The sequence below is a fragment of the Camelina sativa genome, chromosome 20, assembly GCF_030686135.1.
Source record: "Camelina sativa cultivar CO46 ecotype springtype chromosome 20, ASM3068613v1".
Classification (NCBI taxonomy): domain Eukaryota; kingdom Viridiplantae; phylum Streptophyta; class Magnoliopsida; order Brassicales; family Brassicaceae; genus Camelina; species Camelina sativa.
The window spans coordinates 21860569-21931385 of NC_141899.1; the positions used below are offsets into that span (position 1 = coordinate 21860569).

Below are 70817 nucleotides of genomic sequence, written 5' to 3' on the forward strand. Positions count from 1 at the left end.
TAGAACCTCTATAAATTAATACTCTTTAAATTAATACTCGCTATAAATTAATAAATTCTTCTGGTCCTAAGTTGGGCCGGTGTAAAAAATGACACATTTCGATAAAATAATAAAATAATAATTTTTTTGAAAACCCTGTGTAAAAATATGATCCCAAAAATATTAATAATCAAGTAAAACAAAATATATATATATATATATAAGAAAATCTAGTGAAATATATGACTATTGTTATTTGTTTATTATTGAATTTGTATTTTTATTGGAGCTTATCTATAATCTTTCTGACTGCATCAAAGCTTATGGCGTTGTCTTCTCAAATCGTATCCAAAAATTATAGAGCTTTCTAGAGATAGCCCCATTTGACTTGAGGTCTCAAATTCCGGATCTTCCGCTGCACGGAGGCGGAATAGGGATTGTAATCCTTTCGACTTCTCATAAAATTAGGTAACACAAAACGATCTCAAAAATGACGACCTGAATCTCGATTTCTATTTTTTTATAAACAAAATCGAAATGTTGTTTCTTTTGTCCCTTCCAGGCGATCGGGATGTTCTTATTTGGGCATCTTGTTTGGGCTACAGGATTTATGTTCCCGACTGTTGCTGAGCAGTTTTTGGATATCAAACGGACCTCTCCAGAAGGTAATTTTAATGTGGCCGATTTCCCCTCTTTTGCTTCGCTCGAAACGATTGATTGAATTATCAAAAATTTGTTTTTATACGCGATAATTGATTCCTAATGTATAATTTGTTATTAATGTACCAAAATATTTTCTTCAACTTCATCATCACCATAAAAGATAGTAGCAGTTATTTTTTCTTAACTATGAACTTATACAAGTATCATTTTTACATGGATAATCTAGTAAACTATTGGCATCTATCCTATTACAATAGCCAAAATTATCAATCAAATCATCAAGTTCATGAATCTTTAACTTCATAAATTAATATTTTATTAATTTATTGATAAATTAATTATTTATTAATTTATCGATAAATTAAAACCTCTATAAATTAATAAAATTTCACGGTCCCGACCTTATTAATTTATAGAGGTTTTACTGTATTATGAAACAATACAACATCTGTAAAACATATGTAAGAAGTACTTTTAACGTTAAAAAATATCAATTCAGAAAGGAAACGATTGTTAATCGTTCTTCTTATATAGATTGTTTAGACCAACCCTCATTTCTTACAAATCTAAAATTTATTTTATTTGGTATTTGTTGGATTCTTAGTCATGCTCTCGAAAGTGAAGATATAAGATTCACTAAAAAGCGGGAAGGTAAATAACACTTTTGAGATCAGAGCTTTCTCTCCATCAATCATGGATGTGTCAAGGTTCGTGGATTTGTGTACAAATATACAAATAGGGACATTTTATAGAGAAGTAGCATCGCAATTTCGATAGGTTGGATATGCCAAACCTCGTTTATGCATCATAAGTTCAAGGAAACACTTGCTCTTCAATGTATTTGATCATCATCCATCTGTGTGTGTCAAACAAACAAAAAAAGCCGCTTCTTGTTACCTTCCGCAAAATCTTCTTTCCCGATTAATTTACATATCTGTACGGTCTCGTTGTCAGAATTCATCATCTTGCCTCTCTTTAACTTCATATTATAATGGTTTCACCTCATAAAACACTAGCCAGCCCAATTGTTTCCCCTTCGTTTTCTTTAGCTTCTGAAGTGTTTGCTGGTCCACGTGACCTCACTGGAGGAAGGAAAAGTAAAAATAGATAATGTCAAGAGTTTGAGGCTTCTTCATATGAAACTTGCGTCGTATAGAAGAGTAGGGATGCTTACAAGTGACATTGGTGATAACATTAACGGTTTTCTGAGCAGCAAGCGCTCTTAAGTTATTCCCTGTACCTAACAGCAACAAGCTTTTCATGAGCTGCTTCTGCTCTTTGGGACTTGGAGTTTTCGCCACAGCTTCTTCAAAAGCACGCAAGTCGTTGGGAGTGAGACAAGGGAGTGAAAGCAAAACCTGATACAACCAAGAAACATTTTTCACCAGTCAGATTTCATAATACAGCATGCAAAAGGACTCCAGAGTGGTTAATTCTGTAAGAATACTGACCTGACGGGGAGCTGGGTCTCTGTCAGCGAGATAAAAGAATATTTCACGGCATAGATAAACAAGATCAGCGCTGTTAACCGCATTTGACTCCATGGCTAAGCCTTTAATGACCGCATAAAACAAATCTTTTGACACAAATTCTCTGAGTTCCACGTTATTTGTTAGAATCGCTAGAAGGACAACAACACCACAAAAGCAACAGACTTTGGTGGTTGCTTCCCCATCTGTCCATGTAAATACTTCCAAACATATTTGCAGTGCTGGGAGAGCCATGTTTTTGTGATTTAGGAGGAAACTGCATATATGATACACTGTTAACTCTACTCTCATCCAAAAAAGTTAGCCAAGTAAGAAGTTGAAAAGCAAGAACAGTATGCATACCCCACTATAGAGTTGGATCTGAATGCAGACAAATCCTTGAGAGTAGACATATCCACACGGCCGACATGGCCTGGATGCTCCAAAATTGGAAGCCCAGGGTTTAAACCAGGAGAAGCTATCGTTGAAAGGAGGGTGGCAATCTCCCTTGTTAATTCCCTCAGAAGTTTTTCTTCCATTACTTCAAGTTTCATGTCAGGCCCATTTTGTACACCAAACGAATCTGGAACTTGTGCTCTGCCGTCACGCATAAGACTAGCCCAAGAGGAGCTAGTAGCTTGCTGACAATGAATAAACAACGGTTGCAGGAGCACTTCAAGCCATGACTCCCACATGTCAGCCGGACAAGATTTAACAACAGAAACTACAAAGGCGTGAATAAGCTGTCGTATGTGCCTGAACTCCATCGATTGTAGGTTCTCCATGAGTGCCACTGCGACATGGTTAGCATCTAGGCATTTGAAGAATGTATCTCCGATTGTTGTCGATAGACCCAACACATAGTATCTGCATTTGTAGACAATATGTATACCACACAAAATTGATATAGTTTAGGTAACCAGTAGATGAGAAGAAGTACAGAAATGCTGTACGTAAGACCTAAAGGAGGTTAGTAGATCCCTTACCCACTATCTCGGATACCTTTCAACCAATTTCGCACATTGGCTTCATTTGCCTCTGATTGTCCGTCTTTACCACCATCAAAAGATCCATCAGCATACACCGAAGAGACTTTTGACAATTTAGGATTTGCTTCCCCAAGGAGACTATATCGCTCAACATCAGGCATTGTCATTGCTGCCCTCATCTCTGGGGGTAGTGTTTGATATACTGAGGGAGACCAAAGGGAATGGATAACACGGAGAAGCTGAAGAAACAGGATAAATGAGTGTTAACGCGTTAATCTAAGGAAATCCTGGCCAGGTTTTGGTAGCAACATAGTTTAGTTACGTGTTAACTAAGAATATTTAAGTTTTGAGAATATATACACATACTTTTAAGAGAGGTGGCAACATCCAAGATAGATGATGAGCCATAGGATGCAAATCTTGACTTTTTACTGAGGTTGTATTCAAGTTGCTTTTTCCATGTCCACTTCTCTTGAGAGCCTTCTCAAAGAATGTAACAGTGTGGAACAAAGACCACATGAAGGGCGTGTTGGAGCAAAGACGAACAAACCCCATAGGATCTAATAGATAATTATTCTGCCACTCTGCTTGGACCCACTGTTGGCTCAGTGGCTCCAGTAACCAAGCAAGAACTTCTTGCTGCTGTTGAGCTCTGCATCAAGATCAGACCTAATTTAAGAACATGATAAACCTAATGCTGGATAAATGCAAAACAAAAATAATTCATGTTACCCTGCTGCTGAAGCCATAACAAGAAATGCTTCACCCAAAATGTTATGCTCCCCCCGGAGCAAAGTTCCTTCTCTTTGCATATATGCCATTGTATCAGCAATATTCTGTATCAAAGAAGGAATGAGGGTTAACATGAAAATCGTACCACATAAAAGGATAATTCCGAGAGGCAAATGTGAAACAACAAAAACGAAAAGTCGTGCAGTAAAGGTGTTGCAATGGACAGTGGTCATATAAGTATAACTTTACATAATTGCGAATAGGCGACCTTCACAATATAAGTTCATCGGTTTAGCACATAAATGAAGTCATAGTCTAAAATAATCATGAATATGTGAGCTTCACAGTATAAGATCAACAACCAACGTGAACAAGACGTATAAACTAAACACCTCTGATTGAAATCCTGAAAACGAACAACCAGCTCAAAGATTTTCCTATGCGTGCAGCGTGGTCTCCATATATATATATAAATCAGAGCATACAAGGCAAGCTAATCAAAATCACAGGGAAACTTTTTAGCCATAAGATCTGAGTAAAAATAGGTCCTGGTTTTGTATCTGAGTCTCTAAACGGATGGAGTGGGAGATCAGATTTACCTTCATGTGAGGCAGAACACTTTTTTCAGCGGCTTTGGCTATTCGTATAAAAGACGTACAAATCTGTAATCTTGCAATTCTTGAAGTACTAGTTGCTGGATCCTGCCAAGGAAACATGCTATAAATTTACTCATTCACTTCTTGACTCTAGGCAACGCACATTGCATATTGTTTGTATATATATGCATGTGCATGGATAAATTCAATCACTGAAAATATGTAATAGTAGGAAACCTTGACAATGTGTGGAAGAGAGGTAAGAAGTTCAAATAATTTGTTGATAACACTCCCAACTGCATCTGGGAAATACTTGAGGAAGGGACCAACTGCATCCAGATAGTGTGCATGCATTTTTATAAGTTCCGGCTCAGTCCATTTCAAAGAGAGAAGCTGCTGAAGCAAGCCTGCTTATCAAGAAGCCGAGAATGAATTAATGGGGTTTTGAAAATGTGAAAAATAAACAAAAGCTGGAAGAATATAAAATATGCTACCACATACCTTCAAATATTCCACGCAGTGAAAAATGAACTTCAGAACCACCACCAGCAAACTCATTTGACCCATCAAACACCGTCGCCACAATACAATCGAAAGCCAATTGCAGGCTGTCCATCACAGCTACATCCTGAATATGCACGTTTGTATCAAGATCACACATAAATACTGAATATCACAGCTATCAAAACTAGAAGATTGTGAAAAAAAACTCAGTAGAGAAAAGTAAGACTTCGTGAAAAAACCTGAAGAGGCACTGGAGATGCCAATAGATCCTTAATGAGAGTGATAATCCTTTCGGCTATTTTAGTACTAGAAACAAGGGGCTTGTGAGAAGCAATAAACTTGATCAATTCTAACTGCACCAAATAAACAAGTTTCTGGTTAATGTGTTGTTTGCGAAGTACTATCTAGTGCATTTGTCTCAAGAACTTACAAGCCTTGATCGGTATTGGCCAAAGTCTCCCTTCCCATCGAACTCATCACTCCACAGTTCCAGTGGCCCAAGAGAAAGAGCAATTCGTGGAGGGACTTTTTCTTTTTTGAGCATTCGCTGGAAAGACACATCCAAGATTGCGCAAGAGATATCATCATTAATAAGACTAAGAATCTTTTTCTTTTCGCTCTCAACATGGCTTGAACTACCAACTGCTGGTCCCTCTCCACTTAGATAAGCAGCAGCCTTCGGCTTTGAAAGTAAATCCCTCATTAATGCCTACAAGACAATGCCAAAGAGCACAAATGTCAGCCCGACAATCTTTATTATGTCTGTGGTTGATATTTTCCAGTGGATGGTAGGCGAGGAAGTCGTTACTATAAAATACAACATACCAGCCAGAAGTGCATTGCTTCATAGTGAAGACCCAGCTTAAAGTGTTGAAAGAAACCAAGCATCTACGTTAAAAAATGAGAATAAAAACAGTCAAACAAACGTGTCCAAAGTAACAGATTAAAATAGTGTAAAATAAAACAAAATAGCCATAAACCACAACGCAACAGAACGTAAAAATAAATAAAAAATTGCCAAAAAACAATCTAATTGAGAAACAAGATTAGGATAAGATAACAAAGCTTTTGAAAGGTTGGCTCATGATTAGAAAGTACCGATTTACGTTATATAAGAACTAGTCCATTATGAGATAAAGTGCAGCTACATCCTAGCTGATGATTTACTTCCCAGGTTTTTCATGAACATTATAGACAACTTCATCATTTAAATTTAATTACATAACGATGTCAGTACCTGTTGAAGGTATAAAGCCAGAACACCACCATCACTAGCAATACATTGGAAGTTTGTTGAGCCTAAAGAAACCAAACTTTCACATATGCACTCAGCAAACTCATAATCACTTTCATCTATAACCCCAGCATTTGAGGCTGATCTGTATAAGAATTCTCTGGAGACATTCATCAGACTCTGAAACAGACTGCTGATTGCAGAATCGAATTCAGAACCAGGAGCATCACTGGGTCTTTTTCTGCACACAAGGAAAGTTTTTTTTTTTCTGTCATATGTCTACTAGAAATTATATAGATATATCAGGTCAAACAGCCCAGTTGCATACCTTGAGCAGACAAGTTTGAAAAACTCACAAGCATGAAGACGGAAGTCATGAGAAGAAAGTAAGACACCACACCTATTACAAATTTAGGGAGCACGTTTAGCAGGAAATATTTAAATGCTGATGATCTGTATAATATTTTCTCCATGAGCAACCTTACCCATTAATAATTCCATATCTGGAAAGATCTAGAACAGGAGCCCATTCGGCATATGCATTGATGGCATTTAAACAAGCTATAACCACAGCTGCGTGCTGTTTTGCCAAGTCAACCTGTTGCCTACTAGCTTCACTCATCGCAGCTCCAAAGTGTCTCTCGAGAAGCTGCATTATGTAATGAATCAAATTACCGCTACAACAGACAACATAAATGAGTGAAAAAATTGTGGCATACATTATACAATAAAGGCAAAATCTCAGGAAGAGATTGAGTAAGTCCCCGCAACAATAACCGACGCCTGTCACCTGGAGAGAAAGTCCAACTAAAAATTAGAGAGGAAAACAGACAGTTTAGATGAAAATTTTAGACATCACAAGGTACATATAAACTATCCGGATTAAGGTGCCATTTTTGTAAAATATGTCAGTCGACTAACGACTGAAAGTTTGCACTTACAATATAATTAAATTTCGAAGGTTAGCAAATATGTGTTTTTGCAACCTCAGTATTATAGCATGAACAAAACTACAACGCTGAAAAGCGCAACAGCACAGAGAAATGAGGAAAAAAAAAAACCCCTCTCAGATACCTTCCAAGTCCTCATTGTGAACTGTTATATCTTCAGGGAGCCATCTTAACATCATTGATACCACTTCAGCCTGGTATTTTGAGATTATTCTGTGACATTTTACATCTCCGCCTTATAAAAAAATTGAACAAATTAAAGAAATGAGAAAACGTTATACTTGTAACGGGCCCTGTGCAGACAAGGAAGCAAGTGAAGGAAACAACTCCTGCCAAAGATCGGGGCCTTCTCTTCTAACTATCTGCAACAAGAAAACAATATGAATCCACGAGTTGGTTCAAGAGCGCGCAAACGAGCACCAGCCGCAACAACAGGAAACTATGACCAATAGAGAATGAATGCAAACACTAAGAAACTTGAATAACCTCAGCTACAAGGGCAGCTGACTGACTCTTAAGAGACCACTCCTCACACGGACTAGCAATCTCGGACATTAGTTCAACAGATAGCTTAGCAAAATCCCTGCGCTCTGAGGGGCTTAATTCCTCCCAACGTAGTCTAACCAAATGCTGCAAAAAAAGAAAGATAGCTCCAGATAACGTTGGTATGCTTTTCTTAATATAATGTTTGCAATTATCATGGATAGGTATAACACACAACACGATGCATTGAGAAATTGCGTAGGGATGAGATATATTCAAAACTCAAATACTGATAAGGTAATTTCATTACAGCATTGACATAAAGTCATTAAATTAATTTTATCAAAAAAAAAGTATCGAAGAAGTCCATCAAAAATTGACTTGCTAGCAAATTAGTTTCCTAGAAGAGTCTCCGCAGTACCTCATTCTGTAAGATGATATTTTTCAAACTAAACCTCCGGACTATATTTGGATTGCGAGTTTCGAACTCCAAAAAAAAAAAAAAAAGTAACCAAAGACCAAACCAATGTATTTATATCTATCCTTTCGCCCTAACATTTAAAATTCCCCAGTTTAACTCAAGAACAGCAGTTAGTGGAAAATTTAATGATATTCCAAAGTAATACAGCTTCGCACAAACCTGTAGCATTTTGAAGGCATGCAGTCGAATTTCCGAAGAGCACTCCTTTTTCACTAGAAGTAAGGAAATATTTGCTAGAACCCTGATATCTCCAGATTTAATCTGCAGTTATTGTATCAAAACAGAAGGCGAACAGGTCAATAAAACGCAAAGAAGTTTATAAAACCCTCAGGTATTCAAGAAATAATCAAATAAAAATTGAACAAGATTTATGCTTGCCCAAAACAGTGATCGATCGATATTTAATATTTGCCTAAATAGAGTTGAAGGAAACTTCCAAACGCCAAAACATCTCTGAAGATGATCCATAAGGCAACCAACAAGAGCTTGAAAGAAATCGTAAACAAGGATCACTAGTAATCAAAACCTTTAAAACACGCCTCAACTAGCAGAAACCACTCAGATAACAACAGCAACCAAAAAACACAAACCCTAAAACCAAAAGGTAGGCAAATCCTTAAATCGTAATTTTGCCAGAATAAACCCTTAAGCGGGATCGTTGAACCTTTAAGAAGCCTCCTCAGCATTCACATATACAAACCTCAGAGAGAATTGCAAACACAAATACTTAAAAATAGTGAAAGCAATACAAAGCTACTTAAAACTTAATACACCGGAAATTACAGCACACTATTCTCCACATAGACGCAAACCGATCACAGAGAACAGATTGATTGAGGAAAACTGAATTAAAGAAAAAAAAAGAAAGAAGAGAGTGTGAAGTTTAATCATACAGATTCGAGGAATGCAACGGCGGCTTTACGAGCATCGGGAGTAGAGTTATAATCGAGAACAGCGAGAATCGCCTGGGCGACATTACTCGCCGTGGAATTGGTGCTAACATCCATTGTTTCCCGGCGAACAAGAGCTTTCCCTTCCGTCGAATACCTAACACACGCAAAGAAGATTCCTATTCCTAGTCTTTCAAAATCAACAGCGAGAGAGCGAGAGAGAGAGAGAGAGAGAGAGAGAGAGAGAATGTGGTTGCTCTCTGGTTTTTAAGTAAATTAGAATTAAGGACTAAAGCCGACTTGCAGAGAAACTTTTTTCGGGTTTTGGGGATTTCACAAATTATTTAGCGTATTAAAATAAAAGCTTCCGTTTTCGAATTAAAAATGTACTTTTGTAATATTTCTATTGGCTTGTTTTTTATTTTTTACTTATATTATAAATACAATTCAAAATAATTTAGCTTTGCAGCTAATATTTCATTCTCTTATAAAAAAAGAATATATAGAATATAAAAATTCTATGATTCTAAGGTTATTCAGTGATTTTAGTCATTTTACAAAAAATAATTATAATTTTACTACATAAATAAAAAAGAATGTAAAAAGAAAAACGTTAGAACACATTATTATTCAACACAATATAAACTTACTAAACACACTACTAAAAAAACAACATAAACTAAAAAAATAAGGTTATCTCAAATCTATATAATAATAACAATCTGAAAAAATGCGACCAACAGTTGTGTTTTTCAATCGTACCTTTTGGAAAATGCGACCAACATTTGTATTTTTTCAATCGTACCTTTTGGATATTTTCTGAAAAGTCGTGATGGATCATTAAAACGGTTATCTTTTAAAATATATATATATATATATATATATATATATATATATTTGTCTATTTGAACTGTTTTTATTTTTTTGGCCATGAAACAAAATCAACTAAAATTTCAGTCTCAACGGTTTTTACCGCTCTCTAAATTATTCTCTAGCATTCATTCTTTTAAAAGTAAAGAAATTCCTTCAATTTTTGATTTAACAAAAGATTTTTGGAATGATGAATCTAATTTACAACTTTTAGTTAATTTTATACATAAAAATTTAATGAAAATACCTAGAGTTTTTTTTCGAAGAGTTAGATGAATTATATAGTTAGCTTTTGGATTTGACTTTTGAATATGGTAATAAAGATGTCTTCTATTTAAAAGCAGTTTATATGAGTTTGTAGGTATAATCAAGTGCAAATACAACAGTTGCAACTTTTCGTAATAACTTTTCGTAAAAAATTGTTTTTATTTGTTTTTTTTTAATTCAAATGGTTATATCTGTTCATTGTAGAGTTGTGTCTTTTCACTATATTTTATTTATATTTTTTCTTCACAACTTTTCGTTCTAATAGGTGTGTCTATTTAAATAGTCATGCCTTTTGAATTTTCTTTATATTTGTCTCTTCATCATTAATTAACAAGTTCGTTGAAACAAATTTTCTATTTTATGTTAAATCTAAATAATTGAATATTAATATATATATTCAACGTTATTCTATAATCTAACTAAAATTTTAGAAATGATTATATCAATAGAAAAATTTAATAAAACTGAATATAGAATTTACAGTTGCGTCTATTTATCGTAATTTTTTGTTAAAAACTATTTTAATATTTAAAATTAAAATTTATTTTATTTTGTTTTAAGAGTTGTGTATTTTAATTTTAATTTATTTGTTGATACAGTCTCACTCATTATTAAATATATTTTTAATTATAATTATTTAATAGAAAAATACATTTACTCATTACAACCATTAGTTCAATATTCTCAATTAGGATTACTTTATCATAATAATTTTTTTAATTTTACTCTTTACCATAATTCTTCATAAAAATATCTTATATTTATAATACTTTAAACAATATGTTTTGCAAAACTGCATTTATTCTACATAATTTTTTTTTGTTATAAGTTTTCATTTTGATGGTTGTGTTTTTAATAACAGTTTATGTTTAATTTTTATGTTTTCAAACTATTCTATTACATTCAAATAATTTTGTAATATATAATTTTAAATTTTAAATTTAATTTTTTTTTTCTAAAGTACTTCCCCCGTGTCTGAGTCCTAGTATTCATAAAAACCAAAAAGAACCTAAAAAAAAAAAACCATCCCGGAACAAGTAAATTGTGCTTTAATTTGATTGGTTTCATCGAGATAGATAAGAGAAGTTAAGAAAAGTTTACATAAACCATAAAACGAAATAGAAAAGAGCAATTAAGAAAAGCAGGATTATTATCATCTTCTTTGTCTTCTTTGCCGGCTCTTGGGATTCTGCTTCTGTCTTCCCTTTCTCCTTCGAAGGCTCCTCAGTTTTGGCTTCTTCCTCGATTTTGGAATCTTCCTCATCATCAGACACATGTCCTGAACCTCTTCTTTGGAGATCTCTCAACCGTTCTTCAAGCTGCCAAGAAAAATTAGACCAAAAGGAAGAAAATAGCTAGGATCGGGCCGGGAGAGGAAAAACATTGAAGAGTAAGTACCTTTAAGAGGTTTTGCACTCCCAGAGAGTTGCCTTGTCGGCCATCACCATGAGCATCACAACGGATAGCAAGAGCAACTTTTGCAGCTAGTGACCGAGAGATTTTAGCCTTGTGCTCTGGTGCAGCTTGAGCAACCAGAGGTGCGTGGTAAATGAGACCATACTGTGGAGTGTTGTGTCCGTACTTGAAGGCTCTTAATAGGGCCTTTTCAGAGCCAAGAATCTGAATCTTGCACGCAGGTAGCTTTGAGAGGTTCAATAAACTACCACGATGAGAAATTAGGCGTGCACCAACCATCTCCCCGACAAGTGCAGTTAGGTTTGGTGCAATTGTGTTCATTCTGCTCTTCAAGATGCCATGAAGCGGGGCTCTGCACTCAGTAAGAGCAAGAATCTGGTCACAAATTTCCCTGCACTCAGTAAAGTCACTGACTTGAGTTCCCGTCGATTTAACAGCAGCTTCTTTTAGTTTTGCTTCATCTTCATCAGTCAATATCTGAGATGACATTGGACACATAAAAATATCTAAGTATCATACAAATCCGGACAAATAAAAGACAGAAGAGAATGGTAAACAAGTTTTAACCTCAGAGAAGTCTAGCTTTGGTGCATTAATCCGATTCCCCATTAGCTTTACAGCCTTGACATATTGGATTTTTTCATGTACGATCTTAGCAAGCTCAGGAAAATGCAAATTGTACAATTTATGAAGCCTCGTTGAGTAAGTGTTAAGCTCTTCCTCAAGATCATCAAGCTTTTCTAAAGCTTTGATTACAATGGTCTCCACCTAACAAAATATTAAGTATTGAGGGGATAAGTAAACATATGTAAGACGTCAAACAAACACAATGATCATCGACAAACTCAAACATCTCTCTTCTCTTCCCAAAACCTATAGATTATGATTAGAATTAAATTAATGGTCTACATATCATCTACAAATGATGAGTTTAATTATCGACTTTTTCGATCGTCATAACTCATTAAGTTTACCCAATCAATCACCAAGATAAATAATATATAACATTGTTTGATAACTTCCAAGCCAAAGAGTATGATATTTTAGTATTTGTAAGTACTAAAATATTTGCACACTTGTCACATAGATCTATGTGGGTAGACAAAATTATTTCTATCTCCAGTGCAATATCCAAGAAACAGAACCCACAAGGCAAATTGCATGCCAAAAAAAAAAACAGCAAGACCATAAGACGTACTTAAGTCGATAATTTATTTTGAAGGAGAGTATCCATACATATGGACTTCTAATTAATGTATAAGTAACATGAGACGTAAAACACACATCATAGGATATACAGAGGAACTTAATTAATAGCAATTTAGACCTAACATTGAGCTAAATATAAGACAGTATAAACAAACGACTACCTTTTCATCAGAGCTATGAGACAATCCCAGGCTCATTGTAGCTAAGCTAGATCGTGATCCTCCAATAGAGAGAGAGAGAGAGAACCTTAGAGGGTTTAACACAAAAGCTGAAACGTTAGATATATAGGGAGAGAAGAAAAAAGGAGCGAATAATTTGCTAGATTTTATATGGGTGTTGATAGGTTTATATGAGGTTCAGAGATTCTTAAAATATTATGTCGTCAACTCTATAATTTATCAAAAAAAAAGAATTGTTTATTCTCGACTAAACAGAAAAGGAAAAGGATTATTTTGACTATTTTGAACGATATATTCCTAATTGTCAAATATTGTGTCAACGCTATATTACTCCTAAAAATAACAAATATGTGCATCGGTAGATTTGGCCTGATCATGTTAAAAAATATATCAATATATATATATTTATGTAAAAGAAGAAAAATTGATGTTTCGACTTAAAAAAACAGGAAAATTTTAAGTGAAACAAAAAATATATTTTCTTTTTTGTGCACTAACCAAAAAAACATTATTACTATTTTCAGAAATAATATATTTCTATAACAAAATTATACATAAATTTTTTTTTTTTTTTTTAACAGCTGATTTTATTAAGAACTTGTAATGTGATCCTCACGAAGGAGATTTACAATGAAATTAGGAACATATTGGTAATTTACTAACAAAGAATCAGAAGTATCTTCTTTTGCTAGACGATCTGCAACCATATTGCTGCTTCGTGGTGTCCATTGGAATTGGATTGAAGAAAACTTCTCCTTCCATGCATTGATATCTCTTACCCAGTTGTGCAAACCAAAGTTTTTGCTGTTCCCGTCAATTAGCTTCTTCACTGTTTTATTGTCTCCCTCAAAAACCACATTTCGGTAACCTTTGTTCCAGACTTGTTGCATTGCCATTAAGAGCGCTTGTAGTTCTGCTTCTAACGGTCCTGAACAGTTTCTGCCAACACTAATAGCTGCTTCTTGGAAAAAACCTTCTTCGTCACGCAAAATCCATGCTGCCTTTGACAGTCTTCCTTCTCTTAGTAGTCGACAGTCATAGTTGCATTTGATGTATCCTCTCTCTGGCTTTCTCCAACTTGAGCGTTGTTCTCTTTGATGTCTTGATGATGGTTGATGCAAGTCATTTGTAAACTTGATGTCAGCCCATTCTGTTGCTTCCGTAATGGCATTTTGTATATCCATGTGCCAGAGAGTTGATTTTCCTTTATAGAATAGCATGTTTCGACTTTTCCATATTCTCCAAAGTATCCAAAGAGGTAGTTGATTGTGCAACTTCGACAAATTGGTATTGCTATTGTACTCCATAATCATCTTCAACTTTTCTGTGAATGGAATTGTTGGATCAAGTAGACCAGAATGTGAAAATATTGTACTTCGCCATATATTATTCGCATGTTGACATGTGAAGAAAAGATGATCCGGAGTTTCTTCATAGGCATTGCATCTGGAGCATAATGGATCTCTTAAGATTCGCCTTTGAGATAAAAACGATTTGATGCCTATGGTTTTTGTTATCAGTCGCCAAAGAAAATGCTTTATCTTTGGTGCTGTCTTCACTCGCCATGCTGCTTGTTTGAGTTCCTGAGGTCCTGGAGGTGGAGTGAAATCGTGTATATTGTCTTGGAGATGTGTACTTAACCAGTATCCCGATTTTACTGTATAGAAGCCCGAGTCTGTATAATGCCATCCTAACAAATCTGAGTTTGATTGGCAGCTTAGCTTGATGTCTTTTATTAAAGCAACATCCTCTGGGACAATGTACTCTTCCAAAATATTCAGGTTCCAAGTCTTGGTGTCTTCATTTATCAGATCTTTGACTGAGGTTAATCTCGATGCTTTGTTTTCTATGGCTGTTGCTGCTCTTGGAGGGTGTGCAGGTATCCATGCATCTTTCCAGATATTTGTTTCTGCTCCATTACCAATTAAAAACCGCATTCCTTTCTTCAATAAATCTCTACCTTCCATAAGTGAGCGCCATATAAATGAAGGTTTCCTTCCGAGTGTGGCATCTAGAATATTGGATTCTGCATAGTATCTTCCTTTCAGTAAACGTGCTAGGAGACTGGTAGGTGTTTGTAGAACTCTCCAGACTTGTTTTGCCAGCAATGCTACATTGAAGTGCTCTATATCTCGAAATCCCAAACCCCCTTCTCTCTTTGGTAAAGCAAGTCGTTTCCAAGCTAACCAATGCATTGATCGTCTGTTTGTTCCTTTCTTCCACCAGAATTTTGCTAGTAAGCCGTTGATATCTTCACAAATCCTTTTAGGCAACTTGAAACAATTCATTGTGTAAACTGGGAAAGCAAGGGCTACTGTTTTAATCAGAATTTCTTTACCCGCATCTGATAGCAATCTGTTTGACCAACCATTGGTTGTCTTCTTGACTTTCTCAACAATGAATTCAAAAATCTCTTTTTTCTTCTTGCCAATTTGCTCTGGTAATCCTAGATACTTGCCACAACCTCCATCATTATGAATGTTGAGTATTCTTCTCAGTCTTGTCTTCATATGAGGATCTACTTTTGAGCCAAAGATAATTGCCGATTTATGGAGATTCACTGCTTGTCCTGAGGCTAGTTCATACTCTGAAAGAATATTCATTATCGTCGAACAGGACTTCTTATGGGCATGGCAAAAGAAAAGAGCATCATCAGCAAATAGTAGATGATTTATATTTGGGCATGTATTACTTATTTTCATTCCTTTGAGTTCTTTGGATTCTTCTGCTCTCTGTAAAAGATGACTCAGGACTTCAGAGCATAAGATGAAGAGATAAGGAGATAAAGGATCACCTTGTCTTATTCCTCTTCCTGGTGTTATCATTCACATTGGTGTACCATTTATCATTGTAGAGAAAGTGACTGATTCCACACATTTCATAATCCAACTGATCCATCTGTTGTCAAAGCCCATATGATGCATTGTGTCTCAAAGAAATTGCCATTCAAGTCTGTCGTAGGCCTTGGATATGTCTGTTTTAACTGCCATATAAGACTTTGACCAACGCTTCCGTGATTTTAGAGAATGGAGCATTTCGTGAGCCAATATGACATTATCCATGATGTTGCGACATGGGATGAAAGCAGCTTGGTTTTCGGATATAATAGAAGAGAGGTGTTGCTTCATCCGATTGACCAAAATCTTTGAAATGATTTTGTAACTGACGTTGCAGAGTGCGATAGGTCTGAAGTCGCTCATTGTCTGTGGCGTTTCTATCTTTGGTATTAGACAGATGTTTGTGTGATTCATAGAATCAACAAATTCTCCTTGTTCAAAGAATCGTTGTATCTCCTCAATAACCGACCCTTTTATATCTGTCCAGAATTGCTGATAAAATGCTGCAGTTAAACCATCCGGACCTGGTGCTCTGTCTGCACCAATACTAAAAATCGCGGTTCGTATCTCTTCTTCTGAAACCGGTTTGATGAGGTCTGCATTCATTTCTGCTGATACTTTGGCTTCAAAACCCTCAAAAACTTTCTGGTAGTCAACTGTAGCTTGACGTGTACTTTGAAAAAGACTTGTGAAGTAGTTTTCTGCACATTCCCCTATTTCTCCATCTCCTTTCTTTATACAGCCTGTATCATCTTTATTGTCAGTATACGATTTCGAGCTAATCTTCCTTTTGTTGCTGCATAGAAAAACTTGGTATTCCTATTACCAAGATGCATCCAAGTATTCCTGCTCTTTAGTTTCCAAAACTGTTCCTCGTCCGCATAAGCCTGATTGAGATCGATCCTGATTTGATTTATATCCGCAGTTGAAAAATTACCAGAAGATAGTGCATAATCTAGCCGCTTCTTTAAATGTCTGATCCTCTCTGCTGCATTTGGTTTGTTTTCTCTTTTCCATTTTGAAATGGATCATCTGCATTTTTGTATACGGCTAGCTAGACCTGACTGATACTAATCATTCTGATTCCAACTTTCAATGACTGTTTCTTTAAAACCTTCTTTATTAAACAATCTCTTATCATACCTGAACTGCACATGTCTTGTCTCAACTGTATTGATGATGTTTGTTACCACTGGTCGATGATCCGAGGCTTCAAAAGGCAGAAACTCAGATTGTGCTGAAGGAAACTGTGAGCCATTTAGAGTTTGCCATTACTCTGTCCAAGCAGCATAGGATATCATGATTGTACCTCTTACCCGTCCATGAAAATCTATCACCAATAGACTTGAGGTCATGAAAATCGCATACTGCAATCATGCGTCTGAAATCAACAAAACTACTTTCCGGTCGACGAGAACCACCCTTTTTCTCATCATTACCTTTGATCTCATTAAAATCTCCCATGATTAACCAAGGAGCTTGACGGGTTTCTGATATAGTTTCCAGTTCTTCCCAAAGATGATGTCTGAGACCTTGTTCAGGGTAACCATAAACGAAAGACAAATAGAAACTGAATCCATTGAAATCAACATGACAATCTAAAAGGTGGGGTCAACGAGAAACTACTGAAACTGAAACTGAACTTTTCCAAAGGACTGCAATTCCACCACTTATACCTTGAGGTGGAACTGTTACATGAAAATCATAACCTACTTCTTCACAAACTTCCTTGATCTGTGCATCTCTTTGTTTTGTCTCGAGGAGGCATATTATGTCCGGGAAATACTCTCTGTGTATTTCCTTGAGACGTCGAACTGTAGGGTCTACCCCTAAACCCTGACAGTTCCAAACGGTTGTCGTCATGGGTTGTCTGGTGGTATAGGGCCCACCGCGCCTCGACACTGGTTGTTCCGTTGAGGTGGAACACTGCCTTCTCCTATCTCGTTAGAAGTATTATCCCGCTTCCAAGCCTTTTCAGTTTGCTCAATATCATCTTCGCGTTTGCGTTTACCTCTAGCTATTTGTCTTGCTTCGTACATATCCATAGATGCTTGCATGATCTCAGGTCTAGGAGTAACAAAGAGTCTGTTGACTGTACTGGTGATAAATGGCTCCTCCTCTGGGTCAGATATGTTAGCCAGAGCATCGTGATTTGGATCAATATCATCAAGTTCTTCTGCCTCATTGTTGTCATTGTTGATCTCATGTTGATTTGCTGCTGCCTCGTCGAGATCCTCCTCGTCATTAATTTCTTCAATAATCACTCCTTGGTTCCCTGGTCCCATTGGTGGAAGGTCTGCTCCCTCGTTTTCATCATCTGATATCGGATCATCCTCATCACCACCATTTTGGATAAGACACGCTCCCGAGTCATGAGTTAGCATACCACAAACATTACAGAAGCCTCTTAGTCTCTCATATCTGAAGCGTAGCAGAGTGTTGACACCAGGTTGGAATTGGAAATTACGCTGGGATCGCAGTGGGTTCGCCACATCCCAATTGACTTGGACACGGACAAATTCAACTCTTGCTGCTATCTCTGCCTCATACTCAACTTCTACCAGATTCCCTAAAGCACGCCCAATGTTACCAATAACTTCGCGATTGAGGAATTGAAATGGGATACCTCGAATCTGAATCCAGAACGGTATGAAATCTATCAGTGGAGGATTCTGAAGTGGTCTCCATTGTTGGAGGATCAACATTCTGTCATTAAAAGCCCATGGTCCTCGACGAATGACCGTTTGGAGAGATTCTTCAGATGGGAAAATGAATTGGAATTGATTCCCAGGGATGATTCTTCCATGAACAAGGCCTGATTGTCCCCATACCCATGGCATAGATGCCACAATTGACTGGAGATTTTGACGCCTTGGCATTACTGGTCTGCCCATTAAGATGAAACGATTTTCGGCTTCAGCCCTGGCCACCACTTCCCCCGGTAAAACAAATGGTTCATCATCAGCACCCAAATTGATTTCTTGTACCGCCCGTCGAAGATTATCAGCCATTTGGAAACGAATATCGTAGTAACGAAATGGGTAATGAAGAACAAAAGAAAATTTCTGGATTGTAAGTGAGTAACTTGCAACAACACAACTGCGATTATATAGATTCTGAAATCTTGTAACCGCCACACACGCATCACGCTTGTATCGGAATAACAACGTGGAGATAACTGCCAGTGAGATGGGGTGAAAACTGCCCCCAACGCCGGAAAATTCGAAGCAAACCGCCGCCAATAAATCGCGATAGAGAGTCGAAAGTAACCGCCAGGAAATCGCCTTTTCCATACACATACATAAATTTTTAATTATAAGAAAACAGCTGTATAATAAATTTTCCAAAATACCAGCCTTACTTCAAACGGAAAAACTTATAAAAAAAAATAGATTGTTACTCTACTAAACATAAGACGAAAAGGATTATACTATTTTTAAAGGTATATTTCTATAAGAAAATCTTACAGTTAGTTACTAATTCTTTATTATTTTTTTTGGGCAAAAGTTAGTTACTAATTCTAAAACAAGATTTTATTAAAGAAATATTAACTCCACTTTTTGTTATCAATATTAACCTAAAAAGAGAGAAAAAGAAAACATTTGCATCTTTAGCTTTGGCCTCGTGTAAAATAAACTAGGTTTTGAACCCATGTTACGCGTGGGTTTATTTAATATATTTTGGTGAAAATTATATATACTCACTCCATTATATATACTCACTCCATTTCAATATATTTTGGTGAAAATTATATATACTCACTCCATTTCAAAATATAAGAAATATATTTTGGTGAAAATTATATATACTCACTCCATTATATATTTAATATATTTTGGTGAAAATTATATATACTCACTCCATTATATATACTCACTCCATTTCAATATATTTAATATATTTTGGTGAAAATTATATATACTCACTCCATTTCAAAATATAAGAAATGACCACTTTAAAAAAATTCAATCAATCATAAATAAAACTGCATAATAAATATATTAAACTAATCTAAAAGTAGCATAAAAACTTAAAAACATCTTATATTATGAAACAAAAAAATCTTCTCTAAAACATCTTATATTATGAAATGCAGAGAGTATGTGATTGATGACATAATGAAATATTATCTTATAAAAATAAATTATAATTATATTAAATAAAAATATAAGTTTCATATACACAATTTAAAAATATAACACAATTGTGTTATACAATCAAACCAGATAAAAAAAATCATGAATTTAACTCGACGTCCAGGCAAGGCGAATCAAACTGGTGACCTCACATATCCTAAACCATTTCTTTGATCACAAGAAAAACAAAATAATTTTGTAATATTGAATTTATCTCGTTTTCATATTTAATTGATCGCTACCACCTATGTTTTCGTGTTTTTTATTCAATCTTTTCTTATTTTTTATATTCTTTCTTGTCATTTTCATTATCAAATTTTATGGTAATTGTCATCGTTACTTTTATCATGTTCTTCGTTATACTCTTCTTCTTTTTCTTCTTTTTCTTCATCTTCCTCGTCAACTTTTTCACATTCTTTCACTGAAAAAATATTTTTTTTAGACTACCATACAACTTATTAACCCATCAAACTCCAAGACCAAAATCTTTTATTTTCTCATAAAATTTGTGCAATTCATAAAGACCAGCATAGTCAACACATGCATCCAATTATTGATAATTTCATCCATATACTTATTCGGTTTAAGATCCACATGTATTGGAATTTCTCAAACAAAAATCCTTACTCGCAGAGAAAGTAATATGAACACATGTATAGTTTAAATAATATTTGTGCTTTTCGTCGATCCTTCTTCTTTAAACTCAAATAACATCAACTAAGGGTCTTGCGACGTCAATCCTTCTTTCTTAGACTTAAAAATAAAAAATTTACTGCAAGAATATCAAATCATATTTCTTTTATTTCTATAAATTTTAATTTTTTCTTCTAAAAATTCTTAATAATATAGGTTACTACTATATTATCAAAAATGTTAATTAGTGAAATATCTAATTCTTATTGGTTGTTTTAAATCCTATATGAACACCTTTAGGAGTTTATAGCTTCAACTTTTTATTAGTATAGATATAATATTTTAAAATTTCTATGGACATTAAGTAATTGTAATATTTTCAAACATTCTATGAAGTTTAAATATTTTTAATATTTGAACCTTTTAAAAGTTTCAATATTTATAATATTTTAAACTTTTAAAATTTATAAATTATAATTTTTTAGAAACCTTTTATAAGCTAATAAATTTTTAAAATTTAAAGATCATAAGATTTTGAAGTTTTAAAAGGTTTCAAAATATAATATTTGAACCTTTTAAAAAGTTCAATATTTAATATTTTAAACTATTTTAAAAACTTTTTAAAAGCTAAGAACTTTTAAATGTTTCAATATGTATAATATTTAAACTTTTAAAAATTTTCAATATTATAATATTTTTTTGAAACTTTTTAAAGTTTTACTTTGATCAAATAAAAAATTGGATCAAACAAATAAAACTTTTTAACTTGGACGCCTGATAAATCAAGTTTTCCTGCCCATTCGCTGTTGGAAGCATATTAATCTTTATTTATACTGGTTCTGAACCAATGTCTAAAAGATTTCTAGCCGATGTGAGACATTGTATACATAGTTCTTTTATTTCTATAAATTTTAAAATTTTCCTTTTTCTAAAAATTCTGGAAATTTAAAAATGTTAATGAATGACATGTCAAATCCTTATAGATTGTTTAAAATAATTAGTATTTAAAATTCTGGAGATTTTTAAAAATGTTAATCAGTGAGATGGCTAATCTCTATTGGCGGTTTTAAATCCTAGGTGCACAGCCTTAAGAGCTTATAGCTTCTACTTTTATTTAGTATAATTGTAAAAGTATATATACATATGAAAATAAACAGATGTGTTTTGGATTAAGAAAAAGAGAAATTGGCAAGAATAACATAAAAAACTATAATTAGATGAGTAATCTTTCTAACCACAAAAGATTATATTCTCTGTATTTCATATAATAATCCCCAAAATAAGTCTCATTTATATCAATCCCATTTCCACCTTCTCTTCCGGCCACCGCTCCAGCCACCGCTCAGGCCACAACTCTGGCCACCGCTCTGGCCACAACTCTTGCCACCGCTCCGGCCACAACTCCGACCACCATTTTCGGCCATCAGAGCCTCCTCCGGCCACACCACCACCAACCACCACAACATCTAACACTAAAATTGTAATTTTCTTTGCTTTTCATTCTATTTTTCTAATTTTTGGGATTAATGTGCTATATCCTTAATTAAATCTCTGAATTTGGCTACTGGACAAATTAAACCTGAAAAAAAAGGAATGATTTAAGAGTGAATTTTTTTTTTTTGATTAATGTGTACTACTAAACCGTTTAGTGTAAACTTAAGAAAAAATATTACTATTTTCCAAAATGATATATTCTATTACAAAATATACAAATTTTCATTCTAAGAAAAAAATAATATAATAAAGTTTTCACTACATCATCCTAATTTCAAACGTAGAAATTTATCAAAAAATCAATTTGTTTATTCTGCACTAAACATAAAATGAAAAGATTATTTTGACTTTTTTAAAATGATACATTTCTAGCTGCGTTCGCTTCTCTCGCAACCACCAACAACCATAGATTTCTCTTCTCTTCTAATCCCTTGCATCAATTTTTTATTAAAAATATATGGAAAATGTAACAAATTTGATGGATCTGCCGTGGTGGTTTCCACCGGTCCAGTTTGAAAGGTCTTTTGCTCGGAGGTTTTTTCGAGACTTCTGGTGTTGGTTGGAGGGGATAGATTCCCGGTTTTCAGATTGCTAGGTATGGGATCTGACATCTCGGAACCGGTTGTTGGGGAGTTGAGCATTCTGGGAGTATTGTAGCAGGTTTGGTGGGTCGGCGGTGAGGTCTCAACGGCGGGAACCAGATTCTCTCGCCGGGTCTTTCCAAGCCGCCGTGTCTGCCGCAAAGTCATGGTCCTTGAATCCGCCGGAGCTAATGCCCTGACTCTCTGCCTCCGGTTATACAGCAAGATCTCTCCGATATGATTCCGGCGAGTTTTTCCGATTGCTTACGTTTGTAACTGTGTCCTCATTGTAATTGGCCCAGCCCAAGCCTATTAATGGGTATTAATTTTAATATATATGAAAAAAAAAAACAAATTTGATGGGGAAAAGAAAGGAAAAGAAGACAAAGATCAAAATTTTGTCAATCAATTCAATTTGCAGTGTTTCAGGGGAAAAATGAATCAATCGCAAAATTTTTAGATAAGAGTTGGCAAAAAGTTGATCTTTTTTTTTTTGGTCATCTTGAATTTTATTAAAACTTGTTTTGGAACCAAAGTAGGATTACATACACCCAAACGAGGGAAACTAAAGCCAGCGGACAACTAAAAGTCCCCAGAGTCAATGTCGGAGGAAAAGAACATTCCCCGGAAACTAAGCCCTATCAAAGGGAAACAACATAAACTGAACTAGAAATACAAGCAGATAATATGAAACCAAATCAAAAAAGGACGACTTCTTACACTACCACCAGAAATAACTAGGCAAAACCTTAAAGGTGGTAATCACCAAGATAACAGAGAAACTTCTTCTTTTGAAACACTAGCGCATGTGATTTATCACTGCTGCCCACGACCAACCCGTAATAACAACTACCTTCTCCTATCATGATGAGAGCCAATCTCTCGAGAACCAAGGACATCATAACCTGGCAAGTAAAGAGCACTCATAGGAGATCATAGAGACTCGAACACACTCCCAGATGCGACGACGACGACTGATGTGTCCCATTACGTCTAGCTAGAATCCTTCAAAAAGCGATCATATCTAAACAGATCATGAAGGCAAGTACAAGGAGCAAGGCAAAACTTCTCAAGAACCATCAATCTCAAGAACAAGACCGACGCATGACCAAGAAGTTAACACCCACCAAGAACACCAAGTAAAAGCAAAGACTGGAATCTTTGAAGACTACCACCAACCAAACATTAAACACGAAACTTCTGCTAAGAAAGGAACCGAGCGCCAAAGACTGAAACAAAGAGACAAGGACTGGGAGAAAGGCAATAGCTGGACGGAAACTCAGCCATTCCACACCTGCGGCTTAGTAACAAAGATACGCACAAGACCAGCAACAAACTCTGGGACAGGAACAAGCAAACCACAATGGCAATTATTCTTCAAAAACAACCGTTGATCTAAGATCCGGCATCATCATCTAAACTTGTAATCAGAATCCCTCACAAAGATGACTGCTCTGACCGCTTCCTAAAACCAATCACAAATCAGGACATGAATAAACCAAAGGCTCCCCAAACGAAGGCCCAACAGAACTTCAAACCATACTAAACACCTAACAGTAGCTAAAAGATGCAGGAGAAGGGCGAGGATAGCTTACTCAAACCAGAGAAAACAAGAACCCAAGGCACAGAAACGAGAAGCATCACCTTTCAGATCAGGACAAACCCGATCTAACTAAGGCAAAGGAGACTTCTCTTGAAACCGTTGGGGGAGGAAGAACAACGCTCAAAGGACCGCCGAACGATCCTCACCGTGAAGACCATCTCACTTGTTGAGCGTACTAACAACCTCGTCAATCCACCAGATCTAGCCAAGACAGCACAAACGAAAGCAAAACATCTAAAAAGTTGATATAATTATTTAATATTTTTTAGATAATTGGATCCAGATTTAGATAAGTGATCCGAGTGAAATATGGTAGAACTAGTATTATACCCGATGCACCGGAAAATTAATTATATTATATTTTTTAAAAAATGTTATTAACCAAGTAGAAACAAAGTATTCATGTGGTAAAAAAATAATTTGTTTTATGCATTTGAAAATTTTGTTTTCTTACTTGATATAGTAATAGAATTTTAGTTGAATGCAACAAAAATTAATAGTCTTCCAGATATACAATGATGTTTCAGAGAATATATACAAAAGCGGCAATGAAAAAATTTACATGTATTTAGGTCTGGGCATTCAGATATCCGATCGGGTTCGGGTTCGGATTTTCGGATGTTCGGATGTTCGTATGTACACATATAAAACCCGATCGGGTATTTTATAGATTTGGGTCAGGTTCGGGTCGGATGTTTTCGGATTTACCCGAAATCCAAATTTGGCGTCGGATATCCGATATGTTTCGGGTATTTTTATCCGAAATTGATAAAAATACCCGATATGCACTGAAACTAATCAAAATTAAGAAAAAAAATCCGAAATCGAAAGTCTTATATGAATTGAAATACTGAACTGAGAGTTGAAGTTTTAAAGAGATAAAAAAGTAAAACCAAATGTAAGTTTAAAGTCTTCAAGAGATGAGTAAGTAGAGAAGTAAAAAAACAATCATATCATATCATCTTCTTCATCCAAACAAATGATCCCAAGTGCCGACCTACTTCTTCTTCATCCAAACAATCGAACCCTTCTTCTTCTTTATCCACTTAAAGAGTTAGAGTTTCAAACTCTGAAAAGAAAATGACACACAAAAAAAGTATTAGAGATTGTATCTTAATAATCAACATCAAACAGATAGACAAAAAAAAGAAAACAATCCATCTTTCAAGCTCATCTTCAAACTCAACTTCTGCAAGGATCTGTGCATTTGTAAGCACCTTTTCTTCAAAATGAATATCTTTGTTTTATCCTCTGTTCAGTGCACATCAAAACCTCCACCATGTAGTGTTTAAGACAGCTTCTATATGGTCCTATTATCTTTCCACTAGTGCTAAAAGCACTTTCAGAAACAACATAAGACACCTGCATAACAAATAAATCTCTAGCCATCTTAGATAAAATGGGATACCTTGCACTGTTGACTTTCCACCAAGAGAGTATATCATACTCAATACCCACAATCAATTCAGGATTTTCAACTTCTTCTCTCAAATAAGTTTCCAACTCATTAGTATCTCTAACTACAATCTTTCTAAGCAATGTATCATACTTCTGCTCCATTGGGTTATAACCATCAAATTCATCTTCCATTGAGTCGAATAACCCATCTGTTTGCCTCACGTCAGTAAACTGAGATGATGATTGAGACTGACCGGATGCTTGAGATGTTGATTCAGCATATCTTTCACTATACTCCTCATACATCGCACACATGACAATCAAAACTGAATCATTCAACCCCTTAGCAGTTGTACTATCTTCTCCATACAGCTCCGCAAAACACAAATTTGCAAACTCCATCTTCTTTCTCGGATCAAAAACACTAGCAATTACCAACATAGTGTTTATGTTCTTGATGCCATCCCAATATTTGTCAAATTTCTTATACATCTTCTCGGCATTAACCTTCACATCAGCATCGCTATTAAGACAGAGTAACTGAAGCTTCATTGCAATGTTTACCATCTCACTATAGCACTTATGTGCATTCAAAGTAGTGGAGGCAGAAACTACCAATGTAGCCTAATAGAAAACATTAAGAAACTTCACAAACCTTTCTATTTTACGCCAATCATTCGTCAAAGGAGGTCCTATCCTTTTTTCTCCATTCTCATACTCTAAAAAATAATCATTGTAAAGCTTATCTTCGAACTCCATCATATCAAAAGCTCCTTTGAACTTAATTGCTCTTGTCAACATCAAATATGTCGAATTCCATAGTGCTTACATCTAAAGGCAAACTACCCTTCGTGAATCTACCAGTTTCCACTTGCAGCTCAAATGCCTTTCTCCTATTTGGTCCTGATCTGACATAAGATATGGCATTGCATACTGAAGTAACACTAGCATCCATTTAAGCCAGATTATCCTTAACTATCAAGTTTATAATATGCCCAGCACATCTCATATGCATGTAATATCCATTCAACACTAGAGAATCTGTCCTAATTTGAGAGAAGGTAGACTGAAACTCACTCAGAGCATTGCTATTAGCAGTTGCATTATCCACAGTCACAGTAAACACCTTCTCTATCAGTATTGGCAACTGTCTTACCTTTGTGATCTGACACATACTTGAATCTGATGATTAACTTCTTCAAACGCCAATGTTTATCAATGTAGTGTGCTGTTATAACCATATAACTTGAACCGGTTGATAGAAAAAAAAAGAAAGAGCTCATATTAGAGAAAAGAACCTGGTCGAGAATAAGAATGATCAGAATATACTTGAAAAAAACATACCTGTTAACGAAAATACCCAAATATCAGTGGTGAGTGACACTCTTTGCTTACTCTCAATAAACCATTGTCTAAGTATGGCCTTCCTCTCATGATACATTTTCACTATGTCTCTTGTTGCTGTCCTTTTTCTTATACAAGTTTACCTAAACAGATTATACAAGATAAATTTTGATTAGTAAAAACATATCTAATAAAGAAGTTGCTAAGATAATGTTAACCATGTTAAGAGACGACTAACCTTGTTGCAAAAGAATCTTAATGCCATGGATTCTACTAACGACAATGGTAGCTCTCCTATCACCACCATTTGATTAAGTGCTTCTCTGATTACATGCTCAGGCACTTTTGCACTTTGTAGGTTTCCTTCTTGATTAATAACTTGCTGTCCTTGTGTAGCATTTTGACCTTCTTCCCACGCCTTGAATGCCTTACATATATCGTTATGATTCCACAAGTTTTTTTGTCCCTGACTTTGTAGCACATCCTAACTCCTTCCCACAATAGTTGCAGGTACATCTGTCACGGCTTCCAGGTACTCTCGTGAAGTGGTATCATACACCGGATCTTGGCGGAAGTATCCTTGGGCTCTTATTTTGCTCAGCAGCAGTTCCTCCACCACCCAATTGAGTTTGTTTTCTTTTGCCCCTTAAATTAGACTATGGTGTCAAATATTCTTCTTCCTCTTCATGTTCATATCTATCTTTTTCTCTGTTATCATGAGTTGGAGATGATGAATCCATCTGTAAATAAAAAAATACTATAAGTTAGCTTTACACTTTACAAACTTCTCAAGATCAATGATAAGTCGAATAATTAAATCAGGAACAGAGATATCGAAGAGTGTAACGAGTATTAGGAACCCAATCATGAATCAGACAAGCAAGAGATTGCAACATGTTTGTGCTTAGTGAATCTCCAACGAACATCATCAAAACTCAGCAAAAATAGAGATATCGAAAATAAAATCATGATGCGACACATACAAACATACAAAAACTCAAACATCTGCAATTGGTTATATCTATCTCTATATGACTATACTGCTTTGTCTAATACTCTTAAGTGTGTATGATTAAGGCCAAAGTTTCAAGAGGACAACTAAAAAGAGAAGAAGATGTACCTGTGATGGCCTCCGTGAAGTCGCAGACGGAGGAGATGATGCTTTTTCACAAATATGAGTTTCCAGCTTGAACAATTGGGGATTTTACACCTTTATCACTCTTCTCGAGTCTTGATTTTGAAAATGAGAAGCCAAACAGGCTATTGCAGGTTAGTTCAATTGAACAATTAGGGATTGTATAATGATAGATGTATAGATAGATGTATAGATATGTTCGGATTGGTTAGGGTGTGATCGGATATCGGGTAATACCCAAACTCGATCGGATATCCGATCTTTGTGAGAACTAAACGATCGGGTATTATACACCATCCGTATCCGAACCAAACTGCCTACTTTGGATCGGATCGGGTTCAGGTTTCGGATCTGGTTTTTTTGCCCAGGGCTACATGTATTCAAAGAATTAATACAAAGAATACTTAATTAGACTAATATTCAGGGTATTAGACACAAAATTTATCGTTGTGAAGTTGATTCAATACAAACTTGTGGTGTGTTATGTATTTCATCTTCTACTGGATTCCTCGCTCCTAACGTTTCTTGGTTATTTACTTGTCTTTGCCTTAGTTAGTGTTTTCATGTTCAGTTTCGTTTCCAAGTTAGATGTTTTTTTTCTAAGCATTATCTATTTATCTTCGTATAATTCGTATGTTATTCGTTATCTTCTGGTTTCTCTTCTGGTTTTTGTTCTAGTTCACCTGTTACCTGTTAGAAAACATAGAAAATTAAAAAAAAAACCCATAGCAATGGAGAGTACCATGGACACATCACGCCCAACAAAAACATGAGAATGCAAACGTAGCTCTCTTTAGATGAAAACAAATATGAAAAGTCATATACATTTATATATATGATACATAAAAAAAAAGAGGCATGCATACTCAAAAATGCATATATATATATATATATATATATATATATATATATATATATATATATATGTTACACAAAAACAATGCAAATTAGATATTTTATGTGTAAACAATATATTTACGCATAAAAATTGAAAATTTGCTTTAAAATTTCACGAAAAAGAAAGAGATAGAAGAATTAATGATTACCTTATTTCTTTCGGATTTGATCAAACATATTTCACTCTTTGGCATCTCTGATGTGGGCTCTGATGTGGCTCACCTAAGTTCATAAGATGAAGATCAAAATTATGAGAACCATGGTAACATAAGTTTTCTAGAGGGAATAGAAAGCAAGGATGACAGGAATAAGTTACAGTGTAACTGTTACACACATGCTTGTACGTGTTTGAGGGATACGCGACCAATGGATTGACAATATTAGGTGACCTTCGGATGTTGCATCGACACTAAGAGCCCTTGAAAAATCTACCGATGGCTTGATAACCTTTTTAAAGAGGTTTTCGTGGTAGTGTATATAGAGGAGGCTATAGTTGATCAAACAAAGGGTATGGATCTGGTGGTTGGTAATCGAAGATAAAAGTTGTTTCGTGGTGCTTTATTTTATAACAGAAGTTGGATTTAAAGGATATGTAAATAAAATAACGAAAAGATATAATGAGTTAAAGGTTTTTTTTTGTTAAACTTTGGATTAAAAAAAAAAAAAAATTCAATATTACAAAAGGGGATACGAGAAAAGAATATAAGGGGGAGGTATTGGTTTAGGATTTAGAAAGAGTTTTAATGACTTTGTGTTTTTTAAAATCTTGCTGATTTTTAAAATCATAGAAATTTAGAAAATAAAAATGAAGGATTCTATAAGAGATTGTTTAGGAAGTTATTTTAAATCTTGCTGATTTGTGTTTACTAATCTTGTAAAATCTTTCATAAAATCTTTCAAAATCTTTCTATTTGATGAAAGAGTTTTCATGACTTTTGTTATGAAGGAAATGATATAAAATCATAAACCAATAACACAAAATTTGAATTCATTAACAATCCAAGATTCTTTAGTTTTAATTGAATAACATAAAACTTTTAATGACTTTATAAGACTCTTAATCCAATAAGACTAGATTTATCAAGATTTTAGATAACTTTTTACAAATCCACAACCAATAACACCAAATTTTTAAAGAGTTTTAAAAAGTCTTGATTGAATAACAACATATTTTACATAACTTTTAAAGTCATTAAAATTCTTTCTAAATCCTAAACCAATAACCCTTTAACCCTTTAAGAGAGAGAATTCATAAGATCCTATGTAGAAGGGCTAGAGTTTAGATCAAAACCCCGATCACAATGCTCGTCGAGAGAACAAGTGATAGGGTTTTGTTCGGTGTTTGAAACAGATTGCAATTTTTCTTTCTTCTCAAGGCAAGCCATCACATGCTTCTTCACTCTCTCTATACGATCGAGGATGTTTAACTCAGAGATATCATCACAAGAATGGTATAGATCAGGGTCTTCCCACCAAAACCCTAATTTGGATTGGGATTTAACTTCAATCTTAGGAGGTGACTTGCGATTTAGGTAACAATCAGCGATCTCGTGGGCAGGAGAGTAGCCGGAGAAGGAGTAAACAACGTCGGAGATCTCTGAGGGAGAGGTTACGAATACGGCGATGTTGGCTCCGGAGAGATGATAGAGATCGGCCGCTTTGGAAAAGACAGTTTGACGGCGTTTAGAGCAAGCCACGGCTCGTTGCTGTTTGGTTTCTCGTTTCTTGATTTCGATTTTTCGTTTTGTTCCTTTAATCTTCATTGTGGACTCAGACGCGCTTGACGGCGGCATAATGTTTCTTACCGAGACACAGAGATAGAGAGAGCAGCGCGAGAGATTGAGAACAGCGAGAGAAATATAGAAATAGAGAGAGTAGAGAAACCGTTTATATAATGATCGGGTCAAACTTAGGTCTTGTTATTATTTTCCTTTTTTTTTTTCAACATTATTTTCCTTTTTTTTTTATGTTCGTAATCGTATATTTATTTTCTATTTTACGTTTTGTGTTTTCTACTAGAAGTTTCTAAATATCACAACAATAACTGTAGAAAAAAGGAAAGAAAAAGAATGTTACCAATTTAATTTACAATAATAATTGTATACCTAAAACGATTAAACAAACTACACACAAATTAATTTTCAACAAGCGATTGGTGTAAGATTTATATGTCCCAATTTTTTAAAATCTGATATAGCTCACAGAGTATTATATTCATGGGGTAGATTTTGTAATCCATTATTCACCAACCATCATTGCATAAGTGCCACATACAACGAAAAGGTTTAATGGTTAGGTCTTAGGTGGTAGAGACGCAAATTTTTGGTGAAACGGGCAACACACAACCCCCTTACAAAAGAAAGAACAGTTGTTTTTCAAGTTTCAGAACAAAAAAGAAAACAAAAGCCTTACTTAACACCTAACGCAAAAGAAAATAGACACTTTTTTTTTTTTTTTTCTGGTTAATTTTACTGCGTTCCCTGACAAAACGTAACGAAACTAAACGTGTACTCACGCAAAATTTTTAAACCTCTCCTCAGACTTCACTTTTCTTCTTCTTCTTCTCACTCTTTTCCTTCTTCTTGGCAGGCATTTCGGCTTCTTCTTCCTCGTGTTTTCTCTTCTTTTTCTCCTTCTTTGCTGGCTCTACAGTTTCGGGTTCTGCTTCTGATTTCTTCTTCTTCGACTTCTTCTTTGAAGGCTCCTCGGTTTTGGCTTCTTCCTCATCATCGGCCTTCTTCTTCTTCTTCTTTTTGTCTTTCTTCTCTTTGACACCGTTCTCTGAATCCACTTTGGGAGTTTGAAGAAGGGAGTCTGCAGCAGCGTTGTAAGTCTGTAGAAGACACCGAAAAAGCTTCACACTTTAAGCCAACATTACAACCAATATATCTAAAACTTAGTTGCACAAATCCACAATCCAGAAGTTTCTCAAACATAATTACAAAAGCAAGTTGAGGAAACAAACTAGCAGAGGAATAATCTGACCTTAGCAGGAGTGATTAGACCTCCGGATCCCTTCTTCTTATCCTTGTCGTAAACTTCAATCTTTGGTTTACCCTTAGCTGAGCCAGACAGGCGTCCTAAATCTCTTCCTTCAAGATTTCTCAACCGTGCTTCAAGCTGTCAGAAAATATACACCACATGGTAACCATCAACGGAAGAACAATATGTAAAAGGGATCGGACAGGAGAGGAAATGTATAGAAGAGCACCTTTAAGCGGTTTTCCACTCCCATAGTGTTATCTTGGCCATCACCAAGGGCATCACATCGGATAGCAAGAGCAGCTTTTGCAGCTAGTGACCGAGAGATTTTACCCTTGTGCTTTGGTGCAGCTTGGCCAACCACAGATGCGTGATAAATTAGACCGTACTTTGGAGTGGCGTGTTTGGTCTTGAGGGCTCTAAATAGGGCTTTTTCAGCTCCAAGAATCTGAACTGTGCTCCCAGGTTGCTTTGAGAGGTTCAACAAACTACCACCATGAGATATTAGGCGAGCCCCGACTAGCTCACCGACAAGGGCAGTGAGATTTGGTGCAATGGTGTTCATTCTGCTCTTCAAGTAGTCATAAAGCTGAGCTCTGTACTCAGCAAGAGAAAGAACCTGGTCACAGAGTTCCCGGATGTGCAACAAATCAAGGTCACTGACTTCAGTTCCCATAGATATCACAGAAGCCTCTTTAAGGTCTCCTTCAACTTCATCAGACAATATCTGAAATGTGATTGGACAAGGGAAATATGTGTTAAGAAGGCATAACTAGTTTCAAGGAAAAGCAAGCCACATCCTAAAGCAGAGATAGTCAAAAGAGAATGGTAAAGGAGGGATTAACCTCAGAGAAGTCTAGCTTAGCAGCATTAATCCGATTCCCCATTAGTTTTACAGCCTTGGCATATAGGATATTGTCCTGTACGATCTTAGCAAGCTCAGGAAAATGCCAACCGTACCATTCACGAACCCTCATAGCGTATGTGTTGAGCTCTTTGTCAAGATCATCAAGCAAACCAATAGCTTGGATAATCATGGTATCCACCTATCAAAAATAATAATGGTATAAGGAAAAGTAACACAACATAAAACAAAACACAGGACATACATAGGAACTAAATGGTCAGACATTAAGGATGCCAAAAGTTCCATAATTTATCAAATGATACCAACCCAACAAAAAAGTAATCCAGAGAACTAAATAGACGCCAAAATAGATTAAACGATTACCTTATCAGAACTGAACTTTAGTTTATATCTGGCAAGACTGTGAGACAATCCTAGGCTCATTGGAGCTAGATCATTATCCCCCAATCCAGATAAAAGTTCAGTAAGCTGGCTTCTGACACCTCGTAAAAGCTCCATAACAGCATTGTTGTGAACACAGTCTATTTTCTACAAAAGTGAAGCAAATCCGTAAGAAACAACAACCCATCTTAATAAATGAAAGAGCATATCAGAAACAAAAGTACACACCAGCTTCTCCTTGATAATATTTCCAAGCTTTGAATCAGCCACAGCTAAGGTCTCGCCATCACAGTTTGCTTTCAAAAACTTGCGTAGACCCTTGCTTGGAGTTCCCTCAAGCAATTTAGCCACAGCTTCAAGAGCTTCAGATGTGTTGTCAAACTTGTCAAAAGCTTTAAGCTTAACCATCTGTAACAACGCCAAAAATGATATGAGAAACCGACACTCAACAGTATTAGGCAGTCTCTAAGTATAAAAACCATGTGTAGAAGAAACAGAAGTAATCACCTTTCGGGCTGACTCTGCAGTCATGAACTCATTACCCAAATCCTACAAAAACAAACATCAAAATTTACAAACTTAGAATAAAAAACAATCGATACACAGACAAGGTTAAGATAAATGGATTGAAGACAGCACAAGGATGAAGTTAATAACCTCAACATTAGAGAGCTTTCCTTCCTTCAAGACTTTAAAGAGGGCAAAACCACCTGGCGTCTCAAACAGTACTAGCATTTTCACAAGCTCCTAAGTCAGCCCCTGAAATCAAAACACCCTTAAAATCAACTCAATGTCTCAAAGTCACCATACTTACAAAGTTCTTCTTTTAGGAGCTACAGAAACTAAGCTAGTAAGAAACCATATTCAATAAAAATTCAAGTTTACAAATCATGATCTATGGGAAAAAAAAAAACAGAGTACATTACTCTGTTCAAATTCTTCAAAATCCGACAAAAGAACAAAACTATACTTAGTCAAAATCTAGCACTTGGAAGCTAACAACGAAGAAAGAAGATTCAGTTACCTCGGAGGGTTTACGCACAGACAGAGAGAGAGAGAGAAGGAGAGAGAAAAAGTTTCAGGAGCCGCGATTTTTCTAGGGTTTAAGATGGTATATATATATTTGTTGAAGAAGGTTCAGAGAATCTCAAAACACTGCGTTTTATTGCAAAAAGGGGGCGAATTTTGTAACTTTAATCAGCTAGGGTTTTTAAAACGAAGTGATTTTTTAAAGAATTCAGCATTTTGGGCCTAGTTTAACTCGGCCCATTAATATCAACAAATTCAAAAGACACCGCGTTGTCTGAGAGTACACAACAATCATGTTATTGTTAAGCCAGCGACATGTAAAAAACTAAAAATTAAGACAAGAACACAAGTTTAAAATGGAATCTTCAAAGTTGTTATTTTTATTGCGAGAATGTACAAATGCCAAGTCGTTAAGACAAGCCAAGCTTGTTCACCAGAGACTACTCACGGTTGGGTTACGTAGCGACGTCGTTTTATGCAAAAGTCTTATCAATGTCTACTTCGCTTGTAACGACCATTGCTCGGCGAGACTCGTCTTCGAGAACATGGATACACGATCGGATGTCTACATCTGGAACTCGCTTGTGTCTGGTTATTCAAAGAACTCGATGTTTTATGACGCTCTTGAGGTTTTCAAGAGATTGCTTAATTGCCCATTTTGCGTTCCTGATTCGTTTACTTACCCGAATGTGATTAAGGCTTATGGTGTGTTGGGTAGAGAGTTTTGTGGTAGAATGATTCATACTCTTGTGGTGAAGAGTGGGCATGTTTGTGATGTGGTTGTAGGGAGCTCTTTGGTTGGTATGTACGCAAAGTTTAACTTGTTTGGGGATTCAGTACAACTGTTCGATGAAATGCCTGAGAGAGATGTTGCGTCTTGGAACACTGTTATTTCGTGTTTTTATCAAAGCGGGGAGGCAGAGAAGGCTTTGGAGTTATTCGGTAGGATGGAAAGTTCAGGCTTTGAACCAAATTCAGTTTCATTGACGGTAGCCATATCGTCGTGCTCGAGGCTAATGTGTTTGGAGAGAGGGAAGGAGATCCATAGAAAGTACGTGAAGAGAGGGTTTGAGTTAGATGAGTATGTAAACTCTGCTCTTGTAGATATGTATGGGAAATGTGACTGTTTTGAGATGGCTAAAGAGGTTTTTCACCAAATGCCTAGAACGAGTTTGGTTGCTTGGAATTCTATGATTAGAGGTTATGTCTCTAAAGGAGATAGTAACTCATGTGTTGAGCTTTTGAATAGAATGATCATAGAAGGAACTCGACCGATTCAGACAACCTTGACCAGTATTCTGATGGCTTGCTCTCGCTCACGGAATCTCCAACATGGAAAATTCGTACACGGTTATGTGATTAAGACTAGTGCTGTAGATGCAGATATCTATTTAAATTGTTCTCTTATTGATCTCTACTTCAAGTGTGGTGAAGTAAAGTTGGCTGAAACCGTCTTTTCAAAGACTCAGAAGGACGTTGTTGAGTCATGGAATGTTATGATCTCTGGTTATGTCAGTGTGGGTAATTGGTTTCAGGCTGTTGAAGTTTATGACCAAATGGTGAGTATTGGAGTGAAGCCAGATGTAGTGACTTTCACAAGTGTTTTACCTGCTTGTTCGCAACTGGCTGCGTTAGAGAAAGGCAAACGGATTCATATGTCCATTAGTGAGAGCAGGCTCGAAACAGATGAGTTGCTGATGACTGCACTTCTTGACATGTATTCTAAATGCGGTAATGTGAAAGAAGCTTCCAGAATTTTTAGCAGTATGCCAAAGAAGGATGTTGTGTCATGGACAGTAATGATCTCTGCGTATGGATCTCATGGTCAACCCAGAGAAGCCCTTAACCATTTTGATGAAATGCAGAAGTTTGGTGTAAAACCTGATGGGGTTACTTTTCTTGCTGTATTGTCAGCTTGCGGTCATGCCGGGTTGATTGATGAAGGTGTTAAGTATTTCAGTCAAATGAAATCGAATTACGGAATCAAGCCTAGTTTTGAACACTACTCGTGCTTGATTGACATTCTTGGCCGAGCAGGTCGGTTGCTTGAAGCTTATGAAATTCTTGAAGAGAAACCAGAGACAAGAGACAACGCTGAGCTTCTCAGTACTCTTTTCTCTGCTTGTTGTTTGCACAAGGATCATTCATTGGGAGATAGAATCGCAAGATTGCTTGTGGAGAAATGTCCAGAGGATGCATCTACCTATACTGTCTTGTATAATTTGTATGCCTCTTGTGAGTCATGGGATGCAGCAAGGCGGGTCAGACTGAAAATGAAAGAAGTGGGACTGATGAAGAAATCTGGCTGCAGTTGGATTGAGATGAATGAAAAAGTGTGCCATTTCTATGCTGAGGACTGGTCTCATCCACAAGCTGAGAACATTTGTGAATGTCTTGCCCTTTTAAATGGTCACATGGAAGCTGGTCAATGATTCTTATGGTGTTGCATCTGTCCCAAGGAGACAGTATCTCAGCCTAATGTCCAAGTAACACAAATGCTGGTTTCAGAGCAAAGTCATGCACTCAGAGCGTCTGAAGCTTTTGAATAAGGTTGCTGGTGTTTTAAATGCAACACTGGATGAATATTGTTTCACATAACAATTAAGAAGCATGTTCCACAGTCAAGTCTTTCAAAGCTCAATCTAAGCATGTTCAATATTATCAGCCTAATCTGACCCTTGTGATTGCTTCACATTCGTGCTGCTTCTCGTGGTTCATGACACCTAGGACATGACTATCTCCAAGACTCCAACGTAAAACCTAACTAAAGAGTCAGTTACATGCCGAGATCTTTATCTAACAAGGAACGGGCAAGGACGTTTTGGCCTTTCATGTGAAAATATGCACTGAAGATCCCACCATGGATCCTTGATACATACTCGTCCGGTAGTAATCTGTAAGCGTAGAGGACAGAGGGTGACATTCATCTCAGACTTACCTAGCTAGAGCCACTCTGTAATGATATATGTCTTGTTTCTCCAATGATTTTTTAAAATTATATATATTTTCGAAGATTATGTTTCCTACTTAATTAAACTAAAGAAGCATTAGAAAAAACACTAAAATGTCGGGGTTTATAAAATTGTCCATCAGAAACCGAGCTCACGATTTCAAAATTCACTACTCCCGATTACACATTAGAAATCCCATACCAACAAGTTAAAACACACTAAAAAGGAAGAAGAGTAACCCAAAAACAATTTATACAAAAGTACGGTAAATTCTTATAAGTTATAAGCATTTGGTCTAGCTTGATTATATTTGATGTTTAGGCTAGTAAGGGGTCCATTTTAGGCACTTTATTGCATTCACAATGGATTACACATAAGAACCATTGACCGTTCATCATTAACCTCTTAAATCTTGAACTAGCTAGGCCGTGGTTTGGTACGTTTTGGAGGGATTGGGTTTCAGTTTATATTAAGAGAAGGCAACCGTAGTGCCACTAAGCCCAATACTTGTAGAAACATGTTTTAAGAACTGAGTTTAATAATCCAACTTATCATACGAGAAAGGGAAAAAGTTCAAAAAGGCTTTGATCAATTGGACTTAGAAAAATTATATTTGGGCTTACAAAAAGCCTAATGAAATTGATAATTTATGCTGACGTGGACACCCTAGGATGAGAGAAAACTCTGCTATTATATATATAATGATTAGTTTTCTTTAGGTGTGATCGACTATATAAAATAAACTCCCACAAGGAGCAAGATTACACCGTGGAGAAAATGAAATTTCATTCATGAGAAAATATATCTACACTTATCCCGCGTTATCAGATATTTTACCAGATATTTTACTTTATCACGGGGGTAAAAGTAAAATAAAGATTATTAAAAATAGTTAAATAGTAATATACATGTCTTTATATTTTATTTGGTAATATTTTAATATTGAATATGTACTTCTCATATTTCATTTTAATACTCTCTCAGTTCCATTATATAAGAGTTTTAGGCTTCTTTTGCTCTATTTTATAATATTTTCTCTGTTATAAATATATTGTTATTATGTGGATGTCCATTACCAGCCCATTACAGTAAAACCTCTATAAATTAATAAGGTCGGAACCATGAAATTTTATTAATTTATCGATAAATTAATATTTTATTAATTATTATTCATATTTTTAAAGAGTTTTCTTAATTTATAATCTTGTCTCTCGTAATTGATAAGTTTAGAGTTTAGGTAAAAATGATAGATGTTAGAAGTTTAGAGTTTAGAAGAATGCTACTAGTATCATTCATGATAATGATGATGTCGAATAAGATATTGCGGTAATTTTAGAACCAATTACATAATGTATAAAGAAGCAATTATGGCATTTAGAATTCTTCACAATTTTTGGATGCGATTTGATAAGACGGCAATGAAAAATATTAGAGATGAACTCCAATAAGACTGCAAATTCAAGAATATGCATTTCACTAGATTTTCTTAGATATATATATATTAATATTATTTGATTATTAATTTATGATACTGATGGGACCATATTTTTACATAGGATTTCCAAAAAAATTATTATCTTATCAATTTATCGAAATGTGTTATTTTTTACACCGGCCTAATTCGGGACCGGAAGAATTTATTAATTTATAGCGAGTATTAATTTAAAGAGTATTAATTTATAGAGGTTCTACTGTAGTAAACTTGGTATACAATCTAAAACCCTAATGTTGTATCACTATATATATGTTGTATCCTATTGTAGAGATTAATAATAGAAGAGAATAATTCCCCAAACCTATTGTTATAACACGTTATCAGCACGCTCTAAACCCTAGCAAAAGAAAGAAAAAAAAAAGAAAAAAAAACCCTAGCAGCCGTCGTTGCCGTACGTTCCAGAATTTCTTTTTCTTCCACGTCCCCTAACCGGCAAAAACGTCTTCATCTCTCTAACACGATAGATAAGTTCATCCTTTAATTATATCGTAGTATTTTGCTTTGTTGGTTCTATATTTATCAGTTATAAGTAATATACATATGTATAAAGGTTTGGTTTGTGTTTGTACTGGGGATTGCACAATACCAAGTAAATAAAGATTTTTGGGGGAATAGTGAAGTTGGTTCTTTTATTGACGATAAAAAAGTGAGGTTGTCATTAAAACGAGTCAAGATTGAGCTCGTCAGTTCACAGGAGAATTAACAAGCTAATAATGACGAGCTCGGAAGCTAAAAGGAATTATACAGAAAACAATAACGGTTTTAAACGCAAAGTATTGTTCTTTGTGTCTTGTCCGAGGGTCCGGATCCTCATCTCAATAAATGTATGATCTTATTTATAGGCGAGTGTAGAACTAGGGTTCCCAACGCGAAATGCCGAGATTGTCCTTTGCGGAATGTTAATGACCTGCTCCAAATTTTGTCGGGCCGAAATCACAATTAATGAGTCTTGTTGGGCCGAGTGGCATATTGGGCGCAGCCCATGTCCAACAATAGTCCCCCCTTAGTCCGGAGAGCGGCAGTTCTTCTGCGATCAGCGGGCGTGCTTGAATTCTGTGAATATGCCTGCTCGGCACAGATCGTCTCGGGTTGCATGTAAGTTTGCCGATGATCGGCGATCGGCGAGACTCCGCAGGTTGAGATCGGCACGGCGCTGATGTGGAATCGGACAGGGGTCACCGTGATGACTTTACTTTGAGCGGGTTTGATCGATCTTGCTCGGCGTCGTCGAGGATCGCCGCATGAGAGAGTGATCTAGGTGAGATCGGCAGATTTAATGATTCTAGGGGGATCGAAGATCGGCCGATTGAGATAGGTTTTGAGAGAAACCGAGATGAGTTGAACGGCGGTAATGAGTTGAGCAGTGGTAATGAGCTTGGCGGTGAGCTCGGTGAGATGAGCGGAGGTAATGAGTTGAGCGGTAGTAATGAGCTTCGGCGCTGAACTCAACGAGATGAGCGGAGATAATGAGCTCGGCGGTGAGCTCGGAGAGTGAGTGAAGCTAATGAGCTCGGCGGTGAGCTCGGCGAGATGAGCGAAGGTAATGAGCTCGGCAGTGAGCTCGGCGAGAGTGAGATTTAGGTCAGCGAGATTGAGATTGAGGTCGCCACCGAGATTGAGGTCGGCGAGCGAGAGAGTGAGATTGAGGTCGCCACCGAGAGTGAGATTGAGGTCGGCGAGATTGAGATTGAGGTCGGCGAGTGAGTTTGAGGTCGCCACCGAGAGTGAGTTTAAGGTCACCACCGAGAGTGATTGAGGTCGGCGAGATTGAGATTGAGGTCGGCGAGTGAGTTTGAGGTCGCCACCGAGAGTGAGTTTGAGGTCGCCACCGAGAGTGAGTTTGATGTCGCCACCGAGAGTGAGATTGAGGTTGGCGAGATTGAGATCGAGGTCGGCGAGTAAGTTTGAGGTCGCCACCAAGAGTGAGATTGAGGTCGGCAAGCGAGAGAGAGTGAGTGATTTTGAGGTCGGTGGATGAGATCGGCGGATGAGATCAGCGGATGAGATCGGCATATGAGATCGGCGGATGAGGTCGGTGAATTGAGTTTGGATCTCACGCGATCGAGAACGATTCCGAGGTTGGTTCTACGTGCAAGGAAGGAGATCAGCAAGAAAATGTTGATCTTGCGAGTGAGAGTAGAGAGATTAGCGAACGAAGATCGGCAATTGTGCGCTAGATAGAAATTGTTAGATCGACGAGATGAGATTGGTGTTCATGTTGTGCGCTTGCATCCCATGTCTTCTAATGGGAGCGACAAGGAGAGATTTGATCGTCAACTTGAGGATGGCATTTAAGAGAGCGTGGGAGAAGGTTGTGAGGTCAGCGCCAAGCTGGAGAGTGGAGATCGGCATCAAACTTGAGAATGCAGGTTGGCACCAGGTAGAAGGGTGGATGTCGCCATCAAGAGTTGAGGTCTCCACCGAGAATGAGTGGAGGTCTCCACCGAGAATAAGAGAGTAGGTCTCCACTGAAGACAAGAGTAGAGTTGCCACCATGAATAAGAGTGGAAAATGAGATGGAAGGAAAGCGCAAGAGCGTCGAACGTGAGTGCGACGAGTGTGAGGGTAGCGAGCGCAGGAGCGTGAGTGAGCAGCGAGCGTCGAGCGTGAGGGCGCTGAGCATCGAGTGTTAAGAGCGTAGAGCGTGAGAGCGTCGAGCGTGAGAGCGTTGAGCGTGAGGGCGTCTAACGTGAGAGCGGCGAGCATGAGGCGAGAGCATGAGGTAGGCGAGTGCGAGGGCGTCGAACGCGAGGGCGTTGAGCGCAAGGGCTTCAAACATTAGGGCGTTAAGCGCGAGAGCATCGTTGAGCGTGAGAGTATTGAGCATGAGAGAGTCGTCGAGCGTGAGCATTGAGCGAAGGCATTGAACGCAAGGGTGTTGATTGCAAGGGCGTCAAACGCGAGGGCGTTGAGCGAGAGAGCGTCGTCGAGCGTGAGCGTTGAGCGAAGGTGTTGAACGTTAAGGAGTTGAGTGCGAGAGCGTCAAACGCGAGGGCGTTGAGCGAGAGAGCATTGTCGAGCGTGAGAGCGTCAACGAGCATGAAGGCGTCAAACGTGAGGGCGTTGAACGAGAGCGCGTCGTCGAGTGTGAGAGCATCGTCGAGCATGATAGCGTCATCGAGCATGAGGGCGTCAAACGCGAGTGCGTTGAGCGAGAGCGTTGAGCGTGAGGACGTTGCCGTGAGGGAGCGAGCTTATGTTTCATATGCAACTCGGTTTTGTGATCTACCAAAGTAAAGTGGTAGGCGAGACAGACTCGCCGTACCTTTAGGTGCGGCTTTTCTGTCCAGCTTATCCTGTGGGTGTTTGGGGTTGGCAAGAACTTGCAAGCCGAAGCTTGCCTTATTAGTTCAGACGCCCTTAAGCTAGTGCGAGACTTGCTTGGCTTTTTGCTTGGTTTTGAGATGTATTTTACGGGGCGAGACGTCTCTCGGCTTACCCTGTGTTTCGAATACCAAGTTTTAGGTTGGTAGTTGAGATGAGCTCGTCGTACCTTTTAGGTGCGACCCTGGTGTCCGGCTTACCCTGTGGGTGCCACGAGGTCGGCAAGAGTGTGCAAGTAAGAACTTGGCTTATTCAAACTTGACCGCCTGCTAGCTGAATGCGAGACTGGGCTCAGCTTTTTTTGTGCGGATTATTTCACCGCTGCATCCATGTGGAACGCATTTTAAATCGTACACCTGGCCAGGGCGACAATGTAGAAGCTGTACACTCGTTAAGACGGACTCGTTCGAGAGAGCTTGTTTGTGATTAAATGTACTCTTGCGAGTGTAAAGTTTTTGTTAGTGGTCTTCTTGTGAAGAGTTGACGAGCTCGATATGTCGAGCGTTCTTTTTTTTTTTGAGGGTGAATAGAAGGATCAGGAAAGATTCGAGTGAGATTGTTTGTTGCGAGCATGTTTGAATAGTCCTGATGAGAGCGGTGGTTGGCCAGAGGCTGTTGGGGATTTTGGTTATGCTCGGTGACCTTTATCTGTCGAAAATGTTGAGCTTGTTGGCTCTCGGCGTGGAGGTTCTTACGTGTATTTTACGATGAGAAACCGATATGTTTATTGGGATCGGATGGGAAAGTAGAGAGCTCGAAGGTATAAGAACTGTGGATGAGAGCGGCACTCAGTAGATGCAAAATGTTGATGAACTAGTCGGCGCTAGGTTCGTTGATGCGGAGATCGAGTGTTGATGAACTAGTCGGCATACGCGGGATCGGCGCGAGATATTGTTTTGAGGTTGGCCCACTTCTTAGCTCTCTAGAGCTCACACCTTGCGTGTTTGGAGCTCAGCCAGTAGTGGTGGAGTCTCCCGAGATTGATACTCATGTGGTTGGTGCTAGAATGGAGCTGCTTGAGGTTGGCGGCTATGACGTCGATGAGATTTGTTTTTGCAAGGCTGGTGTAGCTTTCTCTCGACATAACGGTTGTGGAGTTGTCGTCGATTGTGAGAGCGGAGGTCGCGCGGTTTGGTACTCTTGCGAACACGGTGGGCGCCAATTGTTTGTACTGGGGATTGCACAACACTAAGTAAATAAAGATTTTTGGGGGAAGAGTGAAGTTGGTTCTTTTATTGACGATAAAAACATGAGGTTGTCATTAAAACGAGTCATGATTGAGCTCGTCAGTTCACAGGAGAACTAACAAGCTAATAATGACGAGCTCGGAAGCTAAAAGGAATTATACAGAAAACAATAACGGTTTTAAACACAAAGTATTGCTCTTTGTGTCTTGTCCGAGGGTCCGGATCCTCATCTCAATAAATGTATGATGTTATTTATAGGCGAGTGTAGAACTAGGGTTCCCAACGCGAAATGCCGAGATTGTCCTTTGCGGAATGTTAATGACCTGCTCCAAATTTTGTCGGGCCGAAATCACAATTAACGAGTCACTTATATATAAACGATGCTAATATGTGGCATCTCTTATTTAGATGTGATGCTAAGTTGCTAAACTATACAGTTTTTGCATCATTTCTGTAATACACGTTGCTATTTATTCACATAGGACAAGAAGTTACTTTACTTACACTAGAACAGTTGAACATAGTACACTAATTGTCGAATCCATACCATAAGAAAAGTAAAGCGGATGAAGATTCAGAAAACAAGCCTTGCTAGTTTTCAATGTAGCAACTTCTGCAATGCTTTGACATCAGCCTGAAAGCAATGGTAAATAGTAATAATTAGCAATGGTAAATAGTAATAATTACAATGGTAAAACTATATTTCTGTAACAAATATACTCACTATTTACCATTGTAACTAATTTCGTAGTTATTATTTACTAATTATTATTATGGTAAGGTTATGTCAAAGCATTACTAATTATTACTATTTACCATTGCTTTCAGGCTGATGTCAAAGCATTGCAGAAGTTGCTACATTAAAAACTAGCAAGGCTTGTTTTCTGAATCTTCATCCGCTTTACTTTTCTTATGGTATGGATTCGACAATTAGTGTACTATGTTCAACTGTTCTAGTGTAAGTAAAGTAACTTCTTGTTCTATGTGAATAAATAGCAACGTGTATTACAGAAATGATGCAATTTACCATAAATTTTATTTGTATCTAAAGTTGTTACTAATTCTTACAAATAACTACAATTTTGCTACAAAATTTTTAATTTTATTTTTTGTCACTAATTAGTACCTAATCGTAGCAATATTTTGCTACAAACAATTTGAGTGACAAATGCCGAAACTATATTATCTCATATTTGTAGTGCATGTTCTATAATTGTGGATCTTATATCATATCGTCTCTCTTGTAGATCTCTTTAAGACGTTGTCTCTGATTTCTCCTATATACACTTGGCCGCTTGATATAAAAGATACTAGGTTCGGACCCGCACGTACGTGCGGGTTGATTTCAAAAACTAAGTTTACGATCAAGTTTGCAATATGTTATGTACGTGTTAGATTATGTTGTAAGCGTATTTTATATAAATATTATTAACATTCATGTCCAAACTCGTTTGATTTGTTTTTACTTTGGTATAGAGAGAAAATGATCTGATTGTTTTTATTATTATTAGTGGCACATTAAAAAATAATAAGAGAAAGGTGATATGTTTAAAGTTTAGACACGTCTCTTCCCTTTCTGTGGACTATCAAACCGTTTCATCCCAAACCGGAACTAACCAAAAACCCGTTCCAGACCGAAACTAACAGAAAACCCATCACAGACCGGAACTAACAAAAAAAACTTGTTTCGTATCGTCCCGTGAACTATCAAACCGTTAAAATTTACCAGTAATATTAATTAAAATTTGTCAAATCAAATGACCTAAATTTTGTAGCTGGACAAATCCATCTTGCTAGGCCTGCCTCGTAATGATTTTGCTGTTTTTTAACTATAGAAAACCCGTCCCGCGAAACCCATAAAAAAAGTATGTCCCATTCATCTGGTTTGATTTTACAAAACCTATGGATAACAAACGTTTCAATAAAAAAAATTATAATATACAAATTACTTTAAGATTGTATAATATAGAATAGGCATGGGCATAAAAACCGTATCCGAATATCCAACCCGAAACCCGACCCAAAAACTAGATTTGGTTTGGGTACGGGTTTACTTACAAAACTCTATTGGTTTCTATTTTCTAATACATGTGGGTTCGGATTAGAGTCAGGATTGGATAATAGCCGGTATCCATTCGGGTATCCATTATAATCCAAATATATAAATATATTAAAAGCTATTTATAATATTTAGCATTAATATAATATAATTACTCAAAATTTTATTTATAATTTTGAATATTTCAATTAGTTTTAAACCTAAACATCAAAAATAATCAAAATATCTAAAATTATTTCTTAAAGAAATCAAGATTTAGCTAAATTTATTTAAATTTAATTAATTAAAATTTTTTTTACGATACCTAAATCCGATAATACTTGAACCAAACCGAACCCGTATATCAAAAAATAACCAAAGGGTTCTATTTACCTAAATCTGTTTATCCAAACCTCATGGGATAATATCCGAACCCAAAGGGGTTGCACGAATGCCGATGGAAGGCGAGAATGTGAAAGAATTTATTAGAAAAGAATTAGTGACACAATTCATAGATTTTCTTGTAATGTAAAAGATTTTCAAATCTTTCTTTGTGATTCTAACTACTATAATTTGTATCATTTTATTAGATTTGAACAGAATTTTAATAGAATTGAAAATGGATAAATTCTTCTAGTTTCCATCTAACGTAGAAAATAGTAGACAAGATTCAAACAACAGAAACAAATTGAAAATAGATAAATTCGCTCCTTCATCCTCTATCCACGAAGGCTAGGATTTAAAAATTCAACAGAAACAAACACTACAATAGTTTATTAGATGTAGCAATTTTATTAAATGCAAAACTTGAAAATTAAAATCTATCTATCAATAAACTTTTACATAGTAGCATCTTTCCACATGTCTTCGGCCATAGACTGTCTCCAATTATTTGCATTTTCTCTGTCTTGCTCTTGCGTCTCGAGAGGTTCTTCTCTATCACTTTCATCTATATTGACAGAATTATTTCCATTGTTAACTGCATTATTTTCATTAGGGAACACACCTTCGTCCGATCGACATTCTCTACGAAGAAAGTTATGTAGCCCTGCACATGCTAAGACTAATCCAACTTGTTTCTTGTAAGAAAAAGGAGATGCAGTTTTAAAAATAGCAAAACGAGATTTAAAGATTCCAAATATCCTTTCGATCACGTTTCTCAGAGAAGCATGGCGAAGATTAAATAACTCATATGGAGTTTCAGGATCACGACCTTGACCAGCAAATTCCTGTAGATGATACTTAACACCACGAAATGGAGCTAAAAAGCTGAGACGATTCGCAAATCCACAATCAACTAGATAAAATTTTCCTGAAATTTGGATGATATATGTTACTATATATAAGACATATGATCTATAGAGAAATTTATAAATGTTTTACCATTGGGCACTTGGAACTTGTTAGTTCCTCTAGTTAACGCATCACTTAACACTCTTGAATCGTGGGCCGAACCCTCCCATCCACTCAGAATGTAAATAAACTCCAGATCAAAGTTACATACAGCCAAAGCGTTCTGAGATATTGTTCCTTTTCGATTGCGATAGCTTGCCACCTCACGCCCAACTACTGTTGCTGGTATATGTGTACCATCTATCGCTCCAACACAATTCTATAATACATGCAAAAAAAAAGAGTCAAATTCTATGAAGAAAAAACTAAAAGAATCAATTTAAACAAAAGATAAAATAATGCACCTTAAAATATGGATAAAATCGTGTACTTTCTCTGATCTTCAGTGGCACTAAACCATCTGGTTTCACCATCTGACTTGGAGCTATAATAAGCAGAGCTTTTAAAATTTTATTAAAGCTTGTGCTCACTACAAACTTGGACCTTTGAAATGTGTTTTTCACGTAGCCATATCTTGCATTTTGTCCAACTATGAGCATGAAGACAGCAAGCATCTCTTCGACAGATATTTTTTTTATGTTTTGTAAACCAGTTTTGTCTCTGATGATCCTAGACAGCTTCAAAAACATATCTGGAATCATACGATACAGCACCCGAAAATCTTCGGTATCATCTTTTAATACCTTTTGTATATATTCTTCTCCGAGCTGTGTGACTGGTCGACGAATGGGACGTTCTATATAATCACCACCCGTGAGTTGCTGTCGTGTGTTATGAATCTGAGCTCCTACCGTCATCATTACCACCATTATAGATACGTCCACATCAAAATCATCGTCTTCATGCACTCTTGTGTCTTCTTCCTCTTCATGGTCATTTCGATCCATCTAAAAATGTAACCTATTAAAACAAATTAGTAATTATGACCATGTCTCCCATATAATACAAATATATCTTCAGCACAACTGGGTGCAGTGACAATAACAACAAGAACTAGTAACGATTCAGAAGAACAATAATATACCTCTTGAAACAGCTTACGAACAGCTTTTGGTTGATGTGGGCTTCTTCTCTTCTATTTGTTTTGAAAATATAAATGTTAGTCGACTGATCTAGAAACATAAAAGAAAAGTTATATATATATATAAGTGCTGAAATTTTAAATCTTAATAAGACTAATATGTAGGGATTCTTATGAGATATAGTAGGAAAAAATCATATGTTATATATTTTGAATTTGAAAGTTTGTTTAAATCTTAATTCACGTGTATTGTTTCCCTAATTTTGGGGACTTTTCTTTTGGTATCATTGACTTAGCAAGGATTCATTTACGTGTTCTCTTTCACATATGTATATGCTTTAAAGCCTTAAAGGAATCACACATTCGACCATGTATAGATATTTGCATTATTTGATTCGTGTAAGCTTGTAAATAATAACAGTTGTCAACGAATTTGTCTTTTGATGCACGAATTGTTTAGCTCGTGTAAAGCGTACGTGATCCAGAGGTGAACAAAAACACATGTTATTATTATTATTATGATTATTTAAACTTCAAAACTAAGCACTTATTATTCTGATTTTTTAAGGAAAAAAGCAACATTGAAAAGTGAGAATTTAAAATAAAAGAAAACTACTACTAGAACAATTATTCTAAACTTAGCTATTGTTTTATTCGATTCAACAGAAAATAAGAAAATAATACGCTAAGTGTTACGGAGAATCCAGCCCAAGCGGTCTTCGACAGACATGCTCACAAATACGTCTTTCATTTTTAACGTATGGATCCTGGTTACTGCATCATAGCGGACATGATCTTCCAAATCAGGGATCTCTTTGACAGCATCCCAAACATTATTCTTTTTTTCTGAGTTTCTCTAAGCTCAACTTCTCTTTGTTGTCTTTCTTCTCTTTGTTGAATCAGACTTACCATCTGAGTGCTAACTCCAACCATTTCAGTTAATACCTTCTCTGAAGACTCACCATGATTAGTTGAATCTGATGGATCTCCATTACGAGCTCTTTTCCTAGTAGGTAACTTTGGTTTAACAGAGACTTCATCCACCTCGTCGTCATCCCCCAAATCATCTCTTGCTTGAAGATCATCATCTTCGTCTTCAAAAGTTTCAGCATTTGAATCACTACCAGTCCAAACGTGTTGATTCCCTTTGCTATAACAGTTTCAAAAATCAATTGTAAATCCTCAAAATCTTCAAAAGTGCTGGTCCTCAGTTTTTCATGCCTTCGATGCCCCTGAAAAAACATCATACATTAATTATTATTTATCAATTGTGATTAAAATATATTTAAATTTGGGAAAGTTAACCAAAGAGAATTACCAACAAGTAGGCTGCCCACACATCATCTGGAGCTGTAAATTGTTTTCTGATGGGATCCCATCCAAAACCAGAGCTAAAGCGTAAGAGTTCAGAATACACATTATATTCCCTTCTTAAAGTCTTCATTCGACTTAAGTAATTCGTGTAAGTCTTATTGCATTTAAGCTTTTTATTTAGCATTGGTAGTATCTTTGTCTCTACCGTAGCTTTACTTATCGAACCGTTTTTGTCACGCCACCCCCGTTTGATAGCTTCAACTAATGTAGCCTGCAACTCTTGACACTCTTCATATGTCCAAGCATTATATGAATTTTTCTTGGTTTTTGATTCTGTGTGCGACCCTTCTCCGGTATCCATTCTAAAGAGAAAAAAACAAAAAAAAAAACATAAAGAAATGAATAAACATGGGAGTATAAGTAACTATATAAAATTAAAACAGAGAACTTACGAAGGATGACTTCAAATTGTTTTCGTGAGATGGTTTGTTTTGCTTTTGAGAAGTGAAAGGATCTCCAATATTATATAGGAGAAGTAAGTGTAACAACTACTACTTTTTAGGGATTTTATGATATATGATTGATAAGAGTGTATGGTAATTTAAAATTTGAAAATGTAGAATATCCATAAAGAATATTTAGTCAATAACACTTTTACCAAATCACAATCTGAATTAAAACAAACACTAATAACGTCTCTCATTTAACAATAATAGTCTTATTTTCAATATCTCGATGTTTAAAAGATGTATATGTCCAAGGATGGAGGATGGAGGATGGAGGATGGAGGTAAAGTGGTAAGTTGGACGGTGAAGTTTTCGGGACCATCCGAAGGATGAAGGTAAAGTGGTGAGAGAGATGCTTCTTCCGTCGTACGAGCACTTGGTGTTGTCGTCATCATCTCTTAGTTGTCTTGTCTTTCTTCTTCTTTTCCTTCTTTCTCTGTTTTTTTTTAATGTTTCTACTCTGATACCATGTCAAAGGTTCTGCAGAGAATTGTATATCTTCCTCATTCATCACCAAACAATATATATACTACAAAAGATAGAGAGAGAGAGCCTTCAAACTAGAGCGAGCATGTGTTTTCTGTTCAATAAAGAAGCTTTGGTTCATGCTCTGTTGTCTTGTCTAAGAGGGTGCCTAAGCTTACTTACGCCTGTTGTTGGTTCTGATGGATCCAGTTTCAGTGTCCGGTCTCAGGTCTTGAATTCAATGGAGAAAGTACAAGTTTTTCGCTTTGGGGACATGTGATGAGTTCCAAGGCGTTGATGGAAGTGAAGTCTACTTCTTCGTGTTTGGTGTGTCACGCGGATGTCAAAGAGTCTGATAAGATTGTGATCAACGGTACAGAAGAGGAAGTGAGCTCATTGAGGGAGAAGTTGGAGAAGGAGAAAGCAAAGCTGAGAGAGATGAAAGGTGTCTCAAATAAGAGCGGTACTGCTGTGGTGGCTGATACAGGAGCAAAGGTCGCAAAGATGGCTGATACAGGAGAGCAAAGGTTGCAAAGAGACAGATGGTTGATGGGAATGTCAATGGCAATAATGGTATTACTGTGAAGAAATTCAAAGCGGCCGGTTAATGCTACCAAGGAAGTCTACGCTTCTCTCTTTACTCTTGAAGAAGTCTGTTTTCTGGCCATTTTTTATTTTACTTGCAGAGTACTATCCAAATCCTACGTTAAAAGGTCAGACATTTTTCTTCACAATTTGCACTAACAATTCTTTAACATTCTAGTTAAATCAAGTTGCTATTATAAAATACATAACATCCAATAACACCAGAATTTAATAGTAATGAAAAGTTAAGGACTTGAATAACAGTGGAATTCAAATGAATTTAAAAGACTGCTTAAAAGTACTTAATCCAATAACAGATGAATTTAAAAGACTGGATAAAATGTTTAATCCAATAACACTGGAAATCAAATGTCTAATAAATTCTTTCACATTCTCCTGTTCAATACCCCCCTTAAACTATTTCATACTATATACTGTATTATAAACTATTAAACTATTTCACATATATTTTTTCTTGCGGGATTTTTTATAAATTTGATTTTACTTTAAAATAATGAGAAGAGTTACAATAGTTAAATTTTGATAAAATAAAATAAAAAATTTATTCGACCCAAGGGCCATAATTTTAGAAGTCCATTAATATTTTAAGATAGATCATATGTTGAAAATTAATTGGATCTCATTCTTTTGTATTGGTTTAAGTTTATTAAAAGGGAAAAACAAAACAAAACAAAAAAAAAAAACAAAAACAAAAATAAAAGAATAAAATGAAACGACAAAAACATCATTCTTGCCGTCTCCGCCTTCAGTTTCGCCTGAGAAAACAATTTCTTATTTTACCTGTCAGCCAATGGATCTCTTCCTTGATACATTTTCCTTTTCCTTCATTATTCTCAATTCTACCTTCGATTCCTATTTCTTATGAATGTCTAAATCTTCTGAGCTTAATCCTATGACCATCATAGGTAAATCTAATCACCTCTCTTTCATATTAGTATTATTTCCCGACAAAATCAAATCAGATTCAAGTCGATTTGCTATGTTTTAGATTTGAGTCTTGAGTTACTCATATTCGGGTTTTTTTTGCTTCTTTTTTTTTTTTCTTTCTAAATCAAGTTTCCGATCTAGATTAATTATAAAATGCTCAGATTTGCTGTTGTTGGTACAATGTAAGTTTAAGACTTGAAGCTCTTTTATTAGATTGACTCCATTTGCTGGATTTGCTTTAGCTTCGATGTCATTGGTATTAGTTTTGGAGTTACGATCCCCTCTCTCTCTCACACACACTCTAAAAGCATAAAGCTTAATTAATTAATTAGTTACAATAAGTTGTTTTTTTTTATTTATTATTAGCAGCAGCCCCAATTGGGTTTTGACGTTATTTACCAAATTCCATCCTCCTTCTCCTGTATTCAATTTGAATCCGTCGACTTGAGCTGTCTTTTCAATCTTTATATTATTTCTTTGCTGCCGCTCCTTTGTTTTTTTCATTAATTTTGTTGTTCAGTTTTACAGAGGAGAGAAACAAAAAAGAATGGAAAGCATTGTTATGGGATGTGAGATTAACGCATGCACGCAGTTCAATTGCAACAGCAAAAGCCTCTTTATAATGGCTTATCAAGTAGAGTAATCATGTTTCAGATTTTAGTTCTTATCATAGTCATATATATATATTTATTGACTCCTTTTTAATCCCTCATCTTAACTCAACGATTTGCTTATCATCATCTCATACTTTGCTTTTGGTATCAGACAAAGTGAAAACAAATCAGATTGAGACAATAACAGAATAATAATAGTACATGTTTTTTTTTTACTATTGAGATTCTGAGAATACAAATAGGATCTTTGATTTGATGCAAAGGCCTCCTCAGATAACCGAAATAAAGATATGCTCCGGCTATAGCAAAGTTATATCTGAGTGTATGAGTTCTTGTGGTCTAAGAGATTTATATTTTCTTGATTGCACGGATTTAACTTGCTTTCTTATTTTCATCTACTATCCTCCATTCCTCCTACAGATCCTGGTACGTTTTTATATACTTTCAAACCTTATATACATTAAGTCAATGGTAAGGTGCAGTTCACCATATTTTGTATTATTACATGATGAAAAAAAATTTCAATATAAAGGAGCTAAGTATGGTGAATACAACTAATAAAGATTCTAAAGGTTACTTGATCAAAAAAAATTTCTGTTCGTCATAGAAATTCATTGCATCTCTCTATTTTCTTCATAGAAATGTTTATAGCTGGATAAACAAATTTATACATAATCTAAAAATCTAAACTGCTAGAAAACGACAACAAACCACTTATTCTCAACCTTCAGCTTTAGTGTCTCGATCTTTTTGTCAGTCAAATCCACATCATTCGTATGCTCACCATTTTCTTCTTCATATTTCTCCAAATGTATTGGTTGTATAGACAACTTCTTGGGTGTTAATGATTGTTCAGATGCATAGACTCGCTTAGATGATGGGGTAGATCATATGGTCCATTGTCCATCTGGTTAAGACCATATGGTCCATGGACAAAAATGGTCTAATGTCCAAATAGACCATTTATTTTTTGGTCCGCCCATGGTCCGCCCATATGTATATGGACATGGGCATGTTCATGGGCGGCCCGCCCATTTGACAGCTATATGCATAGACTCGCTTAGATGATGGGGTAGATGCATAGACTCACTTATTGCTTCCAAGTATGAACTATCTTAACTCTTATCCTCCATGTTGTTTTGAAGGCCTTGATATCAGAAACATGTGTGAAACCATCGGTGGCAGCCATGACTTATACGAAGGTGATTTTCTATTTTCTATTCAGTTTGTTTGTATGTTTGATGAGTTTAATATTGGCGTTTCTATACTATGGTTTATATAGTAGTTGATGTTGGCTTTGGGTGAAAGGTAGAATATTCGCTGCATTGAATAGAAGATTTTCTGTTTTTGATTTGATTTTGTATTTTGATATGATATAGGATAGTAAGAGTAGGGATTGGATCAAACTGTTTCCGTTTTCTGTTTTGATTATTGATTTACTTATTTATTGAGGTACGAACAAATGGTAAGTAAGAGGTAAGGGTTGGTGTGATTGCCTGAAATGAGAATATACGTGATTATACTAAAATATATGCAGTTAATAATTTGATTTCATTTCGTCTCTTGTTATGATACGCTAGAGGATCATGAGGGATTCTGTTAGTTGACATTTCTATATTTCCTCCACAATTATGATGATTGTGATGTATTTTTTTTTCTTTTATCCTACAGGTAAAAGAAGAATAAGAGAGTGTTTGGATACACTTATAATATATCAAGGATCCGAATGAGATTCTCCCAAACAGTTACGATCCGCATTCCATATACAATTAAATTTACCTTGTTGCCCTTAAATTTTTTTTTTCCTCTTCTTCCTTTATTTGCTCGTAGGGTCAAATTATAGAATTTTTTGGCAAAGTTTTTTTTTTTTCTTCTTTTGTACTCCCGAGTTAATAGTATAGATTTTCGTTAAAACCGTAGCCAACAGTCTTGTTTTCACACGTCTCCGAAACCATTGAGATAAGTAACCTCATGCTTCATTGTTTATCGCTTCGTTCAAAGCATATTTAATTATTGTTTCATGCAATATGTTTATTACTACTAAATAACATCAATGAATCTAGTAAGTATGTGGACACAGATTCTTTTTCATACAAAAAAAAAACCCTTTCTCTCTCGACGAGTCGCCCTAGCCGCCAAACACCAAAAATTCAGATCTGAGTTTGCCCTCTCCGGTGAGCGGCGCTCTTCGCCGGAGCCGTGAGAGGGCCTTTGTAGCTTCCCTTTAGGTTGGTTCTTGTCTTAGTTGCGGCCTCAGCTGTCTCCGGTGTTTCGATTGTAAGATCAGCTTGCTGCGGTTCTCGATGGTTCTTCAAGTCAAGGGTTGATTTTCCCGCCTTCTTCTCAGAGAGTGTGGATCTCCCTTTCCCAGCGGTGGCAGAGGAGGGAAGACTTGTCTTCGTCAGATCCAGCGTGAGCTAGGATCTCGTCGTTTGACCTTCTCCTTTTTGTTTGCTTGGTTGTTGTTCTCAGTCTGGTAAGCTTTTGTTCTGATCGATTTTCTTCTCCGAGTTGCTAGAGGGTTAGTAGTTTAGTATGGGTTTGCTAGAGGTAGATGGAATCGCTCTTTGGACGTTCTTAGTATTACCGTTCTGTTTTAGTAGCCTTCGTTTGGGTTTTCGGCTCCTTGCTAAGCAGAGGTTTCGTTTTGATTGAATGTGCTGGTAGTCTCCAAAGTTTGTAGAGTTATATTCTTCTTGGTGTTGTTCGGTGTGGTGATAGCTGTCTTGAGTATTGCGTCGTTCTCGATCAGTTTGGTGTTTCTTGAGAAGTTAGGCCTCTTTCCTTGTACTTGCTTTCGGGATCTGTTGAGATCTGTTTGCGTATGAAAGGCTTTAGTTTGGCGTTTCCTTGGCGTACCAACGTCGTCGTCATCTCCGGAAGCAGAGTTGCTTGCCGGCTTATGAAGTCTTGAGAGATCGGCTCTCACCATGATAGGAGGGGTTGTTGTTACTTCGGTTTGGCCGTGGGCATCCTTGGTAAAGCTCATTTGCTGGTGCTTCAGAAGAAGAGATGCTTTGTTTTCTTTGTTATACTGTCTCTTTTTAGGTTGTAATACCGGTTACTTCTGTGTTTAGTTTAAGGTTTCGTTTTCTTTCGTTTTGGTTGTAGTAGTTCTTTCTTAGACTCCGGGGACATCAATGTCGTCCGCCGGCTTTAGCTTTGTATTTCACCTTTGGTTTCACAACAAGTACTAATAAAAATTCCAGTTGACCAAAAAAAAAAAAGTAAGTATGTGGACTATTATTGTTCATAGTATTATTATTTGGTTTGGTCAAACGTTTGTTTTGGCTTGATAAGTTATTAGATTCTTCTTATTTATTTAATTATGTACTTATCGCCATATACTTATGTGATAACATGAGATATATAATTGCATATGAATTATACTATAATCAATGATCGCTTAATTTCATTATTAGCGTTTGTATATTTTATATATACATGTTTTACTATATAAGCAGATACAAGCTTATTGTTTGTTAGTTGTGCTTGTGAGAATAATTCGTTTGTTTAACAAAACGAGAAGCAATGTATATTGTTTCTTTTTACATATGCTACCTCTACGGCTCTACCGTATATTGCTTTACTCAATACTACATAGTATTTAATTATTGGCATAATATACGGTGCATTATACGGTTCATACTTTGCCATCAAAATTTTATTACTTGGTTATATAATAATATATTAATTTTTGTCCATGTTTATTTATTTTTGATTGGTGAGGTATATATGGTGTCGATCAATATACCGAGATTATCGATGAAAATCTCAAGCCGCCACCTCCATTGATTCCCCAAATCTCAAAACCACTGACACTGGGGATGGTTTTAGTCGGTTTAATAATTGGAGACTTGGAGTAAGCAAATCATCATATGCCGATGGTGTCTTCGTCTCCGATTTATATGACATCTTCATCGAGATAAGTACTATCTTCATATTTTATCGATCAATTAGCAAACTAGTAAGTACCGTATACCTTCGTGAATAAGTTATGAAATCGATAAAGATATGATGCTTAATACTTATTTAACATTCATTTATATGATTGTTTATAATATTTGTGAATTACTATATTTGTTTAATCACAAATTTAAATTTAATTAAATTAGATATAATATCATGATGAAATATGATGATGAAATATTTTAAATCATATCTCCAACTTTCTTTCGTGAATAAATTGAAAATTTAGTAACAAATTACTAAATAATGATTATTGATTATATTTTCTTGGCATCACTTTTGCGAGGAGGTTTAAGTCCAAGTATATGACCATAAAATTTCAATTGTTTTTTTAGAATAATCTAAAGAAAGTAAATGATTAAAATTCTATAAAAAAATACAAATCAACTTGATTCCAATTATTACCAAGATTATATAATTGAAAATGATATCTTTGATAGAAATATATTAGAAAATACATAATTTACTTGTCACAAAATATTGTTGTCACGTAGACACAATATAGTGAAAAATAAAATTTTATAATCTTGTTATTTGTGAATGAGTAAAATTATGAGATGTTGATGTGAATCACATCCTATTGGGCTGGTCTATTCTTTGAAGTGAATATGACTTTATGCTATAAGTGGTTTCCACTATTCTACTACAATATTAAGAAGTAGTAGAAAAGGTATTGAAAACTCTTAAAGAGTATATATACTATTGTCTATGGGAACACAAACTAATATTAATGTGTTATAGTCTCCCAAGTCTCAAAAGTTAAAAGGGTCCAAGATATATCATACATGACCCAATGTGAGAATGTTATTGATTACAGTGGGATTCAAATCGAGATTGATAGACATGAAGTGTCATCATCTCGAGGGGGAGAATTAAGGAATCCCACATACAGAGGTGATGAAACAAATATAAGATTATGTTCACATCCAAAATGAGTCTAATTACTCATATGATAGTTCAAATCTTGAGAATTTGAAAAGTAATCATGTTGAGACAATAAGCAAAGAAAATACTTTGAAATCATAAGTATTACCCAAGACAAGAAAAGTATTTTAGAGATTACATGCATTATCTAGAAGATAAAATGCTTTGTAAAAATCTCATTGTTTGGCATGACCGGTTAAGCCATTCCGGTTCAATAGTGATGCGAAAGAATAATCAGAGATTTCTGAAGTGATTTTCTTATGTGTGCTGCTTCGCAAAACAAGCCTATTATATGGTTTTCATGGACTCCATAAATTTGTATAGTGTCAATTTTCTGGTATGTACACAAAGCGATATTGTGGACTGATCATCCACTATATATGTTTGGTGGTGAAACCATGCCTAAGTAATTGACATAAATGACTCTATATGTCAAGTAATTCGCATCATGCCAATGATAATCATGAATACTCCCCCATTACAATTGGTTTGGGTCAAAAACCAGATATATTCCATCTAAATGTTTTATACATATTGAGTTGCTCCACCACAGCGATATAAGATGGGATTTGAAAGAATGTTTGATATATGTTGGATATAAATCTCTCTTGATGATTGAATATCTTGAGATGCAGAGACTGTTGTTTCAGTGAGTCAGTCTTTCCACCATGAGGGGATGGTGGAAAAAAGAAACAGCTGGTAAAGAAATATATTGTAAGAAATTATCTTAATCTTCGTACAAAAAAATGTGCGCTAGAAATTAAAAAGATAATTTATTGGCAAAGTTTGCAATGATGTTAAAAGCATGCAAAAACCATTTTCTGACCTTGAGTGAAAAAATTCACATATACCAGCTGTGCTCTAATTGAAATTATATCCTAGAAGGATAAAGTCAACTGCTAGTAAGTCTAAAGATCGCATGAAGTGTGATAGACTTATGGTTCCAAATATTATTATCCTCAGAATAGTAAAGGAGCATATATTAATATGGCACTAAGGAATGAAAGAGTTATGAAAAATCTCTAGAAGAGAATGTAGACATAAGTAAGAAAGAGATTCAGGTACCTGAGAATGATAATGAAATGAAATCTCAACAAGTTGAGTCATGTCTAGAATGAAAAGGAACCAAAAAGCAAATCGACGTCGTAAATATGTTTGCATGCAGTGTTGCAGTTGATGGGGTTATGAATAAAAATCAAGGATCATAAACTGCGATTAATAGAAAAAGCTTTATTGAAAAGTGTACACAAAGAATGATTGATTAATCATTGAAAAAAGTAACTATTATGAAATAGTTCAAATCTCTTAAAGAGATAATATTTGGACTTGTAGTCCTTACACTTGAAAGTGTAAAATGAGTGGGACATAAGGGGATCTTTATGAGAAATAATGTACATGCAGTAGTACAATGATTCTCATAAATACTTGATATTTATTATGAGAAATGCACTTTCATATGGTGGAAGCAACTATGTAGATCCCTTATGAGTTTGAAAATAAGGCAAGACTTGATTTAGTCTACTTAGAAGGTTTGTAAACTATAAGAGATATCCCTTAAAGTAATTATATTACTAATTATATTGCTAGAAGCAATACTTTATAGTTCTCGAGAATATTGTAAAAGCAAGAAAAAGTCTTGATGCCTTTTGACACCTTTGGAGAGAAAATGGTGAGAGTTTATTTCTATGAGAGAATCATGTGTGTAGATCATTGTTTTTGATCTTAGGATCTCATAGTGGGTTGAAAATAAATTGGGAACAACCTAAGTGAATATCTTAGGGTTGTGTAAATCCGAGATTGAACACTAATTGTAATTGTGTTCAAGAAATATTTTCAACAAAGTTTGAGGATGTAGGCATTTGCTGAACCTCGTTAAAAGAAAATTGTATGTGTCTCTTGTCTCTTCTGCACTTACAAGTGGTTCTTGTTAAAAGAAAGGTACAAGAACAAATGCAAATATGTTGATGATGAAAATGTTATCTAATCTCCAGTAGAGATTTCACATACCAAGGAATTTGTGAAGAAATAATCAGTGATGAAATATTACTCCTAAAAGATGGAGAAATCAGATTTTATAAGATCAGATATTTCATGAAATTTCTTGAGGTTATAGATTTGACATCTGTTGAAAGAGTTGTTATCTCAAGATGCTTACATCATCTTACATAGAAAAATGGTCATGTAGTAGTAGTACCATACTAAGAAGAAAAGTTGAAAGAGAAAGTTTTATAAGAAAAGTATGAATAACTCCTATGTATAAGATGATTGTTTGGAAGATTGTATGTAAAATAATATTTGGACTTAAAGTTCAAATAGATCTTCTATATGAAAGGAGTGCAAATGACTTGAAGTTCAATGACCCGAGAGAATACATGATGATCATATGAGTTTGTAAAAAGCTCTGTTTATTACAGTTTAGAAAAGCTGATATATATGATCACAATGCATAACCTGAAGATGATGCTTTCATGGGGAGAAGTATGATCATAAGCGTGGTTGTACTATTTTTCCCTTATCATGGTTTTTATCCCATTGGGTTTTTCCATGAAAGGTTTTTAACGAGACAACAAAAGAACACGCAAAAGCTAAATGTCTTGAGAGGAATATTATGATTCCAATGGTGAAAGACTATCATCTTCAAAGTCTTTGACATACATTGATGAGACCATAAGAGACCAACAACCTGCAAAAGAATGGTGATATACATGTCCTATAAAATTTTTCAAGTGAAGATCTGGCGAACCATTTACCAAGGCGTTTCCAACCACTACTTTCAAGAAGTTACTTCATCATATTGGATCGGTCATCTCGAAGATTTGAAGTGATGTACTCAAGAGGGGAGTAAAAGCGTGCTGCACTCTTTTTCCTTTAACTATGGTTTTTCCCATTTGGTTTTCCTAGTAAGATTTTTAACGAGGCAGCATCTCACATGAGCATTTGGGACTACATTTTTATAATGGTCATCCAAGGGGGAGTGTTATAATTATATTGTTATTATGTGGATGCCCATTACCGGCCCATTAGTAAACTTGGTATACAATCTAAAACCCTAATGTTGTATCACTATATATATGTTGTATCCTATTGTAGAGATTAATAATACAAGAGAATAATTCCCCAAACCTCTTGTTATAACATTCTCAAATTTATATGTACATTTTTATTAATATAACAATTTATGACTATATGAACTATGCATTATATTTTCCTATTAGTTGAAGTTTTATAAATGACGTAATATTTATTGTTTATTAACCTTTGTGCTTTTATCCAAAAACCCTTGTAGGACAAAGAGTACCTTTTAAATATATATATTATCGTAATAAACCATATTTTAAGTTTAATTACACATTTCATCTTAATGTATAGAACTAAATAATTTATATCAAACACAACTACTACATCATATCAAATCTATATCTGTCTCTCTCGTGATCCCGACGACTATAACTATCCAACTTTTAGTTTTTCATTTCTTTTGTACAAGCACTCTTCGGTGGAAACAAGAAAGCAAAAAACATGAGCGACCCTAGTGGCCAATCTTCAACAACGACTGTCGGTGGAAACGGCGGCGGCAGCGGTAGTAACGGTGGGGGTGGAGGTGGTGGTGGAGGTGGTGGCTCCTTTGGGATTCAGCCGCAGAGATCAAAGGTGAGGAAGCAAGTGTGGGCTGGAGTTCTCGGCATCTCTTCCTCCACCAATAATTAGTATATATCTCTCTCCACCGGAAAAGAACATTTCTCTCTAATGAAAAATGGTGGTGGTAATAATTATGCTTGAATCTTGATAATCGTTCGTGTTAAGTGTTAACTATGTCTAAATAACAAGGAGATTGAGGTCTCCTGAACAAAATCTGCCCGGAACATGCTCCTGTCCCCCACCTGATTCAGCATAACGGTGTACGGCATGGTCTCCCATACAAAGCCTCATAAGGAGCTATCTTAATACTCGCCTGATAACTGTTGTTGTAAGCAAACTCTACCAGGTTCAGGTGATCTGCCCAATGGCCAATCCAATCCAACACACACATCCTTAGCAAATCCTCTAGCGTCTGGATCGTCCTCTCTGACTGTCTATCTGTCTGGGGATGATAAGCTGTACTCATATGCACCTTAGTGCCCATCTCTGCCTGAAATGCCTTCCAGAACAACGAAGTGAACTTAGAATCCATGTCAGAAACAATGCTCGCTGGCTGGGGATGATAAGCTGTACCCTATGCAATATGAATATCTCCCTCACATACTTCTTAGTCAAGACCGATGCTCCATTAGTCTTCTTAATGCCCAGAAAATGTGCTGTCTTAGTCAACCGGTCCACGAGAATGAGGATGGCCTAATCTAGCGTGCCACATACTATCCGGGTTAACAACAAAACAAGAACTAAGCAAGGTAGGTGAATTTGATGAGGTTTTCTCTAAGACATATAGATCTCCTTTTCCATCTCCTTCTCCAAGAACCTTTCCCGTCTTAATATCCTGAAAATGAACACTATTAGGACCAAATATGGTGTAGCAATTCAAATCGTTAGTTGTTCTCTTAACCGATAGTAAGTTTGATGTAAAAGTAGGCATAAAGAAAGCTTTTGAGGTTTTATCAAATAATTTCAAGTCTCCTACTCCTTTTACTGGAACTCGGTCTCCATTTGCTATAATGACACTACCTAAGGTCGGCTTTATGTTATCTAATAGACTTGGGTTACTAATCATATGATGAGAAGCACCCGAGTCGATAACAAGAGAACTACTCGGCTTAGAGGTAAAGAAAGAGATACCAGAGTCCTTGAGTGAGGCGATGGAACGAATAAGGGCCTCAAGATCTGACTTTCTCACCACCTCTCCATAGGCTGCTGTCATAGCCGCCTCATCTCCCTGCCTCGACGAACTGGTCCCTTTGTCGCTAGCCGCTTCCTTCGAGAGGTTAGCCTTGAACTTGGCCGGTTTGAGATGAGGGTGGAGGATCCAGCACTTGTCTTTCATGTGCCCTCGCTTCTTGCAATGGTCACAGATCAACACTTTCCTCTCCTCTTGCCTATACACTCCTTTGTTAGCCTTAGCAAGCTCCCCCTTACCGCTAAACAAGTCGAGTGATCCTTGTTCCCTTTGAATTTGAGAACAAATGTCCTCGAAGGAGGGTAGCTTCTCAGCTCTAAGAATGTGCTTCAAGAGATCATTGAAGGAGGGATTCAAGGTGAGGAGGAGTCCAAAGACCTTGTCTTGCTCCTTCCTTTCAGTCAACACCGCCGGATCAAATGTGCTTGGCCGCAACATGTCTAGTTCGGACCATAGTGCTCTAAACTTACCAAGATGTTTAGTAAACTCCAAATCCCCTTGATGGAGCTCATTAATAGCCTTATTGACCTCAAACACTCGAGTCAAGTTATAGACATTACCATAAATGCTTTTAAGCGTTTCCCAAAGCTCCTTGGCCGTCTCGCAATAGGAGTAGGCTTCAAGGATTGGCGTGTCGAGAGAGTTTTGGAGAACGGATAGGACAACTTGGTCTTCTTGAAACCACTTGGCCTTCCTCTCGCTCTCTTCCTCTACTTCCACCTCGGAAGCGCCTTCATCTTCTCCTTTGAGGTTTTGCTTTGGAACATAGTTGGTTTCGACATGACTCCAAAGGCCACGACCTCCAAGGGTGGTACTTGTGGTTCTTGTCCACAGCAAGTAGTTTGTTCCCTTAAGAACAATCGGTGTAACAATGGGCTTAGCGTTTTCCATGGTTTGAGTGCTATGGACCGTTGGACAAACCTTTTACCCGGAGAATAAAAGAAGTAAGAATGAAAGGTAGAAGACTAGAGTATAGAAACGAGTAGAATGAAGAGATTAAATCCCAAAGAATCGAAGAACATGCACTGATACCATGTTAGAATTAGCAGAAGAGAATGGTAAAGTATGAGAGAGTTCGAGAGATTTTAGGGAAGAACAAAGAGAATACTAAGAAGATAAGGTTCCAAAGAGAATAGTCTCATACAACATGTGACACACCCTTTAAATAGGCGGCCGAACTAGGGTAAATCCCTTTTCAGAAATAGAAATATGAGATAGAGACATATAGAGAGAGAAGGGTACATTCCCACTTGTTGATAGTGACATGTAGGAGGTCAACTTGCATAACACACGCATGTGACTCCTTTTCCCTCTCATACCTCCAACGGCTACAATAGATCTTCTTGATCCTTCTAATGGGCTTTAGGAAGCCTTTCCTTTCTTTAAGCTTCTTCATCAGGATGTCACGGCCTTATTCGCATTGTGTACGGCCGGTTGTACGGACACCGCCTAACACATGATCGGCCATAGTCAATAGAAACACTAACATAGCTGTTTACAGCTTCTAAGCAATGTTTCTTGGTTTTAGCCTGTTTTGGGACAAAATGGGTATAAGTGGCTTTTAAACTCTCCACTTCAATCTCAAACTCTTATAATTAGTTAGTTGCATTGGATTAAGACACATTTTAACCCCTTCAACACTAACATAGCTGTTTACAGCTTCTAAGCAATGTTTTCTTGGTTTTAGCCTGTTTTGGGACAAAATGGGTATAAGTGGCTTTTAAACTCTCCACATCTATCTCAAAGTCTTATAATTAGTTAGTTGCATTGGATTAAGACACATTTTAACCTCAGAAACACTAACAAAGCTGTTTAGTGCTTCTAAGCAATGTTTTCTTGGTTTTAGCCTGTTTTGGGACAAAATGGGTATAAGTGGCTTTTAAACTCTCCACATCTATCTCAAACTCTTATAATTAGTCAGTTGCATTGGATTAAGACACATTTTAACCCCAAAAACACTAACAAAGCTGTTTAGTGCTTCTAAGCAATGTTTTCTTGGTTTTAGCCTGTTTTGGGACAAAATGGGTATAAGTGGCTTTTAAACTCTCCACATCTATCTCAAACTCTTATAACTAGTTAGTTGCATTGGATTAAGACACATTTTAACCCCAGAAATACTAACATAGCTGTTTATAGCTTCTAAGCAATGTTTTCTTGGTTTTAGCCTGTTTTGGGAGAAAATGGGTATAAGTGGCTTTTAAATTCTCCACATCAATCTCAAACTCTTATAACTAGTTAGTTGCATTGGATTAAGACACATTTTAACCCCATAAACACTAACATAGCTGTTTACAGCTTCTAAGCAATGTTTTCTTGGTTTTAGCCTGTTTTGGGACAAAATGGGTATAAGTGGCTTTTAAACTCTCCACATCCATCTCAAACTCTTATAATTAGCTAGTTGCATTGGATTAAGACACATTTTAACCCGAGAAACACAAACATAGCTGTTTACAGCTTCTAAGCAATGTTTTCTTTGTTTTAGCCTGTTTTGGGACAAAATGGGTATAAGTGGCTTTTAAACTCTCTACATCCATCTCAAACTCTTATAATTAGTTAGTTGCATTGGATTAAGACACATTTTAACCCCATCAACACTAACATAGCTGTTTACAGCTTCTAAGCAATGTTTTCTTGGTTTTAGCCAGTTTTGGGACAAAATGGGTATAAGTGGCTTTTAAACTCTCCACATCTATCTTAAAGTCTTATAATTAGTTAGTTGCATTGGATTAAGACACATTTTAACCCCAGAAACACTAACATAGCTGTTTACAGCTTCTAAGCAATGTTTTCTTGGTTTTAGCCTCTTTTGGGACAAAATGGGTATAAGTGGCTTTTAAACTCTCCAAATCCATCTCAAACTCTTATAATTAGTTAGTTGCATTGGATTAAGACACATTTTAACCCCAGAAACACTAACATAGCTGTTTACAGCTTCTAAGCAATATTTCCTTGGTTTTAGCTTGTTTTGGGACAGAATGGGTATAAGTGTCTTTTAAAGTCTCCACATCTATCTTAAAGTCTTATAATTAGTTACTTGCATTGGATTAAGACACATTTTAACCCCAGAAACACTAACATAGCTGTTTACAGCTTCTAAGCAATGTTTTCTTGGTTTTAGCCTGTTTTGGGACAAAATGGGTATACGTGGCTTTTAAACTCTCCACATCCATCTCAAACTCTTATAATTAGTCAGTTGCATTGGATTAAGACACATTTTTACCCCAAAAACACTAACAAAGCTGTTTAGTGTTTCTAAGCATTGTTTTCTTGGTTTTAGCGTGTTTTGGGACAAAATGGGTATAAGTGGCTTTTAAACTCTCCACATCTATCTCAAACTCTTATAATTAGTTAGTTGCATTGGATTAAGACACATTTTAACCCCAGAAACACTAACAAAGCTGTTTAGTGCTTCTAAGCAATGTTTTCTTGGTTTTAGCACGTTTTGGGACAAAATGGATATAAGTGGCTTTTAAACTCTCCACATCTATCTCAAACTCTTATAACTAGTCAGTTGCATTGGATAAAGACACATTTTAACCCCATAAACACTAACATAGATGTTTAAAGCTTCTAAGCAATGTTTTCTTGGTTTTAGCCTGTTTTGGGACAAAATGGGTATAAGTGGCTTTTAAACTCTCCACATCAATCTCAAACTCTTATAATTAGTTAGTTGCACTGGATTAAGACACATTTTAACCTCAGAAACACTAACATAGCTGTTTACAGCATCTAAGCAATGTTCTCTTGGTTTTAGCCTCTTTTGGGACAAAATGGGTATAAGTGGCTTTTAAACGCTCCACATCCATCTCAAACTCTTATAATTAGTTAGTTGCATTGGATTAAGACACATTTTAACCCCAGAAACACAAACATAGCTGTTTAGAGCTTCTAAGCAATGTTTTCTTGGTTTTAGCTTGTTTTGGGACAAAATGAGTATAAGTGGCTTTTAAACTCTCCACATCTATCTCAAACTCTTTTAAACTATCCACATCTATCATAATCTCTTATAATTAGTTAGTTGCATTGGCTTAAGACACATTTTAACCCCATAACCACTAACATAGCTGTTTACAGCTTCTAAGCAATGTTTTCTTGGTTTTAGCCTGTTTTGGGACAGAATGGGTATAAGTGGCTTTTAAACTCTCCACATCTATCTCAAACTCTTATAATTAGTCAGTTTCATTGGATTAAGACACATTTTAACCCCAAAAACACTAACATAGCTGTTTAGTGCTTCTAAGCAATGTTTTCTTGGTTTTAGCCTGTTTTGGGACAAAATGGGTATAAGTGGCTTTTAAACTCTCCACATCTATCTCTTATAACTAGTTAGTGTTGGGATTTATGAGACAAAGCTCACAAGAGAGGGTAGACAAACACTTGGTGAATGAATCCCCCTTTACCCACAACAAACTAACTCATTCTCAAGGAGGAGGAGAGAACATCAACTTGTGATGAACTCCCCATAAACAAGCTAGATAGAACCCAAATACTAGAGAGTAAGCGGATCCTAACTAGGAGAAGCACTAGTTTGAGACTTATCCTCTTCTAGTATCACAACACTTAGAGTTTGTGTACTTAGGAGAAGGAGGATTAAGAATCAGTAATCTAGGCTAAGTAAAGCAGTAAATAAGAAGAGTTTAGGTGGGATTTGATAAGAGAATAGGCTGCCTTAAGGGCAGCCTCTAACCGCTAATCCTACACCACTCTACATTGTTGATAAGAACAAGAACAAGAGGTGTAGAGAGGGAATCGGTTTCTCTTATTGAATAATGTTGTGTTGTACATATGAGAGATTATACATTAATATAGGAGAAGAAGGTCATATGACCGTTAGACACAAAGAGAGAAGAAGAAGGTGATAGGGACGTTCTCAATTCAACTTGGTGAAAGCGACTTCCTTCCTTCACCAAACGCTCACGTGAATCTTCTCCCTTCCTTCCTTTTCCTTGTGGGTTTTCCTTTCTTCTTCTTTATGGGCCTCTCTCCCTTGTAAGGCCTCGTTTTCCTTTCTCCCAAGCCTCTCAAACTCGGCCTCTCTATCTACTGGACCGAGCGTAGGCCTAAGGGCCGAGACCGTACGGACGGGCCTTCTCTTCATTGTACGGACGGGCCTGTACGGACGGGCCTGTACGGACGGGCCTTCTCTTCAATGTGTTCACGGCCTAACTGGCCGCTCACCGGACATGGGTCCGTTCGCGGACACGGTACATGGTACCGGACACGGTACATGGTCGCTCACGGACACGGACATGGCCTTACCGGCCTTTACATGGCCTTTCCGGCCTTTCTTCTCTTCTTCCAAGGCTCGGCCTTACCGGCCTCTCCTCTCTCCTCCTTGGTACATTCTAATACTCCCCCGCACGTTTGATCTGCAGGGCACCATGGGGACCAAAGATCAAGCGTGGACACGTGAGGACTACCTCATTAAAAACCTTAACAAAGAAAACCACTTGGGAGAAAACTTTGTTAAGTAAAAAGAGTGTAGTCTCCACGTTCCTTGATGTCGCAATGATCTTGGTTTGTCAAGAACCAGCTCTCTTCTCTTTAAGCCTTTGAACCGCTACACTTCCTTAGCCCTCCTTGCCTTTAGCACATTCCTTATGATCTCCATCCTTGTTCCTTTAGAATTCCTTTGAGGCTCTCATAGTCTCCTTTACCCTTAAACAAGTGATAAAGAAGAAAAGAATAAGTGTTTGCTATGAGGAATATCAAAGAAAAATTCTAAAAGTGTGACAATTTAAGAAGAATCATATTAAAGACTAAAGACTAGTAATGAAGCTAAGGTAATGAATTTATGAATTAAAATAGAGAAGGGTTTAGAGCACAGCCTTTATGGTGTTTTGATGGATAGGAAGGAGAGGGTTGAACACTGATGCGGTTTGAAATTCCTCCTTGAGACCGCTTCTCTAACCATGGTTTTTAACCCGGTCAGTTTTATCGTCAGACTGACATATGCCCACTGAATCGGACATAACTTTCGAACGGCTGCTCGGATTGGTATGATTCCACTTCCACTGGCAAGATGACTCTGTGGTCTCGAACTTTAATGAAGAACGCGGAAGCCGAATCGCAGTGGAAGGGTTTCGTCCGAGTCGATCTTTGAGACGCTTCGGCTGAGCTTTAAGTAAAGACTTTTGCTTGTGGCCGAGCAGAATCTGTGAGGTACGGTCTGAAGTCACTTGATCTCCCCCGTAACCTTTACTTGATGATGGGCTGAAACCTCATCACCTCAGTTGAAGCCTTGTGCATCACCGTTCTTGTGCACATCCAATCAACAGTTGAAACCTTGTGCATCACCTTTCCTAAAGACCATTGTGCACATCCGATCAACAACTTGGCACTAACACACATGCTCTTGGACTGATTCATCACCTTCCACCAGCTTAACAAAGACTTGGTGGCCCTTGGTTCTAACTCCAGGCATTGTGCTGCGCTCTCCTCATGGCTATCTTGTAGCCTTCAACCTCGCCACTTCTTCTTCTTGAGATAGTAGGCGAGCTCCACACAATCTTCAAGGCTGAAGCTGAAACCAAATTCAATGGAACAGATTCTAAACAAGAGATTGTTAGAGATTAGAGAATAGAGAATATAGAATATTACTGAAAATAAAATAGAATTTAGAGAATAAGTAACCAAGTATAAGTAACCAAGAGAATAAAGTATAAGAGAGTATAAGAGAGAATATGGGCGATAGTATAAGGTGAATGGAGAGTAGAATAGAGCTCAAGAGTTCCTATGGACAGAGTTAGACTCTGTTTTCTTGAGTTTGCAGAAGCTTTGACAGCCAAGAACAACCAAGAAGACAATCTCTTTTGGTGCTTTAATGGCTGAAACACATGGACCTTATGGAAAATTAGTTTCTCCAAAGGTTTAGGACACTTCTCATGGTAGAATCACTTAAACAGGTGTTCTCCAAGAGTCTAATGCCTTCAAGGATCACGAAATAGCATATAGAAGATGCTTTCCATGTTCAAAATTCAAATAAAAGAAGAAACACCTTTGGAACAACCTTTTGTCCATTGGTTAAAAGAATGCATCTTGGACCAACTTGAATCTATTTGACCAAGCGGGCCAAACATGCTAAAAACAAGAACTCTCTCTTCCCCAAACTCGAATCTGGACACACCATATGGCCAGAAACAAAGCTTTCTCAACCTTGAGAAGAAGAAGAAGCGATTTAGTAATTAAGCCTTTAAAGGAAATTTAACAAAAGCAAAATTAAACCTTTAGAGGAAAATTAACTAAATCCTAAGAGAACTAAATCCTAAGAATTTCGTGGCTCATACAAGCACACAAAAACGTGAATCCTTACCAAGAACAAAACCGATTTGCTCCTTGGTTCATCACCACCTCATTTAAACCCAAGCTTTCACCAAATCGGTAAGCCTAAAGATGAGGTTTTAAAATCGATTTCTTTCACACACTTGGTCTACAAATTCTAACAAGACAAGAGACCAAGCTTACTCAACAATGAGCTGCTAGAGAATCGATTTAACAACAAAAGCAAAATTAAAGCTTTAAAGAACTAAGCTAAGCGAATTAACACCTAAGCTAGGATTAAAACTTTAACTAAGCTAACTCCTAAGAAAACGACATTGAGAATGAGTTTGAATCACCAAGAACAGAACCTGCTCTGATACCATGTTGGGATTTATGAGACAAAGCTCACAAGAGAGGGTAGACAAACACTTGGTGAATGAATCCCCCTTTACCCACAACAAACTAACTCATTCTCAAGGAGGAGGAGAGAACATCAACTTGTGATGAACTCCCCATAAACAAGCTAGATAGAACCCAAATACTAGAGAGTAAGCGGATCCTAACTAGGAGAAGCACTAGTTTGAGACTTATCCTCTTCTAGTATCACAACACTTAGAGTTTGTGTACTTAGGAGAAGGAGGATTAAGAATCAGTAATCTAGGCTAAGTAAAGCAGTAAATAAGAAGAGTTTAGGTGGGATTTGATAAGAGAATAGGCTGCCTTAAGGGCAGCCTCTAACCGCTAATCCTACACCACTCTACATTGTTGATAAGAACAAGAACAAGAGGTGTAGAGAGGGAATCGGTTTCTCTTATTGAATAATGTTGTGTTGTACATATGAGAGATTATACATTAATATAGGAGAAGAAGGTCATATGACCGTTAGACACAAAGAGAGAAGAAGAAGGTGATAGGGACGTTCTCAATTCAACTTGGTGAAAGCGACTTCCTTCCTTCACCAAACGCTCACGTGAATCTTCTCCCTTCCTTCCTTTTCCTTGTGGGTTTTCCTTTCTTCTTCTTTATGGGCCTCTCTCCCTTGTAAGGCCTCGTTTTCCTTTCTCCCAAGCCTCTCAAACTCGGCCTCTCTATCTACTGGACCGAGCGTAGGCCTAAGGGCCGAGACCGTACGGACGGGCCTTCTCTTCATTGTACGGACGGGCCTGTACGGACGGGCCTGTACGGACGGGCCTTCTCTTCAATGTGTTCACGGCCTAACTGGCCGCTCACCGGACATGGGTCCGTTCGCGGACACGGTACATGGTACCGGACACGGTACATGGTCGCTCACGGACACGGACATGGCCTTACCGGCCTTTACATGGCCTTTCCGGCCTTTCTTCTCTTCTTCCAAGGCTCGGCCTTACCGGCCTCTCCTCTCTCCTCCTTGGTACATTCTAATAGTTAGTTGCATTGGATTAAGACACATTTTAACCCCAGAAACACTAACATAGCTGTTTATAGCTTCTAAGCAATGTTTTCTTGGTTTTAGCCTGTTTTGGGACAAAATGGGTATATGTGGATTTTAAACTCTCCACTTCAATCTCAAACTCTTATAACTAGTTAGTTTCATTGGATTAAGACACATTTTAACCCCGTAAACACTAACATAGCTGTCTACAGCTTCTAACCAATGTTTTCTTGGTTTTAGCCTGTTTTGGGACAAAATGGGTATAAGTGGCTTTTAAACTCTCCACATCCATCTCAAACTCTTATAATTAGTTAGTTGCATTGGATTAAGACACATTTTAACTCCAGAAACACAAACATAGCTGTTTACAGCTTCTAAGCAATGTTTTCTTTGTT

At 36.6% G+C, this 70817-nt stretch overlaps 6 protein-coding genes, 3 long non-coding RNA genes and 2 pseudogenes across 11 annotated transcripts; 5 read left to right on the forward strand and 6 right to left on the reverse strand.

The window, feature by feature from the left end:
- Window positions 1-1261: 1261 nt before the first annotated feature.
- Window positions 1262-9336, reverse strand: LOC104771241 (protein HASTY 1). The gene is made up of 22 exons (XM_087506599.1): window positions 8974-9336; window positions 8240-8341; window positions 7603-7746; window positions 7398-7478; window positions 7241-7310; window positions 6886-6956; window positions 6652-6815; window positions 6495-6566; window positions 6170-6407; window positions 5758-5820; window positions 5363-5641; window positions 5172-5285; window positions 4930-5056; window positions 4666-4835; window positions 4432-4533; window positions 3833-3936; window positions 3467-3752; window positions 3098-3339; window positions 2475-2978; window positions 2094-2388; window positions 1817-2000; window positions 1262-1724 (listed from the first exon to the last, which is right to left on the reverse strand). Exons 1-22 carry the CDS (start codon window positions 9085-9087, stop codon window positions 1645-1647), a joined length of 3606 nt encoding a protein of 1201 aa, XP_087362725.1. The 5' UTR covers window positions 9088-9336; the 3' UTR covers window positions 1262-1644.
- A 1806-nt stretch (window positions 9337-11142) lies between these two features.
- Window positions 11143-12975, reverse strand: LOC147919284 (putative nucleolar protein 5-1). Its single transcript, XM_087506600.1, has 4 exons — window positions 12894-12975; window positions 12091-12291; window positions 11506-12000; window positions 11143-11426 (listed from the first exon to the last, which is right to left on the reverse strand). Exons 1-4 carry the CDS (start codon window positions 12927-12929, stop codon window positions 11205-11207), a joined length of 954 nt encoding a protein of 317 aa, XP_087362726.1. The 5' UTR covers window positions 12930-12975; the 3' UTR covers window positions 11143-11204.
- A 4587-nt stretch (window positions 12976-17562) lies between these two features.
- LOC147919285 (uncharacterized) lies at window positions 17563-18797 on the reverse strand. The gene has a single exon (XM_087504541.1). It carries the CDS (start codon window positions 18757-18759, stop codon window positions 17608-17610), a length of 1152 nt encoding a protein of 383 aa, XP_087360667.1. The 5' UTR covers window positions 18760-18797; the 3' UTR covers window positions 17563-17607.
- Window positions 18798-21709: 2912 nt separating this feature from the next.
- On the forward strand, window positions 21710-22965 carry LOC147919286 (uncharacterized). The gene is made up of 2 exons (XR_015592605.1): window positions 21710-21997; window positions 22523-22965. It is a non-coding gene; the product is annotated as an uncharacterized LOC147919286 (long non-coding RNA).
- Window positions 22966-30097: 7132 nt separating this feature from the next.
- LOC104772656 (agamous-like MADS-box protein AGL97) lies at window positions 30098-30805 on the reverse strand. Its single transcript, XM_010497244.2, has one exon. It carries the CDS (start codon window positions 30760-30762, stop codon window positions 30229-30231), a length of 534 nt encoding a protein of 177 aa, XP_010495546.1. The 5' UTR covers window positions 30763-30805; the 3' UTR covers window positions 30098-30228.
- Window positions 30806-31288: 483 nt separating this feature from the next.
- LOC104771243 (putative nucleolar protein 5-1) lies at window positions 31289-34403 on the reverse strand. Its single transcript, XM_010495742.3, has 9 exons — window positions 34225-34403; window positions 33858-33959; window positions 33708-33749; window positions 33429-33608; window positions 33183-33347; window positions 32797-32997; window positions 32181-32678; window positions 31955-32089; window positions 31289-31802 (listed from the first exon to the last, which is right to left on the reverse strand). Exons 2-9 carry the CDS (start codon window positions 33933-33935, stop codon window positions 31506-31508), a joined length of 1596 nt encoding a protein of 531 aa, XP_010494044.1. The 5' UTR covers window positions 33936-33959; window positions 34225-34403; the 3' UTR covers window positions 31289-31505.
- Window positions 34404-34521: 118 nt separating this feature from the next.
- Window positions 34522-37246, forward strand: LOC104771244 (pentatricopeptide repeat-containing protein At5g27110 pseudogene; annotated as a pseudogene). The gene has a single exon (XR_015592553.1). The product of XR_015592553.1 is annotated as a pentatricopeptide repeat-containing protein At5g27110 pseudogene (transcript).
- Window positions 37247-48283: 11037 nt separating this feature from the next.
- Window positions 48284-49273, reverse strand: LOC104773512 (uncharacterized protein At2g29880-like; annotated as a pseudogene).
- A 1882-nt stretch (window positions 49274-51155) lies between these two features.
- LOC104771245 (uncharacterized) lies at window positions 51156-53949 on the forward strand. 2 transcript variants are annotated; one of them, XR_015593110.1, is made up of 4 exons: window positions 51156-51394; window positions 51937-52456; window positions 53176-53232; window positions 53702-53949. It is a non-coding gene; the product is annotated as an uncharacterized LOC104771245 (long non-coding RNA). The 2 variants fall into 2 exon arrangements; XR_764754.3 differs by having other exon boundaries at window positions 51222-51394; window positions 51937-52050.
- Window positions 53950-53961: 12 nt separating this feature from the next.
- Window positions 53962-55257, forward strand: LOC147919287 (uncharacterized). The gene is made up of 2 exons (XR_015593111.1): window positions 53962-54506; window positions 54698-55257. It is a non-coding gene; the product is annotated as an uncharacterized LOC147919287 (long non-coding RNA).
- A 5094-nt stretch (window positions 55258-60351) lies between these two features.
- Window positions 60352-60636, forward strand: LOC109131279 (uncharacterized). Its single transcript, XM_019242009.2, has one exon. The coding sequence runs from the start codon at window positions 60443-60445 to the stop codon at window positions 60629-60631; it is 189 nt and encodes a 62-aa protein (XP_019097554.1). The 5' UTR covers window positions 60352-60442; the 3' UTR covers window positions 60632-60636.
- The last annotated feature ends 10181 nt before the right edge of the window (window positions 60637-70817 follow it).

Excerpts from the sequence above, each read along its gene's own strand:
- LOC104771241 (XM_087506599.1), bottom strand. The coding sequence starts at position 9,087 with ATGGATGTTAGCACCAATTCCACGGCGAGTAATGTCGCCCAGGCGATT. Across the intron at positions 7,479-7,602 it reads CAGCTGCCCTTGTAGCTGAG|ATAGTTAGAAGAGAAGGCCC; the intron begins GTTATTCAAGTT and ends TTCTTGTTGCAG. Across the intron at positions 3,340-3,466 it reads TGTTGCCACCTCTCTTAAAA|CTTCTCCGTGTTATCCATTC; the intron begins GTATGTGTATAT and ends CTGTTTCTTCAG.
- LOC147919284 (XM_087506600.1), bottom strand. The coding sequence starts at position 12,929 with ATGAGCCTGGGATTGTCTCATAGCTCTGATGAAAAG. Across the intron at positions 12,292-12,893 it reads CTCATAGCTCTGATGAAAAG|GTGGAGACCATTGTAATCAA; the intron begins GTAGTCGTTTGT and ends ATATTTTGTTAG. Across the intron at positions 11,427-11,505 it reads GAGTGCAAAACCTCTTAAAG|CTTGAAGAACGGTTGAGAGA; the intron begins GTACTTACTCTT and ends TTTTCTTGGCAG.
- LOC147919285 (XM_087504541.1), bottom strand. The coding sequence starts at position 18,759 with ATGGCTGATAATCTTCGACGGGCGGTACAAGAAATCAATTTGGGTGCT.
- LOC104772656 (XM_010497244.2), bottom strand. The coding sequence starts at position 30,762 with ATGCCGCCGTCAAGCGCGTCTGAGTCCACAATGAAGATTAAAGGAACA.
- LOC104771243 (XM_010495742.3), bottom strand. The coding sequence starts at position 33,935 with ATGCTAGTACTGTTTGAGACGCCAGGTGGTTTTGCCCTCTTTAAAGTC. Across the intron at positions 32,679-32,796 it reads CTAAGCTAGACTTCTCTGAG|ATATTGTCTGATGAAGTTGA; the intron begins GTTAATCCCTCC and ends ATCACATTTCAG. Across the intron at positions 32,090-32,180 it reads GAGTGGAAAACCGCTTAAAG|CTTGAAGCACGGTTGAGAAA; the intron begins GTGCTCTTCTAT and ends ATTTTCTGACAG.
- LOC109131279 (XM_019242009.2), top strand. The coding sequence starts at position 60,443 with ATGAGCGACCCTAGTGGCCAATCTTCAACAACGACTGTCGGTGGAAAC.